Below are 70,704 nucleotides of genomic sequence, written 5' to 3' on the forward strand. Positions count from 1 at the left end.
GAAGAAAGAAAAGAAATCATTTATCAAAGTCTAATTGAGTATATGAGGGTTGATTTTAGAAATCATCCATATATATTTAAAGAAAGTTCCTTACTTCTTCTTTTTTCTACTTAAAGAGTTGCAAACCCTCAATAAAATTTTGACATTTCATTTCAAACCTTAAAATGTGACTTTTACATATTTCTTTACAAGAAGTCTCTTTGGAATAGTTAAAACCATCAAATTAATTAAAGATATTTTCTTCAAGCAAAGCCAATAAGGTTCAAAGCTTGTCAACATTTTTTTTTTTTTTTTTTTTTTTTTTTTAAAATGGCAATATTCTACTTCTTTTAAGAACCACTTACAAGCCTTTTTTTTTATTTTGTTTCTTTCTATTGCTTGGATTGATCCATCTTGATTCTAAAATAAATAAATAAATAAAAATCTCCTTTTAGGTCTTTAATTTACATCATTTTGTTTTTAATGCTTTCTAAGAAGAGATCAATCATAACTTGACTCATTTTGGCAATCTTCCTTTCTTTCTTAAGGGCTTTAGCAATCAAATCTTGAATGGTGTTCAAGAAAAGATCTTATTTTTTACTTTGACAAACTTCTATAGAATTTTGATTTTCTTTGGAAGTAGTGACTCTTTGAGATCTATGGTTTTTTCTTTTTCTCTCACTATCACTTTTTTTAAACATAAAGGAATTCACTTTGTTGAACTTGGGCATCCTAAAAGCTTTTCAATAGTCCTTTCGTTTTCAAGTTCATTCTTATTTCTACTTTTACTTATTTTCCACTTCTAGAGGTGCAACTACCTCAATTATTGGAGTAATTTTCTTAACCAATATTCTTTTAGGTTTAATAGGGAGTTTTCAATCTGAAGTGAACCACATAATTTTAAATTTTTGTGTTTTACATGATTAAATCATTTATTTAATTAAAAAATTAAAAATTAAAAAATAACATATTATATCTTTGTAAATTATCATGATAATTCACAATCAAATTACAAAATTTCTAATAAGATTTCTCTTAAATAAAAATATTTCCAAATTTTGAAGCTAATTATGTTTATAATTGATAAGATGAATTTATATAATAGTTTAAACATTTCTAGAACTTATATTCAACTTAAATAAATAGATAGCTTATTAGAATTTATTCATAGGCATACAATAGTGTAATAGGTATTTGAAAAAAATGAAAGCAAAATAAACAAAATATTGTCGATGCTTTTTAACTTTCTAGATATACTCCATAAGTCCCCAACCACTGCATCACAATCATGTATTAAACTATACAAAATATTTCTTAAATTACTTTATGTCTCTTGTGACATTGATTATGATTGAAATGTAATGGATTTGATGTAAAATACCTCAAAATAAATATGCAAACATACCAAGTTTGAAAGGAGTCCAATTTTCTGAAATCTAAAATGATGAAATTCGGCACATTAATGGCGTACAAAATCTTAGAGTCTTTTATGCAAATTAATAGAGATTCTTATAATGTGTATTTAAAAATAATTGTGTATTATATAGAATTAATATTTATATTAATGATAATATATTTTAAATACATATTATAATATATGATAACAATTAAAGTATAATTGTAGCATATTTGTAAAAATGAAAATTCATACATGTCTATATTTTTTTATAATTTAGTTGTGGACATACAAATAGAAGAATGGTATTAGAAGGATAATATGAAAAAAATGGTCTGAGAAAATTTATGTTGATTAATGGTTAAACAAAACAGATGCAAAAGTTGTTGATGCCTTTCATATGTCATCCCATCTATTAAAAGAAAATAAAATTTTTAAATGGAAATACATATTTTATTATCATTTTCTACTTTATAAATAGTAAAAATTCCATATTAAAAATAGAAAATAAACTAAAAACAAAAAAGTAAAGAAGACAACTTTAGGTGGAACTAATGATTTTTCAGATTCACCTTGTATGTCCTCAACAAATACTCTCTTAATATTACATTCCATCTTCATCATATCCCTTTAAAAAAAAAAAATTCCCTAATGACTTCCTCATACTTCGATATCCCTAATAAGTTTGTGACCATTATTTGGTAAACAACTCACTAAGCCCAGAATTAGTTTAATTGCAGCATAGCACATCCCTGCGAGCATGGGAACGCTTCCCTGGGCTCATGTTCCCATGCCACAACATGGATGAACGTCCTCCAACGACGAACTTCTCCATATCGAACGAATGAATCGAGATTGTTCATGTAACCGGGCACAAGGCCCGGCCCGCGTGTGAATGCACAAGTGTTCTCGGGGTTTTTTTTACATGGAGGTGTTTTTTAATTCATTTTATGTTTTTCGATGATTTTTTTTGCCGTGGAGGTTCAGCGATGGTGCAGCAGCCATGAAGCGAGGAAGCGTTCACAGAGAAGGAGCGATGAGATCCGTAGAGGAAACGAAATCGTTCGTATTAATTGCAGTGACGTATCCGGAAGTGAGGGTGCGGATGTGGCGAGAGAGAGTGTCCGCGAGAGCCTCCGTGGTTTGCTTTTGTGTTTTTTTGCCTTTTCTATTTTTGGTTTTGTTGTTTTTTCCCTTAGTCCTGTCTTGCTGGTGGCTTTGCCTCGCAGTTTGTATGCTGTTCGTCGCTCTCAGACGGCAGAGGCTCTGGCGTAGTGTGGATGCCGTGGCTCTGGATGCGGTGGTGGTTGGGGTTTCAGGATGTTGCTGTTTCGCTTCGTGCACTGAAGAGGCGGAGGTCGACGAGGGATTAGCCGGTTTGCGCTCGAGGAGGGCAGTGTTGTCTCGGTGAGAATTTGTGCCCTTGGACGACACTTCTTTCTGCGATGATGAGCAATTTCTGGTTTTACGAGTTCATTAGTATATCACTGGGAGGTTAGCTTCTGGCGTGTGTTGTCCTGGTTTGAGTGAGTAGTCGGCCTTCATTTTGCCCTTTCCTTGGGATGGTTACATGTTGACACTGTATAGCCTGACTTAGTGACGTCTTGAAGAAGCCTTGTCGGGGTTTGTTCGGTGTTCGAGGTAATGAGTTTAGTTTTAGCTTCGGCGGCTTTCGAATTCTATGAAGCCAGTTGTAATGTGGTTCATCAATTCCTCTGAAAACGTCATGCATTGTCTAAACCGTGCGTTGATTGCGGTGGCAACGCCGTTTCCTGGATTGTGTGAGGCTGACACTGGATTTTGTTACTGGTCAACAATTACGTGTGACTTGTGGAGATCTTGTTGGTTAAGTGGATGCGAGCCTTGTGTTTTGAGCTGTTTTGCCTCACGTCTTCTTTAACCGCCCAATCGCGTCCACTCGGACGTGTACTTGGAACTCGTGACCCTGTTTGTATGTTCATCGATAATGTTGTCATTGTTGTTGCTACGGTGACTTTTTGTATCGCGACGGAGCTCGCAAATAGCAGCATGTATGCAAGAGATGCAATAGTAATTATTTAGTAATTATCTGAACCGCGCATCTGTGCCACAAGAAATGAATGAATTTTGGTCCTACAGCCCCTGACTGCAGTTGACCCTTGCCTCTTTCAGAAGTTCCAGACTTTTTACCACTCTTTTACTTTGGCCCCTCCAGTGAAGATTTGTTGTCTGTGATATAGTGAATCTATCAGATTTGTTGTTCGCCATCTTTAGCTTTCAAAGACACATGGCACGATTTATGGGATGCTCCCTTTCTCTCGTCAATCAGGTGTTGCTGCTTCTGCGTACATCATTGGAGAGGCGTGATATTCGCTTTGTGGTTTGAAGGATGTGTGCGCTCCTTGAAGTTATGGAGCTATTGCCTCTTGTCACCTGGTTTGGGTTACGTGTTACCGCCGTCACTGTGGCACTGGAAGCTTATGTGACGCAGCAACCTTCTCCAAGAATGGATTTGTTGGCAGCGCTGCCGCCGCTGCGCTCTGAAGCTCGGATTACATCTAGTTTACACCTTTGACGTAATCACCCTGTTTGGAAATGAATGGACACTATTCATACGGAGGTCAGATAGAATATGGACGGTTTCCTTGTCGAAGCGGATACTACAGGGAGGCTGGTTTAAGGAAATTTACGAGAGGAAGATGCAGCAGCCTAGCTTTTTGTTTACATCATACGGATTGGAAATCTATGGGTAATACATTCACTGTATAAATTTTCCCAGTCATACACCTCTAACGAAGCATGGAGCGGTACGTAACTTCATTTTTATTGTATTTTCCTTCCCTTCAAATCTATTTGGGCCTGGGCAATAGTTTATGAGCAAGTTCAATAGATCGCTCAATGAGATTTATGAGTTTTTGAGATCATTCTCGTTTCTATTTCAGGTTCTTGTATATTCATGTGGAGGATTATCTTGTGCTCTGTCAATGCTCTAGGTATAAGGTTATGAGGCAGTTGGGCGATGGGACATATGGAAGTGTCTGGAAAGCGGTTAATAATGTTACTAACGAGGTTGTGGCGATAAAGAAGATGAAGAGGAAGTTTTACTCATGGGACGAATGCATGAACCTTAGAGAAGTGAAGGTAAAGATTTGCCATTTTCGTTTGCATATAGGTCATCGAGAATTTCTATGCGGAAGGTCTTCGTCGAGATATCCTTGACATTTTATTTATCCTTTACAAATCTTGATTGAGATGTGCCTCAAAAAACAGTTGTGGTTTTGACAGTCTCTGCGAAAGTTGAAGCACCCCAACATTGTGAAGTTGAAGGAAGTCATCCGAGAAAACGATGAACTTTTTTTTGTTTTCGAGTATATGGTGAGCTGATTGCTCTGGGCTATCAACTCATATCTGTAGAAGAAATATGCGATTTATATATCCTCTGTTGAGATCAGATTGAAAAACTAATCTGTAACACTTTTTGGTGTTGATTCGCGTATACATGTGCAGGAGTACAATCTATACCAGCTTAGTAAGGACAACGATAAACCTTTTCCTGAAGCCAAAATACGAAGCCTGGCTTTTCAGATTCTACAAGCTTTGGAGTATATGCACAAGCATGGTTACTTCCACAGGGATCTTAAACCAGGTGTGTAAAGTTCCTTGTCACCTTTAGGATTATGTGGAAATCAAGTTCCCTGCTTATGTATATTTGCATCCTTAAAAGGTCACTGTAAAGCTCTGAGTGTTGAATATGTGATAAGATGTTTACGTCTGGCCTTCCACTCTTCTTAATCTTCCTTTCGCTCTTTATTCTTTCAAAGAAAATTTGCTGGTTACGAAGGATGTGATCAAGGTTGCCGATTTCGGACTTGCGAGAGAAGTGCGTTCGTGTCCACCGTACACAGACTATGTCTCCACTCGTTGGTACTACTCCCTCGCTGTAACTCGTGGTTTGTTTTTTATTTTATTTTATTTTATTTTATTTTATTATTTTTACTCTTTTCAGTTTTTATTTTTATTTTATTTTTTATTATTTTTATTATTTTTTTACATCAATATTTTGTACTGTATGCAGGTACCGAGCTCCTGAAGTCCTCTTGCAGTCCCCTACTTATTGTGCCGCTATAGGTATTGAACTCTTCATCGTGTTGATGTGCTGTTAAATGTTGAGGTCAGCTTTTATGTTATGAGGTTTTTAAATTTTCTGTTCTCGTTTTTCTGCATCCAAACAATATTCTTTGGAGAGCACTCAAGCACATGACCTATTTATTCTGTGTTTATGATCTCTTATCAGTTATGTATGGTTGTAACCGTTGCTGTATAGACCTCTCTCTCTCTCTCTCTCTCTCTCTCTCTCTCTGATTCCGTCTGCCAGCCCAGAAGCCATCAATCTGATATCTGTAAGCTATTCTCTTTTGAGGCTAGTTTTTGTCAGTTTTAGAATTTTCGTATTATCGTATTTTCATATTCTTCTTTTATGGTGGAATGTGAAATGTTTAGGGAATATATTCTAAAGGACAATTGCAGTTCTGGATGCCACTATTGAGTACAATCATGATTTCTTCCTGATTTCAAGCACATGTCGGCGATAAAAGCACCGACAGTTCCTCATCTGAAGTAAAAGCCTGAGGGGGACGATTTTGATGTGATCTTAATAGAAATGCTCGTGATCTTAAAAAGGATTTAGATGAACTTGAGAAACACTCTATATGTCATGATTCGAACATTGGCAGGTGCACCATGATTTTATTACTTTGGCGCTTAACAAATTGCTATTCTTTGCAGGCTATGTGCGTCTGGGATCCTAGAAACCGACCGACGGCTTCACAGGCGTTGCAGCACCCATTCTTTCAGGTAAAGTTTCTTTTGATGTGTTAGTCGTCGTTCCTTGGCTCTTACATTTCTGATTTTGTCGTGATTATTAAAAGGTTTGCTTCTGTGTGTTCAGTCGAAATATTGCCGGTCTGGCGCTTTATTTTAGGTTGAAATGTAAAATCTTAGGAAATATGTTATTATTGTCAGCAGTTACTTCCCTGGGTGCTAGCAAATGAGAGATTTTTCTAGTGCTCACAGATTCATCAGCGTATCCGAGCACGTATTCCTGGATGCGAATTAGCGCAAGCGAAGACCTTCATACCTTCTGGTTTGTTATCTAACTTATCAATCTGTTGTGAAATTTTGGAGATACTTGGATCTGATCAATTTTTCCTAGTAATTGGTGAACGAAGACCTCTTAATTTAGTTTTTGCAGCTAATTAATGCTTTTGAGTATATTAAGCTTAAGTAGATTATTTCATTTTTTCCAGAGTTCGTGGACATGTTAGTAATGTAATATTTTGTGGAGCATTGGTCATCTTTATTGGGTGTCTAATGGATTGTCCACAAACTGTTTATGTTTTTGCATGTTGTTATTGATTTGCTTTACCATTGCAGTGGTCAAGGCAAACTCTTTGATGAAAAACGAGTTTGAAGGTCAAGCAGGTAAGAGAGTGTTCAAAACTTGTTTCATTTACACTTGGGGAATTCAGTGTATATCAAGAAAGACCATAGGATTGTGTTCTCAAACTTGGATTGCCATGGTATGTTTGTTTACAGGCGTTAGGCGCGGAAGCGCTCTCTGGACAAAACAGGTATCTATGTTTAAAAACGTCACATGCTCCTCTCCTCTTTGCTATTTGTGTTCACAAAGTTTTGCAAGTTTTTAAAATCTTTTGTGAGAATCTAAGTCTTTTTTATTTCTTTTTCCAGCATGGCAGTCCAATCTCAAGTGGTAAAGTGAGGCCAGCTATTATTCGACCGTCTATTAGTCCAGGTATGGAGTGCACTGTTCCTGGCATCTGTGTTCAAAGATTTGTCTGAAATGTTAAGACCAGGTTTATGAGAATCTGTTGTACTCTAATAAGTAATTACTGATCATCAAATTGACCTGTAATTTATCAGCTATCCCTCCATTATCACATGCTCGCGGCTCAGCGACACCGACGACCAATCCTTCTGTGCCAACTCCTCCAACTTGGTGTGTATTCGTACTTCTTTTTGGATAACGTGGTGATTTTAGTGTTCATGAAAGGTGGGGTTCAATTATTACTTGTGAATCAATTGACAAATGCAGTAACTTCTGATTTACTCATGATTGTAGTTTCATCAATTTTCATGACAGGTGCTACGTCCATCCTGCTGTCTTGTCTTCCAATCCAACTTATACCAGACCCCAGATTCCAGATCGAGAAACTTACCAGCATGCCTATCATGCACTCCCTGCTATCACTGCGAACCCCAGGCGAGGTCAGAACATGAGACAACCCTACAACATGACAGTGGCGTGATCTGGGGGGGTTGGATGTCGTTGCTTTTATCACGATTAGCAACGAAATGTTACCATTCTTTTGCGGTTGGTTAACACGGTCGAGAGATCACCTTAGTCTTGAAGGTTCCGGTGATGTATGGAAGGTTTAAGGGTTGGACACAAACTGGATCTAATATTGATTATAGAGGTATTTTCCTGGAAGTATTGCATATACATTACAGTTGAGTGCTGGTAGTTTAGCGTTTGCTCTGGTTTTCAGTTTGGAGGCTTATATCATCAATTTCGTGGTGTTGTGTGTTGGAAAGTAGCGAATGCAGAGATGATTTTGAGGGTAGTTCTATTTCTTTGCAGCTTTATGCCTCAAAGACTATGTCATGCAATCGACTGGAGTCGGTCGCTTCTGCATTGTTGTAGATGGATAGGGTTATCGAAGAGATCATCACTTTGATGGTATCTTATGGTGTGCGGCCTGTACTTTTTTCATGAAGGGAAAATAGTTATATTTTATCTTAGCGTGTAAGTTTTGGCGTGAATGGAGCTGCACATTCAATGAGTTAGCCTTGTCACTACTTGCTTACAGAGAGCATCTTGTTTGTTTGTTCACTAACAGTGAATTGTGGAAATCCAGTTCTGTTAGTCTCCTTAGTTATTAGTCATTTTATTTTGATTGCAATTGGTTTCCATGTTCTACTTGCTCTACAACATTACTTTAAGAACTATCGTTAGTAGAATTTATGTCCTTTTATGACCAAAGCCATTGTATCAGCAATGATATGCTTCATGTATTTATTTATTATTTGTTTGAGTTTTTTTTAATAATGCACTTTTACAACAAAATTAAATAAACAAATAATAAAAAATCATTTTACAATAATTGATTGCAATTCTTCTTTTAGCGTATCTGAAACCTTAAGAAAATTACTTTGTAATTAATTACTTACATATATCAATTATTAGTTAGTTTTACATCTATATTTTTAAAGTAATAACTAATAATAAATCTTAAATCAGATCATTCAAGAACAATTAATTAAAGGCATTTTTGAGATTCTTCACGTTACATCACTACGTATTTTTTTAGGTTAGTTATGACATCCAAAAACATTTTAAAACAATACTTTATTATCCCTAAACTTTTTTTAAACCATAACTTTAAAAATTGTAGTCTAAAATAAAATTATCTTCACATTTTATATTCTTGCATTCATAGCCAAATAAACACTCTAAACCTTCTTTACCCTCTCAAATATTCATCTCATCCTTTGTCATCAACACATTTTCAAAAAGAAATGTCGCACAACACTTGTCAATAATAAAAACATCCAACTACTACCAAATTTGGTATTTGTAATTTTGAATTTGAACTTCACAAGCAGTCTAATTTTTGTTTGAAAAAACAAAGATTTTCGGTTTGAAGTTGTATACAAAGTTGTCAAAATGGAAATGGTCGTCTGCCGTAAACTGAAAACAAGCATTTCATCTGTCTGTTTGATGTTGTGCATACCCAACATCATGCAACAAAAAACATGCAACATATGCCGAAAACTGTCAAAACTTTTGCATGCAGTCGGTGGCAGAAGGCAAAAATTTCCAGTCACGTCGATGCTAATCAACAGGAATGCGCATTGTTTTTTTCTCGAGGCATCGACACAAAGTTGGTTGCAGCGATAGTTCAATGAGTTGGTCTTGAATCTAGACGCAGTCTTCGGCACAACCCAGCTTGAACTGAATCGAAGATTTCACACAAAGTGGCCGAGAATAGGTTGCCAACTATGGGATTGATGGGAGTGTCGGTGTGCCCGGGTGCTACCTCTACGGCCTTCATCACAATTCTAGTGTCCTAGTAAAATCAGGTTCCAATTTTACAGTTACGTAGCCCAATCTCACTCGTCACCCCAGGTGGGTGCCGGGAAGGGGGAAGGAGTTGCCCACAAGCAGACGAGATTAGAGGCTGATACGCGATGTTGTGGAGTGTGCTTTTTTTAATGTTGTGGACGCTGTTTGTTGTGCAATTTGATGCGGTAAAGATGTGCTTTGGTGATGTAGATCTCTGGAGCAGTGGAGACTTGAAGTTGTGCTTCCCATCCTGTCAAAGTGTACCCATCGCTGGTCTGTTTTATTGTGTTAAAGTCCAATCGGGAGGTGCTTGTTCACTCTACACAGAAGTGTGAGTTTTGTGTTTCCCCAGCATTTGTCTCTAGGCACGTAGAATGGGAGTTCCCCTGGGTAGCAGTATCGCTCTTGTTAACGCCACTTCCTTTCGAGGATTTAGATCGGGTTCTAGTGTTGCAAGTCATGAGTTGAATATTGATCGACTTTGTAGAGGATTCCAGAGCTCGTGTGCAGAAATAATGCTGAAGTTTAGAGGTTTTCCGGAAGCTGCTGCTGGGGGATCATCAACGACCCTCTTGTGCAAAGCGGAATTGAATGCCATTCCTTGTGGTCCAGTCTCGATCCTACGGCAAATGCTCCGTCACATATTCTAAACAACTCCTTACCGTCCCGATTCAATACCAGTGCAGCGCGATGTTCATAGCGACGAACATTCTGACGATATTTTTGTATTCCTCCGGAACTGGAAGATTGGGGCACAGTGGAAATGTTTCTGATCTAGGGCTAAGTTTTCATAGGAATCGGATCTGCCACTGATTACCGGATTGGAGTTTGAGAATTCCTGCATGGAAATTCTGAAAACAGGAGAGCTGCATTCTGTTATTGATATTGAGTGAGCTGAATAACAAGCTGCTATAATCGGATTGCTTGCGGGAGAGGGCGTCTGTGAAACCCCAACAACGTCTCCTAGGAAACTCGTGCTTGATAAAAGGACGCTTGTGAAGTTGAACATTCTCTGCGATTCCTGAATGTTCACGTAATGGATGTGGGTGGTCTACAGAACATGGTAGTTTGTCAGGTAGCGCATCATCACTTTTGAAGAATTGCGTACGCATCGATGAACCAAACCACGTGGCCGCAGACCAACTTCCTTCAAGCTTCCTTCAAAGAATGTCACACAAAGGTCGCGAGGTTTGACAACAGCGAGCATAACTCGGATAAGCATGTCCTAGCTTCTCCCTGGGATCAACTGGCGTACCGATTAAGCTTTACAGGAGCACGAAACCAACGCTGCCAGTGGCTTTTCGGTAGTCCTGAGGACCTTTCCCAACTGTTCCAGATGCGCTCATAATCTATCCCTGACAAGCTCTGACGATGCTGCTCACAAGGGCAATCCTTGCAGTGGAGCTCTGGTTCTAGTAGCTTTATCTACGTATTTGCAACGATTACCTCCAAAGGACATTTTACTCTTCATCACGATATTACTCGACCAGCGCTGGATACTCTAAACATCGGCTAGTTCCTGATATGAGCTAGATGGCTGTTGTTGCAGTAACGTCCTTGCATCACCATCGACTAGGTACTCAATTCCCGGTCAGATTCCTCGGTGCCCATCTTCAACTGCTAAGAACAGCAGACTTGCTATCTTGTCAACATCCAGGCTTGTCATCTGGTCGAGATGACCAATTTTACGGACTTCCAACAGCATACAGCCAAGATAAAAGCCCGGAGAAACTTTCTATAATCGAGATAACGGGCTTGTAAAGCCAACGCTGATGACCCAACTCTCAACTCCATGCTCCCTGAGATGCTTGCATGCTTGCTTGCTTGCAGTGGCCGCAACGATCCCGTCAATACTGTTGGGTTCATCCCTAAGGATCTCGATGCCCCGCCAGCCTTGAGAAAATGCTTCCATGACAAGTCTGTGTTGGTATTGTTCAGTCAGTTTCGCTAGAAATAGGATCTGGAGACCAAATAAGACTGCAAAACCTTGGCGACAGTCTGGAGAGCTTTCCAGAAATTGATGCTAACCCTGGCAGAAGAACCCCTGTAACAAAGCGCAACAATTAGGGTTCTCTCTCTCTCTCTCTCTCTCTCTCACTGGGTCTCACTGCAGCAACAAGCAGGATCACCTCCATTACGAGGATCTAGCCTTGAGCTGATCAAAGCTCATGACTGAGTCATGGGCTACACTAAATCCAGGGCTTCACTCAGAATCTGACACTCCCTGCCCCCACAAACAGGACCCACATTTTCTCACACTCTGACGCTTTCTTTTCTTTGTTGTTACAAATGCAGGAAAACTGGGTCCTCATGCTTTGGATGTTTTTCAGGTTTAGTAGCAGAATTGGGAGTTAGTGATTGGCAGTCCGGCTCTTTTCCTTATAATAAATGAGAGCCCTGTGTTGACTTTGCTAAAACTACATGTCAATGTGAAGTTGCCTGAGAAGCGCACGGAAAGTGCAATTTAAGTTGATTCGTTTTTTTTGTAATGTTTGCCTCGATCACACTGTGTGGAAACGTCTCTGATGAATGAATTGAATCACTGCAGACGAAAAATACTATATATAAATATATATGATCCACATATCAAGTTTTCTATTGACTGGAACTTTTTATGAAATTTCATGAGCAGTTTCGTGGATGAGATTTAAAGATATTAATTTTCCAACAATGATCACTTGGTATTAGTTTAGTTTGCATAAAAAATAATTTATAACTAAAATGCAGTCATGGGTTTTAATAGTAATTTGCAAATCCTTTCAATAATGAAGTTTTACTCTCAACAAGGTTAAAATATTCTTTTTCTTTTTCTTTTTTATGCATTGCAGAGTTGATAGATTTGCGCTATTTTGGCCTTTATCTACAAGGATAAAAGATATGTTGTCTAATTTTATCTTTTACACTCCTGATTAATACAATCAATAATGATGTAGTCTATAAGATTAAAAAAAAGTTAAAATGAAGTTCAAATTTGAAATCTACCACATCCATTAATACAAGTCAAGTTTTAATTCATCCAGTTATTAAACATTAAAATAATATTAACAAATTATTTAATACTTTCAATTTTAAAAAATATTAAAACATGGTTTCGTGTTTAACAAAACTCATGTATGTATGTGTGTTTATAATATTCACAGACAAATTATTGTAGCTTTTTAGTACAGTAAAAATTTAATATGCTGATATTAGTAGAATTAATCTTATTGTTAATTAGAGTCATCAAATTCATTGACTTTTTGATCCATATATTTTAATAGACGCTATATCTTTTATTTTTTATTTTTTGCATACAACTTATTCACCATATTTTTGGTTTTTTTCATTAAGTTATTGGATAAATAATATATTTGTTGTTGTTGTTGTTAATGTTACTATTATTGTTATTATTATCATTATTATTTCATCTTATTTCTCATTGTTTATTGAAATTGTTTCCAATTGTCTTCTCTAAAACATCACTGCCACAAAATAGATTCGTGCATCAATCAATGTATCCCATTCAATAATAGAGATTATAAACAATGTTTTATTAAATGAACATGTAAATGCAGCAATTCAACACATAAAACTACATAGAGAGAACATGCAACATAAAAGTGGAATTTTCAATGTTTCAAAAATACATACACACACATACACACACATACATATATATATATATATATATATAGATGTTATCACATTTTTAATATGAATGTATACAAAAAATATATTTATATTTATTTAAATAAATATAAATTATAGAATTTATCAACTTCTAAGAAAATTCTCTATTAATTATACAATTTATTAACTTCTAAGAAAATTCTCTATTAATTATAAAATTTATCAATTTCTAAGAAAATTGAGTTCAAACTCATTGTAAAACTCATTATATGAAAAAGTCCCTCTCTTGAAAGTTTAAGTAGTTCTTGTAACCTCTTCTTTTAGAGAAGAATCACAAGTCCAACAAGTCCATCACGGGACGGGACGGGAAACCAATCCTTCCGGCCGACCCGGCCCGCGCTGTTGCAAACCCCCTTCATCCACCCATAAGTTCATCTACCGATACATCTATACACCTATACATACATCCACAATCACATCGAAAATACATCCATATTTTCATCCACGAATTAATTCATCCATCTATGCTACCCTGCCAGGCTAGTTCCAAAGCGGGGGGTGGGGGGGAGGCGATACTCTGGCAGTGGCAGTAGGAGTGGCGAAGAAGGGGAAGCATGGTCGGATGTAACACGGCGTTGCTGCTGCTCACAGAGTTGCTTCGCTTTGCTTGGTTGCATGCTCGCTACGTTGAAGAATTGAGCTGTTGGGATAACTTAGATAGATAGATGGGGTTTCACTCTCCGTTTTAGCCACACGGCACTTGTTGTACGATCCCTATTCTTGTTCCTGCTCTTCCTTTCCCAGGATCCGCTGTCACTCACTATGGGTGCTTACCGGAACCGGCACATCTGCATCCTAACGAGATTGCTGATCGCTGCTTTATTCCGCATCACGCGTTAAAGACGGAAAATTAGAAAGATGCTAGCGGAAAAAACAAAATACTGCTTTTCTTCCCTGTTGCAGGAATTTCGTGGATCCGGGCGTTATCTATCCGATTTTTTAACCGCAGTGCATTCTGCTGCGGCAAACGTGCTTGGGAGCCTTTGCCATCAATCGCAACGCAGGGTCTACGCCGATTCGTACCTATACACGATCAGAATCAACCAATGGTTACTCCCACTTTGTCCTGTCGATATGCATGTGTCCTTGAGTATAGCCCACTGGTTGTGAATAATATTCGGAAGGGGGGGGGGGACGAGAGGCACCGCGAAAAGACGGTCCACCTGCAACGCGATCGGAAAGAAAGTGATGAGAGTGTTTCCTTAAGCGGCAGATTTCTCTGCCCCCAAGGAATAAAATGTTACCCAACTGATCTTCAGGTTCAAGTTGCGTAATCATGGCTTCATTAAGCTTTTGTCAGTGGATTGCAGGAGGATGGCTGGCTCTGCCGTAAGCCGTTCTCGTCGAATCTCTCTGAATACCTGCAATTTCATGCACTACTCAGAAAACGAGTTCGTCCTCGTCGAGTTACCGACGTGCCTTGATGAGCAGCCAGCGCCTGCAGCATAAAGCTATTTTAACTCGATGTGAGCAAGACGTGATTCCCTGCAGTCAGTGGACTCTTGTGAGAAAAATACGTTCTTTCTTATCCCGAGCCTAATGATAGTAAGCAGGCGTCGGTGGCCCTTCAGTTTCAGCACTGATCGGCCCTAGTTTCACCTCACCTGAACAGGTTTACCGAGTCTTTATGTTGGCACCGTGTGGTAACATTTTCAGCATTTACTTCAAGCAGATCATATTTCACAAGAATATGATTTTTAGAATTCCCTGTAATTAGAGGCTGCATCAAGAAAGTGCAATTGTGGACAAAATCTGGTTTCATGCTGCAAGTTTCAGACTTGTAAAACCACAGTGACAGGGCAATCATGGAACTATTCTGAGCCCTACGAAAAAGATAGGAAAAAAATATTTTTAAATCTTCGGGACAACGCTTTCCTTCGCTTCGTTTTTTGTGGCGTGTAAAGGTCTCTCTTTACTTTTTTGAGGGTCAATGAATTGACTGCCTGGATACTAGGTTCAGATTGGCCCTCCGATCTTTGCAGAATACAGGTCACACAGATCACTACTTTCCGGAAGTGGGGGGGGAGCGGCGGTTGCAAGAGTCAATCTAGCGAAGGACTAGATTGGAGGCCAGTCGGTCACATACCCAGGTTGTCGACTTGTTGCGAGCTTCGCGTGCGAAGTCTTGCGAATCGTAGGGCTTCCTTGCATCTACATAGATCCATCTAGATATCATATGCCCTTATCTTAGTACTTCTAGCAGGCGCTCTATTTGGCTTAGATTTGGTTTGTGTAGGTACAATAGCTCTTAGCCGCAGGAATCATTTACTGGTCCTCCACGAAATCAAGGAGCTGGGGTTGTGAGCGTTTTACGAGTGTAGTTCGTGAAAAAGGAGGCTTAGCCGCTGTCATCGAGCGCTTCTGTTTGTAATTTGTTTTGGGGGTGTTGCCTTTTGGGTCTGGGCAGTAGATTCGGGAATATACTTGCCGCAGCCAGAGTTTTTGATGTGCGCTGAGTCTCCTCGTCCAGAAACCGTTCGGGGTGGGAGGATTGTCAGGGGTTCTTTCCTCCGAGTGGAATTTGGGGGCAGCATTTAGCTACTAGTGGCGCGACAATAACCATTTTAGCACTCGCAGAAGCTAGTTTTTAGAAACTTTTTAGTGAAGCGTATCCAAGATTCAGTCGGACAAGCACAAGAGTTCTTCCGAAGATCGACCATGAATTGGTATTAGGTTTGCAAATCGAGGGGTGCGCCTGCGTGGTGATGACTATGTGATCAGGTGCGTCAACTGGCGCTTTTGTTTGTTTTTCTCTGTCCCGTACCTGTCGAATCACTCATTTCACCCGGAAGACTCCGGATCATCGCCTAGATAGCTCTTGCATTTGAGGCTGCCGTTCCTCTTTCTTCTTGCGGAGGACGCACACTAGATTTTTCTAGATCTTCTCGTCTAGGAAACGGTGGAGGGACGCCGGGCGGTAGTCTTTATTTAAACACATTTGGTCTCGCCGAGAACTGTTGGACGCCGGCCTCTATAGTTTTCAGCAGGTCACGATCAACCTGAATGCTTCAATGATTAGTGTCACGACTTGCCCGCTGAAACACCGGATGTGGTGTTTCACTTGATAGTTCCGTGCAATGTAAAGCAGAAACGGAGTGCTTATCCACACCTCCACCTCCCGACTCTGCTCACTGTACAGTGTGCAACGTTTCGCTACGGCGGTGGGGGCTTCACTAGATCTTAGTTTTCAAGCCTCTGAATCGTTCTTGCCCGCGCGCGGTTTGAGAGGGGCTGGGTGCTTCTGATATTTACTGTGCAAGCTTGAGTGGCAGCAGCGGAAGGTTATGGCAGACACTGGTTGTGCTGCAAGTCGTTTGAACTTTGTTCAAGCTTCATGCCTTTCTTTTCACTTTGTATATTCACTCTGTCGCAAAGCATTTTATTGAATTTGCAAGGGTCTGTTGAAAACTGGGGATCTTGATGCTAAACTATCGAGGTTCTCTCATCTCCTCTACAGCAGACCTTCTCATCTTTCATGAGAATTTTTGGCACAGGCTAGTCTGTATTCTGTTTTTATGGTAGCTAAGTATCATCCGAATCATCCTTCAGGTGACCAAAACGGCTCGGATATTCTCGTTCAGTTGGACTCGCCGTCCAGAGATTGGAGACGATAGTGGCGCAGAAGCGGAGTGTGTCCTTCAAACCTTGGAAATGACGAAGTGGACGTCAGCCGTGTCCAAATAATTTGCAAGTTTGTCTTCGTGTTTACCCTGCCAACCCAGGGACCTCTCACATTGCAAGGTTCTAACATGGGATCTGGTAAATATAAGTTCTGATACCTACTTTTCTATTTACGCCAGAAACTGTCTTGCAGTTACCTGAATAAATGTATCTCTAAACATAGGACCATAGTTTGTTTCTACTTCTTCTACTTCTTCTTCTTCTTCTATTTAATTTAATTTTTTTGAACACGCACTTGCAAAAGAAAGGCTGTGTCTTACTCGGTGTATTGGCTTGTGAAGACATTGCATTGACTGAGACGGATCTGAGCGGGATGCTGCAAACGAATCACCCGAGTCAGGGCCACATATCGTTGACCAACATGCTGTCTTCCAACTCCGTGGATCCCAATTCCACAGGACGGGACTTGTTTTCGGGACCATTACCGTATTCTCCTATTCAAAGGCAGCAATCAATTGGTGGTCAGGGGCAGCTAACTCCTTCTATGAATATGAATATGAACATGCAAAGTGGGAGTTTGGAGAGGCCTAGCATGTCCTCCCTCGGTTCTGGAGGATCACAGTCAAGCATGTCGCAGTCCACGCAGTGGCCATTTGCAAGTGATGAGAAGTGGGAGATGGATTGCAAGAACGAGGTGCTCGATTCATCAATCCGATTGAATGCCGGCGGGTTCGGTGCACGCATGGATGCTCCTCTGCAACCGCTAAATTCTTCTCTTGCCCGCACGTCGAACCTGCAACGTTACCATTCTGCTCCGAGCTCGATTTTGCAGTCCTTGGCTGAGTTCAACGAGGAATCTTTTCCCCACATTTCGAGTCCATTGGGAAACAGCGCTGATAGCAACAGGGATGACCATCCGATGTTCTTTAATGAGAATTTGGTTCCCATCATGGAATCGGCTCCTTCGAGGTGGACTCAGCAGTCAGAACCAGAGAAGGTAGCTCTGCGCTCCAATGCGATGAGCAGCGCAGAACAGTATTTTGCTATTCAAGCAGATAAAGCGAGACTGAACGCTCTGCAGGACTCGGCGATGGCGAAGGAAAACATGGAGAATTCGTTGTCTCGAATGCAGAACATTGCTCGGGGGGCAGCTGAACTTCGTGGTGGCGGACCAGTGGATGTCTCTCTTTTCCGTAATCGCTCACTAAACAACAACTTGCTTCGTCAGAGCAGCTCACCCGCTGATTTGCTGGCCGCTATCAACGAGAGAGAGGACGAGATGAATCCAAAGATGCAACCACTACGCTCTCAGGACGATAGCTTGTCCGTAGGCTCATTTGGTGAGGATCGTTCAAATAAAAAATCCATAGATAACATGTATTCGAACCCTATGTATGTATTCAACGACGCCATGATGGGTGGTGGTGGTGTATGGGGGATGCCCACAAACCTTAAAGGTACTTCATACTAACTCCTGTTAAATACCGCTAGTTGCCATCAATCGGTGGGCGTGTTTGCGTCAAGTTCGATGTAGGGGTTTCGGTGTGCAACTCTCTCTAACAAGGCTTAGATTATTGTAACTTGCAGCAAATTTAGGAGGGAAAAGGGTGCGCTTCCCCGAGGAGATGATGGATGACTCCGATTTGCTTCGAGACAACTCTCAGAATCCTACAGGTGGAAGGATAAACTCATTGACTAGACACCAAAGTCTGCCGACGAACATCAACCCAGGAGACCCTGCAGCAGCAATGGGCATGGGCTACGACGACCTCCTCGACTTGTACTCGCCTTGCAAAACCCGAGCTCGCCGGGGATATGCTACTCATCCCCGCAGCATAGCCGAAAGAAACCGCCGAAGTCGAATTAGCGAACGCATGAAAAAATTACAAGACCTAGTGCCTAACATGGACAAGCAAACAAACACAGCAGATATGCTTGACGAAGCGGTTGAGTACGTAAAGCATCTACAAACTCAAGTGAAGGATCTTTCGGAGACAATTGTGCGTTTGAAGAACAGCATTAGAGCACAAACCGCGAGTTGAAGATTCTGCAACACACCAAGTTTGCTCCATGAAAGTGGATTCATGCGGACGTTTAATTCCTTGGAACCCTTCGTAGCGGGCATTGGCAATTGCCACTCCACGGCATAACTGAGCCTACAGTTTTTGGGATTTGTTTGCGTCCTTTCGAAGACATCATACCTTCCTTCCTCGTAGAGCGGAGATACACATCAGAGCCTCTGTGGGTTTGGCAGTGTGCTTTTATGTCTGCAGCTCCTGTATGACTTGGATGAGGGAAATCAACATCACTCGCCGTCATCTAGGTCGTCGTCGTCGTCGTCATCTTTTGAAGGCCACTTATGAATCCCAGACTTTGAATTCCGACAGAGGACGGACGAACACACGGACTTCAACTGATCATTGCACTGTTAGCGAGTGCATCCTCACTGTAAACTATCTCGTAGTTGGTATGGAACCGTATTCACCTTGCCAAAACCACATGGTAGGCTTGCATTAGCTGTTGGGTTCTAGAGGAGCCCCCTGCTTAGCCTATTCAAACTGCATATCATTCCGTCGTCTCAACCCTGGAGATTGTTTCCTGAATCTTTGAAAGTTAAACTTTCATCAATTGGCTCACGTCTGTAACTTCTTATCTCACAAGGAATGGAAACCCTGGAGTGAGTCACTGATGGTGAAGAACCCACGCTACAACGTCCAGTCATGAAATTCAAATTAAAATGCTCAAATTTTGGTGTTACAACGTCCTTGACACATAAAAACGAATGTGAATCGTGTTCGGAATCCTATTCTCTACTCCGTGCATCCAAAGTACGCAATCTCACACGTCCCTGAAGACTTAAGCAATCAAACCATCAAACATCTTATCACAAATCAGTAGAGAGGGTAACAGCAATGCTGTTGTGAAGCATTTCATAATTACTGTAAAGAAGCGGCTCAATTCACCATTCGCTTACTACTCTAACGTGAAGAACTCTAGTCTTCTACAGTATTATACTTGACGCCGAAGAACCCCAAACCGATTCCGGTCCCCCACAAGGCAAGAACGGATCCGAAGTTCACTGAGCGGGTTGGGGGGAGGGGAGGGCCAGCAGTCTGTGACCGGGTGGGCCGGTCAACGGGGGGTCATCATCCGGTACACGGGCAGGGAGGGAGAGTGAAGTGAATTTAGGGTTTCTCCCTCGCTCCCTTTGTCTTGTCGTGTTCCGCACTTCATTTTCGACGCTTCCCCCGATTTTTAATTCAACTAACAAGAGCTTTCCGCAACCCCCCATGCCGTGGATCACGACGGACGCAGTCAGTGACTGAATAATGCACCAGGATTCGTTCAGCGGTGGGTGATCGGTTGTGGCCCGCAGCGTGTAGGAAATGGTTCCGGATCTGTGCAGTGTGTAGTAATCGAGTAAGCGAGAGCCAGGGAGACGATCGGACGGAATTGGGACCGTTGGTCGTTACATTGAATTACTCGAAGTGTGTATGTGTGCATCGTGTTGGCTGTTGCGGGCTGACGACGACAGGCGTCTCCTTGTTTGTGCTTGATGCGATTTAATAAGATTTTGATGCAAGGGCTGCGTTAGTTCGTGTTTGGAGGGGTGGATTCCGTTTCGAGGGAGAAGTGGGACGTAGGGTGGAGGGATGGCAGCTGCTGCCGCACGGAGGGCCGTGCAGCATCAGAGGGGCCCGCTGCAGGCAATGCAATTAGCTGCTGATTCTCACTTGAGAGACATTTTTGTGGAGCTTAACATTCCTGATGCGAGATTGAAGATGCCAGTATCTGCACCATTTGCGTCTCACGGTCGGCAAGCCTTCCAAGATCATACACCTTGGCTGTTGTATCCGCATGAATTGACCCTTTGGAGGGCGTGGGATTATAAGGCAGTTCGGGGATATCATATGCGGAACATATCCCAGCTTGTCGCGCCAGCGAATAACAAGAGAGCCTTTCTTGTTGATACTCTGGCGCTGGTAATTGTTCAGATTTCTCCTTTTCTATTATCTGCGCAGCTATTTGGGAATGGAAGAGGAGTCTCCACCATTATGAATTTAGTTGATCTAGAGCAGGTTAGGAAGATGATTTTATAGAATTTGGAATAGTATTTACCGTAATAAAAAATATTTGTGACACGAAGGATGGAATTGCTCTTTACTTCGTTGACCTAATTGGTGACATCCGTGTTACAAAATTAGTGTGAATATTAATACTTGCACCACTTGGAACAGTCAACTTTAGTAGAAGCTGTGTGGATGCTTAAGGTTGGAGAGAAACTAGTTTTGGTTTTGCTCGGGAAACTTGCTCCTGGGTTTTTTATATGTGTATGATCTGCAGACTTTAATGTCCACTTTCTTTAGGATGTGGAGGTGCCCGGAAAACGTTACGTGCTCAACGTAAGGTTGTGTGATGTCTTTTCAGGTTCGAAGATTGGAAGCTCAAGGATTGACTCCCAAGCAAGCTGAGGCAATCACAGCAGTCATTACGGAGGTGCTCAATGATAGCTTGGAGAACGTGGCTCAATCGTTCACCTCTAAAACAGAGATGACAAGAGTATGTCTGCAAGTTTTCCCTTGTAACAGAACCTTGAATAAATTTATTGTAGTGACATTAGAGTTGGAGGTTATGACCGAAGATTTTGTGTTTTAGGTCCGTAGTGCGAAATGTATGCAAGGCTTGATTTACGTTTTTGAGGTCATGTGCTTCACCTTACTGTACATGCCTGTAATGAGGACCAGAGAGAATGCTAATATTCTAGGTCGAGGGATGTATAGGGTTTGAGCATCACCGATTTGTAGGATTACTTTCTCAATGTTGCTTCCTAGTAGTTCTTTTCTTTTACCCTATCCAGATTCGATCAGTTTGCTCTTTACCTAGTCTCATTTTTCTGCCTTGCTGCAGAGTGAGATGATGGCCGAAGCAGCTTTGTCGAAGTTTAAGGGTGAAGTACAAAGTTCACAGGTATCACTCTTTCAACTTGACCAATTTATCGGCATGAGGCCCTTGTGATCTATTCCTGGAGAACTTATGAGTTCGATTGATTTTATAAGTGCGAAATGGGCACCAACATTCTTTTTCTTGTTTATAGGAGCATCACTTTGCAACATTGCAGCGAGAAACAGAAAGGCTTCGAACTGATATTGACAAAATGCGAAGCGAACTTAGGTGAACTTTGCGCTCTGTTTGTCAGTATTTTCTGCACAATCATATTGGAAGCATCTGGTGAAAGTTCCCCTTAAATTGTGATACTTTTCGTACCTAATGCTGTATTTGTGTCCATATGCTCATCGTTACAGGTATGAAATTGACAAAGTAACAGCCGGACAACGCCTTGATTTGAACCTAGAAAGAGGGTAAGCTTTTGCTCAGGTCGTAGAATTTGCCCATTTGTTTTTTATTTTTTGTTTGATGTCAATTTGTTCATTTGTAATCTAAAGTATCAATCTTCAATTTCAGTTTTTAGTTAGCAAATGCAAGTGGATTTCATTCACTAACCAGTAGGTTTGTACGGAGAGCTTTTTGTTAGTCTTAGGACAAATGTTGCTTTTATTAAATTCTGTGTCTCTTCAGACGCATACGTGAGGAGTTAGCCACGCAGAGCAGCGAGACTTCCAACCTTACTAACAAGTTAGACAGAGTAAGTTAGAAAGGAATTTCTTATTCCGATCCTTTCGACCTTTTGATTAGTTGCTATTCCTTGTCATGTTTAAGTTCTGAAATTTGTTGGCTGCGAATGTGTTTTAAGGAATTGAATGACGCGTCTTTCTCACCTTTGTGCCACATGCAAATTTGATGAACAGGAAATACATACATTGAAAACACAACTTGAAGCAGCCAAGTACGACGTCATTAAGTATTGCATTGGTACGACATTTTTCTCATACTGCTTTCTTGTTTATGATGATTACTTTGTTCTCTATTCAGCGTCTCTTTGTTCAGAGCTAAGTCCTTCCGATTTTATGTTTGAGGGCTTCAGACTTGAAGTGCTATTCGCGTTCACTAACTTGAATTTGCTGCATGCAGGTACTATTGTTTCTGTTACGGCTGTTGGACTTGGTCTCCTCCGCATTCTAATTTGAGTGCAAGCAGAGTACTATACCCCAAGTTCCTTGCTGAGTGTACTCTTTTTTCAGTGGAATGTACTGCATGAATCGTGTCAGGGATGTTATCATATGAGTATGCTGAAATCTTTCTGATGTTTCCAGTTAGAGGTTTAAACCAATTGAAGGAAATATCGAACTTGGACGTTTCAAGCAGACCTGGTTTACGTTGGTGCTGGACCTCCGCAAATGTATTTGCGAATGGCCTTTCGTGGATTTTACCGCAAACTGGAGCTTCGGAACCCATTAAATTTCATGTAGCATTCGGAAGCACATTTTTTATGTCATTGCATTGAGGCCTCGTGGAGGCAATTCATATCATCATCTACCCTGTATTTGGGGCTGCTGCTTATCAATTTGCAATTTGTATGATCAATCAAAATGCGCAATTTGAAGGCATTTAAAGGGAATTTCATCCTTGCACTCGCCCTTTCTCGGGCTCCCAGTGGGAGAGTGACACGAGTTTTGGAGGTGGTATGCTTCAATCTCTCCAGTTATCAAGAAATGTCATACATATTGCAGGATGCTTTTGATTAGCTCCTTCCTCTGAGTAGAGCCGAGCAGAAGAACCGCTCATTAGCCCTTCAATCATCTTGAGCGTGAAGATCCAGAATTCAAAAGTTGGAAACCAAACATTTCAAATAAGACATGATTTCATTTCAAGGAAACTGACAAAGAGTAAGAACAGCCCCCATAGTAGATGTGAGTCTCTTTGAATTTGATGAATTCAATTCAATCCGCACGTCGGCATGATTGCGCTTGGAAAAACTCTACTGTCTGCCATCGTTTGCATGCTATTTGATCTCTCTCTCTCTCTATATATATATATATAATTGAGTCAATAGTTAAGACCCAACAGGGTTTTTTATGTTTGAGGAAAACCCGATGTGCATGCCTTGTTGTATCAAGTAAATTTACAGTACGTTTGGCACGGTGATGTTGATTATGCAATGACGAGTTGTTTAATCGGATTGATGATTTGCCACTAAATGTTAATATCTGAAACATTCATAAAGAGTTCATCACTTAACCACATAGGATCTGTACAAACTTCTCTTTCCCAAAGGGAGGGAACTCTCAGTGGGGCCACTTGCATGACACTGCACAACCACGTCACTTTTTCACCAAAAAATAAATATAAAACAAAGAAATATGAATATACTTTCATCCCTCTTCCCCACCTTTGAACATTTTATACTTTTTTACTTTCTGATGGTAAAAGACAAAAAAAAATGAAAACATTATTTCACCCACAAAAGTGTAAATATAAAAAACCTAGCCGCTTGGAAAAGAGCCCACCTTTGGAAGGGCAAATAATTACTTAGGATCTCCCATGGAACACATGTGGCCCCCCTTCTCCTCCCCCCCCCCACCCCTCCATACCATTTTAATTATTTAAAATACGTACATACGTACATGATAATGAGAACAATACTCCACTACTTGAACTATGTTGATCCAATTATAATAAAGTCACAGTTCTGGGTTATCCCAGTGTATCAAGCTAATACTTGTGTGTTGAGTAAGTAATAGTTTCTAGAGAGCATTTGTGCATCATTTCATGTAATATTCGTAATTATGAATCTGCACCTAGTCATGTGCTAGGTTTGTATGGATAGATTAGATGCTTTTTAATTGGACTACCACGTCAAAATCTAATTATAGGGTTAAGTATCTCTATGTACACACCAATGTCCAAGGTTGCACAATATGAGAAACTCAGTTTGCGTGAAAGTATGAGTTTAGACCAACACACACACATACCCCTCAAAACTTTTCAAAGCAATTTTTATTTCTCTGTAATTGGAATAGAAAAAAGCGTCTAATCAAAAGCAATCTGTCAAAAATTCACCCACAAAAATATTGGAGTTGTGATTCAACCTCCGACTGAACTGCATACAACAAATACTAAAGATAAATAAATAAAAATACATACCTTGCAATGCGAGTCAATTATTCGACAATGTTATCACTTTTTCCCTAAGCCTTCAATAGAATAAACAAGGATGAATCAGCGCAGATGGATAAAGGCACAACCTTTGGCCCCGAACCATGAGTGTGGCGGTGCAATTGGTTGCGTTAGATCTTAAAATAAAGAGAAGGAGAAAATTATATATATATATATATATATATACAAAAACTGCAAATTGGTTTTATGTGGCTCACAAGATGAGCCCACACACATGTTTCCAAGTAGATGAAAAAATATAAAGCGAGGGACAAAACGGTCCTCGCCATGTTTTAGTGAGGTTATTAAAAGTAATAAAAAAGTAGAAAGTTGGGGGGGAGAAGGGCAAGCCATCCATCCAACTGTGATGGGTCCCGAGGCTGTCAAGTTCCTTGTGGGTTAATAAAAGAGTCCTTTAATTCCCAGCCATGCTCATATATCCCACATGTTTCACACTCCCCCTTTCTTTCACATCCGCACCGAATGGATGAATGTAGTTTTGGATGAATAGGTAAATGAATGGCAGGCTGCAGCATTGCTTCCCTTGGACGAACCCCCCTGAAGGGCGACTGCCATTGGGAACGCGTCCCGAGCCCCTCAAATCCTGAAAATGTCCACAATCCCTGGAGTCCCCGTGGGAACAGGACCAGAATCTATCCAGGGGCACCCGTGGGAACTCGGTCAGAATCTAGACGAGTCGAGGGGCGTGTCCACGTGTATTCTGCTTCGTTGAATTTTCCCCGCCTTTCCTGTTTTGGAGTGGTTGTCAAGTCTCCGTTGACCCTAAATCCGTCTGCAAGGCGGAGATTTTAATTTAGCTTTTAATTAATTAATTAATTAATTAATTGACTATTAATGGTTAACTGAGATTGTTGGGTTTAAATAATGATGTAGTCCTTTCAAAAGGGTTTGGTGAATATTACTCAAACACTTCATTTATGTTTGTTTATTTTTTTGCTAACCCGTTTTATTTCTTCTGGTTTTGTTATTTTATTGTGATTTCCTTCGATGTTTCATTCAAAAAAACATGGGATTGGAGAAACAGGACTTTGGCTTAGCTCAAAAGTTTAATATAACAAAATGAATGTTTATTTTGTTTTTAATGGATGTATTTGGTAGGTGATAATTGAGATAGTGCACACAAAATAACATGGTTGGATATTCAACACAGGGTTTGTGTTTTTAATAAACAACAAATTTGCATTGGTTGTGATTATTATTGACGGTATAATATGAAATACAAATTGTTAAGTGGAAAGTGATCACATGTAGTTAGAATTTTTATTAATTGTTAAGTGGAAAGTGATCACATGTAGTTAGAATGTTTATATGTATGGATCAACAGTAAAAGCACAATGTGAATAAGATAAGGCCATGTACATTTACAGTATATAATTTAAGACAATCTGAATTATTTTTTATAAATGAATGATCTGATTGCAACATGAGTTTATAAATATTTTGTATGAAATCTTCTGTGATTGAAAGGTATTACTATCACATAGGCTTTTTGTTATTGGTAAATTGTTACTAAAAAACAATTTACATCGAAAATTTGACTTCCTCTATGGTAAAAATATATGGAAATTTAAGTATTTAAGAGTGCATTGTTGCAGAGTAAAAGCCTTGTACTATAAATGACACACATTATGACCACTTCATTATTACAATCTTTAAGAGGAGTAACTCCTACCAAAATATTTAATTTTATGATTGTACAGAATTTTTTATTTTATTTTATTTTTTATTTTTTTATTTATGGTAAAACATTCAATTCACATACAATACCAATCTATGTGGTCATGTGAATTTGATTTATGCATCGTTACTCGAATTTTACAAACTTTTGCAAGTATTGGTTGATGAACAACAATTTCGAAACCACCATAAGTGTTCAATTTGATGTCAAATAGCTGTTAAAATTATCAACCAACGTCTACAGACAATTGCACATGCCAAAAAAAGTTTTTAAAAAATATTTGATCTTTAAAACGTGTAAAGCTGAATTATTTGTTTTCTTCTTTTATTTTTAACTCTTTTTAACTATTTACTTTACTTTATTTTTTAAAAATTATAGATTGAAATTTCTGTTGAAGCATCTTCAACCATATCAAGATAACAAAATATCAATAACATTCTTATATTAAATAATTCAATACATCAAAACAATATTCAGCATTACAAGCACGGCATGAAGGATTTACTGCACAGGAGATTTCATTTCGGTTACTCCAAGGTACAATCACTTGGTAAAAGTCAAACATTTTAAAAATACTTTAAGATCGAAACATCACATAATGTAAAAAAAGTGATTGTCATGCACTGTTAAGTACAATTCTTTTTGCACTAAAATATTTTCTCAGTGGTATTTTCAAACACAACTTTGGAACAAAAAAAGAAAAAAGAAAAAAAAAGGGTCTATAGACGTCATCAAAAATTACAAGAATTTATTATATGAAAACCATCGAGAACGAAAAGCTTTCCAACAGCTTGGTCTGTACACATTTTCCAAAAAAATTACAACCACAGAATAAAACCCAAAAACAAAAAATTGCAAGAATGTGGTTCGTTGCAAGCTGACAAATTACGTGCACCTATAAAAACCCAAAAAATCTAATATAAAAAACTTGCGTGGCTTGACTATTTTGGAATCTCCCTGGACACGACGACACGAGAAGTAACTTACATGAAAATTTTCCCACAAGATCTTTTACAAAAACAATTAAATAAATAAATAATTTGGTGTCATTAAAAACCGGGACTAAAAATAGAAACATGCGACGAGAGCAATGCCCGCATGTGATCCTACTTTTATCCAAAACGAAGAGCACGTTTGCTTGGTTGCAGAGCCAAGGCCTCAAAGAGCCAAGGAGCGGTATCCACGCAACCGACCCATGACCGAAGGGGATCCCATACCCGTGATGCTCTGTTCTGAAACCAAAAAAATTAAAGCGAAGCTCTTTTCCGACATGTGACGAAGCCCTAATCGAGAGCCACGGCGGAGGGGCAGCAACCCCCACGATATCTGGTGCCAGCTCAGCACCCAGACAGCGACAGGACCCCGCCATCTCCTCCAGCCGTCGCCATCCACGTCACTTTCAATGCCCGCCCGCACCCGCGCGCTCTCCCCCCCCCCCTCGCTCTCTCTTTTTCGATTTCTTTTTTTGCTTTCTTTCACTCATTTTCTTATTCTCGATTTGCGTTGTGTTGCGTTGTCCTGTTTTGCTTTGCGTTGCGTTCCTGGCTGGTTGGCTGGCTTCCTTCGTGCGTGGAGATAACACGCTGCTGGAAAAGTCCAAGGTCACTTTCATGTCGAAATCTCGGAATCGTGGCATCCCACTCTCACCATCCAGAACACGCCCTACTGCTGCCAGGCCCCGGTGTCGCAGGGCCGGGAGGACGTCGCGTCTAGAATCGGGAAGGTGCTTCCCACGGGCAACAGTAGCAGCACGTACCGTGCGTTGGAATCTGAGAAACGCATTGACGGATTTGGTAGTAGAAGTGTGCGTTGGTTGTACGAGTGAGTGGGGGAGAGACGCGGAAGAGCGAGTGAGAGGGAGAGGGAGAAAGGGAAACGTTTTGGTGGACAGGATCTTGGAAGAAGGTTGGGATGCAACAGCCTGCGTACGTGTGTGAGGTAGCGGGGCGCTGAAGGTACAAGGCGCACGGGTTGTCTGAATATAGTCTTACAGCGAGCCTCGCGGGACGTATGCTGAGTGTTTGAACTCACGAGCTGAATTGACGTCTCCTCTCTTAGAAGCCCGAATTCGTCTGTGGGATTGTGTTGGTGCGATGTTGATTAGGATGGGAGACCTTTCTTGCTGTTTTCTCCGGTTGTATATTTAGTCGTGGAGTGGAGTTTGTAAGGTGATTGCCTGGTGCTGGAAGGAGTTGGTATGTGAGATCGTGCGTGACTGGAAAAAGCGTCGTCGCGGCAGTAGAACTGTATTATCTGTGAGATGATGCGGGAGTGCGTTGTAGGGAAGGAATGAGAGAGGAGAGATGAGATGGAGTATTGGTGTACGTTACGACGACCGAGCGATCTCTGACGTTATGGAGGGTGTTGTGTTGGAATTCATTAACACTTTGAAACAAAAGCGACTTGTAAAGTTTTCTTTCACATGTGACCAGCAGTGTTAATCGACTTAGACCGCCCACATCGAAGATTCATTTGTGAATTGAAAAGAAGCGCTTCAGAATGGAGCATGAAGTGCTTGCTGTTGGGGTTGTACACCATTTCTTCGAACTAGACTGCACATTAAAATAACTATGCCATAAAAAGCTAGCTCTTCACGCTTATCTCCGTCGTGGCACTCCATCTAGATCCATCCTCACATCTTGACTCAGGCTCATCGTAGGCAAATAGAAATTGTTCGAATCGTCAGCAGTGACAACCTACTGAACCTATAGGTGTACCTCAAGTGTTGATTATTTATAATCATGCCTTCTTTCAGACCGCTTTACAGGGCGTCCTCAGTGCCAGTAGACGGAGAAAATCGATCAACCAAGAGATCTTTAAGTCGAGACGTGATGAGGAAGAAATTGCTCAGGAGGAACACACTGCCCGATATCCAAGAGGAAGGTTTGTATACCCCTCTACGCCGCCCATCATCGTATTCGGTATATAATTTGCTTCCTCCAGATGCAAAGAGAGCACGTGATTTGGAAGCAGGACTGGACCCTCCTGGTCATCAGCTGCATTCAAATGTCGAAATGGCAGCGGCTTTGGTTGACCAGGTAACTCACCCGCCTACGGTTGCTTAGATTGCTTAACTGGGCTCAATTATGTATTCTAAAATGCTTGGGTAAATCTTCGGTCTCATCCTACAACTTGATAGTGTTGTAATGTGTTTCTGTCTTGAAAGAGTGTCCTGTAAAATTGCAGGCAATGCAGGGGAGGTATCTGCCGCTTCCTGTGGTTTATCATAAAGACTATGACACTGCAAAGCGTGCCTTCATTCTATATCACCAGCTTTACATTGCAAGGGCACTGGTGTACGTAATTCTCATGTTGCTACCTTTCTTTGAGGTACGTTTAGGAATTCAATTTGTTTTCCCGCAAAACAATAAAATGAATGCAATTTGTTTAAGGCATTGTGAGGTTATGGTGTGGTTCCATCTAATAATGAGCTCAATACATAGAAACCTCACTCAATCATTCGACTTTTTTCGTCTTCCTAGGTACCTGCTTGGTGTAATGAAAAGCTACCACACCCCTGCGGTGACCCCAAAAAGTATCCTCTGAGCGGACTACCTTACATTCACCCTTACATATCTCTTGCGATTGAGGTACGATGCTCCAACTGGTCCTCTCTTCTGTGATTGATTAAACACAATGTGAAAAGCTTCTGCGATCACCACTGAGAGAAGTCTGATAGAAAGCTTTGGGATGCTTTGTACGCAACGACGTATATCTTGTCATCTGAAATCGCGGTTTTGCTGAGGTCCTAATATCAGGTTGCATTACATGTTATAGGACAGAGTGCTATTTTGTGAGTTTGGAGAAGGTTTTAAGGTTAATGTCAATTTGACTGCAGACATGTTGCGTTCTGCTTTTGGCGTGGTCTGTTGCATTGCAACGGTATTTCTTAGGTTCTAGTTTTTGGCAGAACCAAATATCTATATATAAGGTGACTACTCTTTCCATACGCTATGCCTCAATCATGCTATTTTCATGAGCAGATACCTGTTGTGTGCTGTCGCGTGTAGAACTCTGATGTCTTCGATTACGCAGTTGTTGATGATGAAAAATGCCACTATATCACATGTCTTTTTGGGCAGAACAGAAGATGGTACTCCTTCTCCATGAAGGGTTACTACTCCAAAATGCCACCTTTAATCTGGAGCACTTGTGAGGCAGGTGGTTTTGCTTGTGGCGATGTATATATCCATCTCTGCTTCGGCTTTAGGAATAGCGGGAGACCAAGGCACCAAGATATCTATGTATTTGAGAATTCTTATCCCAATTGTGTTTAGCAGGTATGTTATGCACCCTTCGTTGATTTGAGTTGATTGGTGAAGTCGTTTAAAATTACTTTCTGCTATCACCTAATTGGCCTCCTGAGTACCTAGTATTATGATGCATTGCGAAATTGATGACCCTGATCTCGTGATATGGCGCATTTTCAGTGGTATGTAGTTCTGAATGATAACATCAATCAATTGAGCATTGGGTGCACTTCTCTTACATGACCTTGGTTTGTTCTTTACACAGGGCTATACGTGGTTGTTTTCGTATGACATTGCTCATTGTGCACACGTTTATGGACATAACGGTAAGTAAAACCCATTCCCTTTATGCATAAACTTTCGTACATCTAATGAGGGTGGTCATGGTCACTGTACTACATCAAACAAATCCTTGAGTATTGATTTGCAAGTTCTAACATGCTCAAGGTCACAATTTCTTGGCAATTGGCACTGTGTCTAATTTATCTGCCTCTATTTATGTCTGGTCAATATCTTGTGTACAGGTCTTGGTTGTAATCTTTGTGATGCTCTCAGCATGGCTTGGAACTACCCTTTTCTCAGAGTCCACAATTGAATTCAAGGACTATGGCACGTCCCTTTTGAATCTCTTTGTGCTTTTGACTACTGCAAACAATCCATCTGTGTGGGCAACAGCATATCGAACAAATCGATTTGCCTTTTTCTTCTTCTCTACATATTTGCTTGTGGGGTTCTTCTTCTTGATGAACCTGGCATTTTCTGTGGTTTACAGCAATTATAAAACTCAGGTACTGCCATTTTGATTCGGGGCATTTTTCTGTGGGAACAGTATGTATTTATAAGGATGTAATGAGGTGAATTTTGATTTTCTGTTAGCAGTAATTAGAGCTGTTCAATCTGGTTCCTTTGATCCTCGATGCATGTCTGGACTCCAGAAAGTGGTTTTTGTGCCTTTTCTTCTGGAACCTATGAATGCTCTGTAGTGATGGTGGAAATGTTATTGAGGGCTAGTTATTGAGAATGGATATGCATTTAAGGAAAAGCTAACTTGATATTTGCTATTTTGAAACGGCTGTGTACTGTAGATGGCTGTGGAAGTAGCCAAGCGAATTACTGCAAGGCAAGGCAATTTAAGGGCAGCGTTCAGTCTTCTGGATATTCGTCACCAGGAGTGGATCGATGGTGCCACAATGATCGCTCTGTTCCTTGCGATCGGTCGATACAGGTGTGCATTTCCTCTTAAGTGTTGTTTAGTCGACTTGTCACAATTATGAAGTTTCGAAGTAGTCAGAGGGATATGTTGAGTGCAGAGCAGAGTTTGATTATCGACTATGTTCTATGGAGTCCTGAAAATATAACTTGCTCTGTAAATTATGGGTGAAATCAGGCATATACCCGATGTTCGAGCACGGACTAGTCATCTATTTTTAGCTCTCAACAAACGAGGAGATTTCAAGATATGGTCGGATGAATTTGAGGAGCTCTGTGATGTTATTGCAAAAGAGGTGGAAAGGCCACCGGAGTTACGGCGACGAATGAGCAAAAGTGAGATGCAGTTCGTGAATCATCCAGTCTATTCCTATGTCGTGTGGGGATTCACACTTGGATCTTTGGCTGCGGCAATCACAGAACTTAATGTAAGTTTTTGAATGTATTGCCCCTTATCTGGTTTAGACCTTGAAAATCATCCGTTTTTCTCACTATTGATTTTAATTATGAAGTGCTGTATTCCAAACCCGAACTTTGGTTCCCACGGGGCGTTATTACCCTGGTACAAGATTGGTCCTTGTTATTTTTACTGAATCTGCTTTCGATGCAGGTGAATGGTAGTGCAAAGCTTCTACTCCTCAGTATTGAGTTTCTATTCGGTACGTCCCCTTTTTCTGACCTGACTGTTTTTCTGTTTAGGATGACAAGTTCTTAGTTTGTCAAAGTACCAATGTGATGAGAATATTTAACATTAGCGTCTGGTGCGACTTCTTGGTTGATAGATATTATTTCGACCAAGTGTCGATAGCATTTCCGAGCTATACTCAAACACAGCGTAGTGGTCAGAATATTGTTAATGCTCAAAGTCATATCATGTTCCTAGCCGACATGGCATTAATTAGTTATCTGAACTGTAACCTCTTGAAAAAGAACCTCTTTTAAAACGATCTGTTATAAATTTTGCATGTTCGAAGAAAGGAACTCTCCTATTCCTGAATATTGCGGTTATTGAGAACTTCTGAACTCATTGCTAACAACCCTATGTGCATCACCAAACCTAAGATGTTTTTTGCGCTTTAGCACCAAGAATCTTGATCAGGAAGCTAATTCCTTGAATCGATTTCTGATTAAGCTGAAATGCATTGATGTATCTGTTGTTATTTTCCAGGTTGGGTGTTTGCTATGGATGCGTTACTGAAGTTGTGTCTGCAAGGTTGGAAGTCTTATTGGGGCCGCTTATTGAACAAGTTTGACTTCGTCTTGACGGTTCTCGTTGTGGCACTTCATTTTAGCTCTTTCTTCTACGACGGTGCTCGCCCCTGGTAAGTTAGATTTACCGTCTGGCTCCTCGTCGTGCTGCTTTTTTATACTTGTTGTTTACGTGCACCAGAAAGGTTTCATAAGAGTCGGTGTCAATCGTTTTGGTTTACAGAACGTGTAACCAGTTGAATCACGCAATTGTGATTTAGCATAGATATTATTCCCCTATTCCCTATCGAGTAACTCTAATTCCGGGATTTTTTTCCTGCGTATGTTCAACAGGGTTTCTTATCTACTCATTGTGCGGGGATTTAGGACGATTGCTCTTCTATCCTTGATCACACGTTGGCGTCTCATGGCTCAAACATTGATAGTTGTGATTCCTGCTACAGCTCCAATCTTGGCACTCCAGTTTCTTATCTGCTCCGCGTTCTCTATTTTGGGGATGCATCTCTTTGGGGGTCTCGTTTATGAAGGCAATCCTGCTCTCACAGGCACTCAGTATTTGGATCTAGGTTTTGAAGTATTCAACTATAATGACTACGCATCAGCTATGGCTACCTCATTTAATTTGTGTGTTGTCAACAAATGGTATGTGATCATGGATGGCTATGCGGCTGCCACGAATAGTAGATGGTCGCGGATTTTCTTCATGGCATTCTGGGCGATAGCTGTTGTATTTACGCTGAATGTGGTGGTCGCCTTCTTTACTGAGGCTTTCACTAATCAAATGGAGAAAGCTGAGCGGATAAGAGCCCGAGAGTTGAAACGCAATGCGGAAGAAGATGCTCGGTTAGGGAGGAAAAGATCTGGAATGAACCTGCCATTTCGAGCAACGAAGTCTCTGTCTTATTATGATCTTTATGAAGACATCGTGAAGAAAACCTGATTGAACAACTTTGCACAGGGAAAATACGATGCTGTGGCTTTTTTCTGATAGGCCTCACAGGGAATCCGAATTTCGTTGTCGGGATTTGAAATCTGAATTGCAATGGATTACGCAGATCCATTCTGAGCATGACGTGACTCAAGTCGGCTAGTATTTGAAATAGCCTGCTGTGAGGCTCATTGCTTCAGTGTATCACGTAAACACGGGGCATTTGGCAACAACGCGCGTTTCTTTACAAATTCCCTCGGGTGATAATTAACGAAGTTTGTATTAAGTACCTATCGGAATTGTGTTCTTCTGCAAATGTCATCGATTGTCGCATGGTTATTGATCATTTAGGATCAAGTTGCAGCTTATCAGTACATGGAGGTGCACTGTTCCTGACATCGGAACAGCGGTTGCGCAGACAACTACACGCAGTCCGAGGAGAGTGTCTAGACGGCCCTGTAAAGATTTGTTTTCAAGACAAGACGGGCTTCATCTAACTTTGATAACGCATGCGGCGAGTATGTCAAACATGCAAGAGGTTGCATTTGCAAGAGTGTAAAATTTAAGTTTTTCTCATTTGCGTTTGATTCGTACTTTGAGCAGCTGATTTCAACCATAATGGATTAGAATTATTTTATCTGCACCTAAACCATGGAGATTTCCAGTTCGTGAAAACCACAATTTGCTTTTACTTCGATTAGATTTGCTGCTATATACATTGTGTGTCTCAGTAATGTATGCGAAGCAGAATAAGGAATTGCTTCCTTTGTATCTAATCCCCACCCTCACTCTTCCTCTTTTGGCAATTGATTTCTTTTCTGCTTGAAAATATTATGTTACTAGTGCGGACGTTTTTATAGTCTCGAAATCAAATGGAACACATTACAGTTATCTTAGTCACATCTGTTTAAATTTTAATGTGGAAAACGTATCCTAATTTAGCAATTGAGATATAACTGACTCTAAAATTTTCGTTTGAAACCCAACACTGTTATAACCTGTTCCAACCATTTGAATCAGCACTTACTTACAAATGACTTGACGTTCTAATATATGCTATCTCAAACGCAAGATTATTGAAACGATACATTTTGCTGCATTTTCAAAAAGTATCTAGTTCGGATGGATGCTGGTATCTTCGAAGAACAGATTAACCACGTTGTGGAGAAAGTGGCAAATAGTAGACCGTCTCATCGGAAACAGGACCACAAACGAGGGCAGGTTGAGTTGCGTCTATTGTCGAACTCGCATCGTCACTGCTTTCCATTGCAACTGAAGAAACCGAGGAGGTTGTAGAATACCCCTGCACTCGAGCAAAAACGTGAAGCTCAGTGACCACTGCCACGATGGTAAACGTCAATGAAGGGCTGATCAGCAATTGCTACACATTGAGATGCAGTTCTGTTCGTAAGACCATCGAACACGAGTTTTCGAGAACCATAGACAACAAACTGCAGGATTCTCTGAGAGAATCATGCGAAAAGACCAAAAAGTATCCATAACGAAAGACAATTGTTAACACCAGAAGAAGGCGATGTGAATGACTCGAAGCACATTTTACTGCTAATCGTCTTCGATCACATGTGCCACGTTACGACCACAAAAAAACATGTGCTCCAGAGCCACTGCTCATCAATACTCGATTGAGCTTTAGGCGGTTTATTCCTAGGCGCGACCTGGTCGCCGCCGTCGTTCCCATTCCCTGAAATATCCTTCAATTACAATGACTCGTATTTCTCTTCTTCTTATAAGCCTCTGCATTCAATAGGCTACATTCTCCTCGCCTGCGTGCTCACGAAAGACATTTTCCCCAGGTTGGCAGATGGCTGGATCCCTGTCCTTAGACTTAAGACCATCACACATGGAAGATCTCGCGGTGGTTCACATCTTCAGACTCAGAGTTATAAGAGACCAGCCCAGCTAAGATCCTTTTCTACACGACATAGCGACAACTCAAGAAAACCAAGCACAAACCTCATCCCGAAACTTCCTGGTTTCACAAACGAAGACCTCTGCTTCGAAACTTTGCAGGAGCTTTCAAAGTACGATACGGTCCTCATGCTCACGACGCGGCGGCAAAAACAGCCATCCGTCTTCCTCTCAAAGCAACTGTGCAACGTGGATTGAACTTGGGAGGTTGAATCTGAAGCTGAGAAACTCGGAAAGCTTCCACGAAAGAAACTTGTGCTTCCATCCATTCCTATCACTGACCTCTAGGTCGAAATTCATCGGGTATGAAACATGATCTGGATCTGTGGCTCTTGAGGTAACGAGCTGAGTTTGCGCTTGCCATTTTCCATCGACACTTGCACTGCTCCATTCCAGGAAGAGGGCAGATCTGAGAACCGCACTTGGTGTGAAACAAGCCAAGCGCACCTTGGAGCGTGAAAAGGAAGAAAGCGAGAAGGGAGAACACTGAATCTCTGAGAAAAGAAAAAATTCTCCGCGCAGTGAAATTGGAGACGGAGATGCGCGGTGCCCAGAGTGTTGGATATGGAAAGCTGGAAACCTTGGCGGATGCAATTGTGCGATGAAGATGATGTTGATGTTGATGATTCGATTCCAGCCATCCCTGCCTGCCTGGTCATCTTCGTTTCTGCAAGCTCCCGTTCTCGCATCTTTCTTTGCATATCCCGTTTCACGCCACTTCGCCGCCTATACGGCGGGAGATTTGCTGCCTTGAATAAAAAAACCCAATGAAAGAAAACATTGATTCACCAGAGCATACAACTTAGTGAGGGAAGAAAAAAATCACTAATTTTTTTGGAGAATTTGAACAGAAAGCATTAGCAATCAGCCCAAAAGTCATTAGCACCATCAAAACTGACCTCCTACAGTTGGTTTTAACTTTATTTCTAGTTAGAAACAACTCAAGTCAAACAAAATAAATAGATGTAATCAAAAAAGTGAACCATCTCCAATTAACTGGTGGATTATAGTTCCATTCTTTACAGAGCGTAAACACCACCTTTATTCATTGTAACCTCAATGGTCCATGTTTTTTTTCTTCAAACAATTTTCTCTCATATATCTTCCTACTTTGATGCTTCCTATTGTTGGGTCTACCAACTTTGGATTCAGAATGGAAATGACAAGGATGATGTGTCAAACTGAGCAGATCCCTGAGCAACAGAGTTCAGGAATTGTGCTATCAAATTCTCTATCAGGATCTGTAGCAGAATCCTGCTGGCTGGCCTTACTTCCTTGTGTTCACGCTTGCCGTGCCGTGCGGGTACAGAAGGCTTGAGGATTTTGAACGGCACGCAGTACAAGATGACGGAACCGTACTTCTATTTCCTTCACTTCGCCGCCATCGACTTTCCAGCTCTCGACAATATCACATGGCCCACCTTGGAACATTATCTTGCACGAGAAAAAAAAAAAAAAAAAAAAAAAAAAAAAACGTTGAGAGCGGACACCACTACAACCACCAAATCCAAAACATGACAAATCAGTTTTGGGGATGGAGAAAATTCCGTGCAACTTTCCCCTGACGACGGCGTAATAATTCATACTATAATTGACAAAGAAGATAATGGCAGCTTTGCTGTTAACAAACAGGGACTCTAATTTCCCACTCTGTTTTTAAACTCGAGATTGTCTGTTCTAAGATTGCTGCAGCTGAGATCATGCCAAAGCGCGTGTATTTTGAATCTCGGACCAACACTTGCAGATACAACGAAGGGGGTGTTTGAGATGTTTTTCATAGGGTCTGCAGAGACTGACTTCCCCGTCGGTGTTGAGGTTTACAGTGGTACCCGCACGATCCACGCGACAAATAAATCTGGATGCCGAAAAAAGGGTCCAGGCGACGCGATTCTGTAGCGAGCGATGAACCTACACGGACGAAATTTTAATGCTCCAGTAGGGCCATCCGTGCCCCCACTGACTAGTGAGCTAGCAGGCTTCTCCGCAGTGTTCGTGTGGGAATGTAACGTCCTTTTTGTCGAGTACCATGCTTCAGAAATAGGGGACTGCCACTTACGCTACCCTTCTTACAAATGCAAACAATAGGGGTGGCGTAGAAGAGAGTTGTTTCTTCTAGTACGCACAATTCGTTGTAACTTCACTACATCGTCCTTGCAAATTCTGTCATGCTCTCCTCCCACGTTTAGTCATGATCTTGAATGAGCCTCCCAACATCAGATGGACTAAAAACAAGAGAATTAGAGCTGTCTTCGAGGCCCCTCCTTAACCCTAGAATACATCCGCTTCTTGTGTTATTCTTCGTGTCCATTCAATGCGGTGAGCTTACAACTGTTCAGCCTCATCCTCCGAAGGCAGGTACATATATTTGGACCTTGCGCCAAAGAGAGCCCTTCTGTCTTAAATCATCATGCTAAGAAAAGGATGCAACCTCGAGAGCAAACTGGTGGTACAGACGAAAATATGATTGAATTCAACATTGCTCCACAATTTGGTCATTTGTTCCTGCTGTACACAATTTCAGGAATTGGAACTCAACTTATATTGAACATAGAAACCAGTTCAAGGATCGTGGCATATCAGCACCAAAGTTTTGCCAACTCGGTTAAAATCCTATTTTACATTTCATGCCTTCAATGCCAGGAAAGCTGCTTGATTTCTGGGAGTAGATGCAGATACTAATGACGTAGCTTTTGCAAAGTCCGCCCTGGTCACGAAATGCTGATAGGCAGAAGTTGCAAGCATGGCAGGCAATTTTTTAAAATATTGCCAAGCTCTCTGCATGGGTTTGATACTTTTTGCGATTCTTGGAATCACTGCTCATATTCTGGCACTAAAATTCATTTGCTCTTGCTGTTGCTAGACTAGTATATACTTTAATTGCTGTCAGTATCCTAGATTCAATGCGAATAGCTTTCGTTCGCTAATGACGCAGTTAAAGATAAAGCTCAAATGAAAGGGACTGGAGCAAATAATTAATTTTTAAAAATCGGTTTCCATGGTTCGAGGCGCTTATCGTCTGTTAATATGACTACATAATCTTATGGATCGTGTTTGCGACCTAAATCCAGTGTGGTGAGGCTGAAAAATACATTAACTCACATTGCCTAGACCTAATCAAATGTAAAGCCCACTTCTCCCAAGTCATTGCATGGTCATATACTTTAACTGTTAAAACCAAAAGCTCTACAAACAAACCTATCTACAAACAATGCCAAGACGATTCCCTGGTGATACATCCTGTGGATTTTAAAGTGTTTACCTTTTCAGTGGTACAAGACGTGATTGTGCACGAAGAGATAGGGCTATCCAATAACTTACTAATAGTTTGCAATGCATTGCGCTAACATGTGTAACCTCACTTTGCATCTTCTATCGAATGCATGTAAAGAATAATCTAATTCCCCCTTGGTATGTGGGAATCACATCCCTTACAAAAAAATTCTAAGATTAAGTAAACATTACAAAAACATGGTCCCGTTTAACTCTTTGGGTAGCCATAGAGGTTCAAAACATACAAGCAGTTTAGCAGCGCATTGGACGTAATAAAGAACACCTTCAACAAATGCTTGTTTTGATGATTGCATTCTATTGTACCTTCCTGTAAGAATAATACTACTATCATGTACATAAAGATTTGCAGCCACCTTTTCTCAACTGCACCATCAAAATAGAATCCAACTTTGACTCCACAAACCCGTTGTCATATTTAGCATTGGCACAATACTTATCTGCAATGAGACTGCCCTTCTTCACATTTTTTGTGACAACCTTAGATCCAGTAGCATCGGATTCGGACTCATCCTTCCTCAAACTCCAAAAGAAGATCATGTGTCTGTAAATGCAAAGTATCTCTACTAAGAAGGCAGCGGCAAATGGTACAATGATGATCAAGGCCCTCATCTTAAGTTGCAGCATCGTCATGATGAACCATCGCCAGCTTCACTAAGCCATCAAGCAATGCAATGCAATACTAACGCATATGTTTCTACAAAAAATACCTTGAAAAAGTCGATATAATGCAAGATTGGTGCAAAAGTAAATTCTTTCTTTAAAGCATCAAATGATGCTTCTACTTCTTTATTCCACTCAAGTTTGTCTTTACAAGTCAAACATATAAGTGGAGCTCCAACTTGAAAAAAGTTCTTGATGAGGATTCGATAGTAATTAGCAAAGCTTAAAAATCATTGCACATCTCATACTATTCTTGAAAACTTCTAATCTATGATAGTTTGGACCTTCTTAGGATCCATCATAAGGTCTTTGTTGGAAATGATGTATCCTAAAAAGTCAACTTGAGTAGTATGCAATATACACTTTTTCAACTTGGCATATAATCTTGCATCTTTAAGTTTCTATAATACACAACGAACATGAAGTTCATGTTCTTTTGTGTTCTTAGAGTAGATTAGAATGTCATCTAAATAACAAATCATAAAATCATCTAGAAACTCACAAAAAACATCATTCATAAGGTATTAAAAAGCAGCCAGTACATTCATGAGTCCAAAAGGCATGACATTATATTCAAAATGTCCATACTTAGTTCAAAAAGCAGTCTTCCATTCATCTCCTTCTTTGATACAAACTAAGTTGTATGCTCTTCATAGATCTATTTTCGTATAGATCTTTTATTGATTGAGTTGATCAAGAAGTCCTGAAATCAAAGACAAAGGATACCTATTCTTGATGGTGAACTTATTAAGTCCTCAATAATTCATATACATCCACAAAGATCCCTCTTTCTTCTTTATGAATAAGATAGAAGCTTTGATTGGAGATTTAGAATAACATATGAAGTTCTTTGCCAAGTTCTCATCAATGTACTCCTTTAATGCAGCCAACTCATTCTGTGATAAGCTATAGATTAGTCCAAATGGTGGTTGAGCTCTTTCTTGGAAATCAATTAAACAATCATAAGGTTGATGCTTTGGAAGAATATGTACATTCTTCTTTTCAAAAATATCTTAGAATTCTTCATATTAACTAGGAATATTACTTGACATTTTTTTACCATTAGAAATGGGCACATCATATATAGCAAAAGATGATCTTTCTTTTGTAGCATGCATGAAAGCTCTTACACCTACTAGTAAAGGTTTGGAAGTATTAGACTTTTATACTTTTACTTTGCTAATTCAATCTTATATTATACTATCAAAAAAGTTAAGGTTAAAAGAAATTCAATCTATTTGAGGATTATATTTTTTTAGCCACGATAATCCTAAAATAATCGGATTGGAAGGAGATCTTATTATATTAAATACTACTATGCTTTTATGATCTTTAATTTTTACATCTAAAGGAACAATTTCATGGGTAACATTTTCAAAAGACAACAAATGAACATCTATGACTTCTACATGTACAGATTTAATTTTTTTGACTAAAAGTATTTTTTGATTTTTGATAAAATCTTTGTCTATGAAATAGACTGAGGCTCTTAAATATAATAACATAAGGACTTTGTGATTTTTAGGTCTTAAACACACATCTATTATAAAATAAGGTGAAAGATCTGAGGAGAAAATAGGACCTTTACTAGGTGTTGCACATGATTCCAACTGCACGGTTCCTATTATAGCTGGAGAAACTCGTTTTTTGATACATTATCTTCTTTGGTAATTGTGCTCATCATTTTATAATTGCATTGCTTCTTTGGATAATATTGAGTTGTATGCTTAGTTTGTGCATAGTATAAACACAAATCTTCTTGGAGACATTGAATCTTTTCTTGATGTGTGAGAGTTTTAAAATGTATCGTATCAATTTGCATTGGTTCTGGCCTTGATGAATACATTTCAAAAAACTTGGAAGCTGCTATCATTACTTGATTTGTTTCTTTCTAGCCAAGGCTTTGTTTTTGATGCCTTTCAAATAATTGATTATTCCATGCAATGGCTTGAGTAATAAATTATTCAAAAGATTTTATTTTTAGCATTGTTAATGATAAATCTTTGATACTATCGATTAATCCATATCAAAATTGATTGATGACTGCTTTGTCATTCCAGTCCACATCACAAGCAAGATTTTGGAATTCAGTAGCATATGCAATGGCTGATCGTGAATCTTGTTGTAAAGATAAGAATTTGTTTCTACTACTCGTTCTCGATCACTTTCTCCAAATATCACCATAAATACTTCTAGGAATGAATTCAAATCATAAAAGAGTGACAAATCTTTTTCTTTTAAAGGTGCAAACTAAGAGAGAGCACTTCCTGATAGAAGTGTGTCAATGAATCCAACTTGAGTAAATCTATCAGGATATTGAAAAAGGTGCAACCTTAGATAGAACTTGACTTGTTGCAAAAATCCTCAAAATTTTGATCTTGTTCCATCAAACTTTTCAGGTATGTTAATCCTTTTCCCTGTCATACTTGTAGAAGCAAAACTCCTTAGATTTGGTTATGAGGTCAATCTACTTGCTTTCTTCAATTGCACAACTTCTTATCGCAAACTCTAAACTTCTTTCATAAGTATAGGCATAGTACCTCTATGATTCACGTTAGAAATATATGAGATTTCCACTCAGTCTTGCCTCCATATATTCTTAACTAGGATTTATGTGGCGATGTCTTACAGGACCTCCAAAACATGTTGGCTTTGCTAGCCACATGTCTTAAGTTGCAAGGGAAGTTATCTATGTATGTGCCACATGGTTAGCTTGTTCTACAAGCTACCAATATGTGGTTAACTTGTTGGCCAAGTTTCTGACCTACAAACATATCTAAAGTCAGAACCGTGTCTCTGAAGCTTTTAGGAAGCTTCACTAAAAGACTTTATGGAATTAATCTATATTTACCTATTTCTACCTAATCATATAAATAATTATTGAAGTAAATGTATATATCCATAATACTTAGTTGTATATAATATTATTAAATTTTTCTATAATTTAATATTTTTAGGTTTATTATGATTGAAAACATATAAGGCTTAGATAGATTAGAATTATTATAATTTTATTTTTTTCCATAGCATAATCCAAATTTTTGCTAATCAAATTAAAAATTATAAATTCAATACAATCAAATTTTTAGTTTTAGATATAAGTATGCTTTAAAAAATATTATCTTTTCTAATTTATATTATATTTATTTCTAATAATAAAAAGACTTAAATAAATATTCCAAACTAATATAAGGATTATTAAGATATTTTTGAGAAAAAATGCAAATATTTTTTTAAGTAATGGTATTTAAAATTGCTCAATTAGTCTTCAAGAAAAAACTTGTGACTTATCAAATTGACTTATCTAGGTATTTAGTACAAAAGAAGCACTTATTGTGCTTAAAATGATAGGCTTTCTAAATTAGTAGTTTAATTTTTAGTTGAATAGAAAAAAGACTGCTAGTAGTAGATATGAAACATAGGATAGAATTTCTTAAGATGGACTTCTAAGATAATTTTTTCCCTTTAAATTATCCAAGGTAAGAAGTAGTTTTAAGAATATTAATTTGATTGTTGTTGATTTTTTTTATTAAAACAGAAAGCTAAAGAAGGATTGTTGATCTAAACTTATTCAAAAGAAAAAAAAAACCACTATTTGTTAGTAGTCTTTAGGAAAATATATATAAACATATAGCAAAAAATAGCAAAAGAAAGAAAAAATAAAAATAGTAGAAGCCAAAAAAATCCAAAAAATCCAAAAACATAAAAAAACAAAACAAAAAGAAAGAATAAGAGGGAGAAAAGAAAAAAAGAAAAGAAAAAAGAAGTAAAAAAAAAAAAGACATGAGAAAAAAATTGAAAAGAAGATGATCCTTTATATGCTTGGATTTTTTGAAGGAAAAAGTGATCCAATTTTTTTTGAGAAAATTTGCCGAGGTCTAGCAAAGTGCACCTTGGGCCTAATTATTCTCTCTTTTTCAATTTTTTTGTAGGTTATAGCTCCGTATTTCTTCAAAGCTGCAACTAGAAAATTTATTTATCAATTAATTTATTATTTATTATTTTATTTTTCTTCTATTCTTGTTTCATTTTCGGATTTGAGTTATAGTATCATTGATGGAAGTAGAGCATGGAGTCTTCAATTTGCAATTTTTTCCATTGATCAATGTGGTAAAAACTTTTAGATTTGGTGAGGTTCTTCAAGCAGATAGGTTTATATTAAATTAATGAAGATAGATTGTATAAAAGTAGTTTAGTTTGAAATTAGGTTTAAATTCGAAGTATTATTATTAGTTGTGAATTAAATAAATGATGAAGTATTTAAACATGGATGGAATTTAAGTAAAGATGAAATTTAAAAATGGATGAAATTTAAGAATAGATGAAAAATTATTCATAGATGAAAAGCTATTTATGGATAAAAAATTATTTGTGACTAATAACTTATATTTGGATAATTTTTTTAATAAATAAATTTTAAATAAAATAAAATAAAATATAATAAAATAAAAAATAAAAAAAATAAAATTAAAATTAAAAAAAAGAATTTCTTTGGGCATGCATTTTGTAAGTGATTTACTATTGTAAGTGTGAATTAATGGTAGAAGTTCGGCATGATTAGTTAGATGGTTTAAGAAGAATAAAAAGTGATTGATTAAGATTTGAATTAGAGCTATAATTTTAGAAAATTACATAATTAATTCACTTGTTATAAAGTAGAATAAACTTTGAATTAATAGAGGCTTATTTTAATTCATATTTTGATTTATTTATTGGGAGGTTTATCCTTTAAGTCTTAGACTTGCTTAGAAGGAAAATATTTTTTTTGTATTATATTTTTTATTTGTTTTTATCTTGTGCTACTATTACCTTTTGGTTTTATTGTGGGTTGTTGTTTTCCACATCTTTGGAGTTAAAGAAGGAGCTTGAAGGTATTTAAGGATGAAGTAGAAGAAGACTTAAGTATGGATTTAGAATTATTTTAGAGATTAGGATTAATAAGACTTAGGCAAGAGATTTTCATCAAAGGTAGAGCTTTACTTTAATATAGTCAACACTCTTCTTTTTTGTTATTTCTTTGTTGAGGGCCCATTTTTAGCAATTGAAGGAATTTAATCACCCTCTCTACTTTTCATATCCTTTCTTTTTATCCATTATAAATTTCATATTGGCAATAATTTTCTAATAATAGAAGAATTTGATTACCTTTTTTACCTATTATATCCCTCTTATTTATATGTATAGTATAAAAAATAATTCTTCAATAATAAATTCAAGAGCTTACTTTATTAATAACATAAAAAAGAAATTGAAAAAAAAAAAAAAAAAAAAGAAAGAAGAAGAAGAAGAAGTTGAAGTGAGTAGGAAATAAAAATAAAAAAAATCAAGTATTCAAAAGGCTACACTCTAATATAAGTCCTCCTAGAATAATAAGTTAAGTTTTTAATTTTATTTATTATATTAATATAGGTTGTAGATTGAAGAATAAGAAGATAGAAGAAAAAAATTGGCACTTAGAAGGCAAAAACCAATTATGTTTTTAGCTTTTTTGAATTATTTTAATTTATTTAATTTTAACACATATGCATAGAGTAAGAAGCAAGGACTTGGAAAGTAGAACCTAGGAAGAAGAAACAAAAGATGTATTCATTTAATCCCTTTTTTAGGACTTGAATGTAGTAGATTAAATAGAACCTTCATCATTTAATCCTACCCTTTAAACTTAGCTTGTGATCAATTAAAAGAATTATTTTAGAGTTTATGTGGTGATTTTTTAATAAGCAATAAGGTGGCTGATGATGCAATTAAGTGAATTTTTCTACAAATTGGCTTGATGCATGCAAGGATTTTTTTTATCCAATAAAATTTTATTGTTAATCAAATAGTGGATAATTTTTTAATTATATTAAGTTAAAAAATAAAAAAGAGAGAGCTTAGACTCTTTGCTAGCAATAAAATGTCTTTGCACAAAGTATTGATTAGAGTCACTTCTATGTAAGATTGTTTTGTATAATAGTTTAAGACAAAGAAAGTCTTATTTGAGATGATAGTCAAGTAAACATTCTTCTTTTAGGCTATTTTTGGTATATTTTCCTTCTTTATTAAAAAAATATTTTTTAAGTAGAATTTAGGTTTTGATAAGTAAAATATCTTAAAAAAAATATATGATTACTTATTAGTATGGCTTGTTCTATTTGTTTTAACTTCTTAGAAATAACATTGTGAATACTAGAATATTTAATATACCATTCTATTAGATACAATAGACATGTATTAGTACAATCTTAAGATAATCCAAAATTTGTAAGAGCTATTAGATCTCCCTAACCAATTAGTAGAATTTCAATTGATAAGGATATTTTAAATATACTTAGAAATTTATTAGAAGAATTTGAAGACTTTTTTCTAGACGATTTTGAAGAAGAGTTAAGTAACTTGTCTTCAAATCCTTTGATAGATATTACAATTAATTTAGAACAAGGAAGCACCCATTCAATCTAATAATTAAAGACAATGGATCCAAATAGGGAAAAAAATAGAAGAACCACCACCCATACTAATTCATCTTTTGATTCAACTATTGGCATAAAGAAGACCACAATATTTTTAGTTTAAAACCTATACATACTAGGAATCCATATGCATCAAGCTCCCAAGTGCATGAACAATCTCTATTAATTCTTGTAAACTTAAGAACCTATCTTTTATCCTTGGATACTAGACTCTATCTCTTTCATTGATTTTGACCTATCATATTGAAGATAATAGATGGAAGGAGGATTTGAAAAAAGAAATGATGGCATCTCAATTAAAAATTTCATAATCAAATCTCTCATCAAATAAAATTGATGATAAAAAATCCAACATCTAGCTAGATTAGTTAGAAATTCCAACCTCAACCCTCCTCCACCTCCTATTGAGTTAGAAAGGCATGCTACGAGTCTATAATGCACTCATTGTAGACAACCAAGGCATTTGGACTAATTTTGTAATTCTATGCCTTTACAAATTAACATTTTCAATCATATATGCCTCTACATAAAAATCAATTCTTCCAAAGATAAAATTCAGGGTAATAAGTTTATAATTTTGGTAACCAAGGCCACAGGGATCAATGAGACAATGAGTAAATTTCCACATATTTTGTAAGAAAAGACACCTACTTGATTAATATTGGATTAAAAATCAAGTAGAATATGGAAATTGTGGTGATATCTATCCTATAAAGTTTTGTAGAAAACCAAATAGATTAGATCTTTTACAACCTCTACTTAGTAATTACGTTCAAAAATCATATAACAATTGTATGAATGGAAGAGAACCTCTATTGTCAAGAGAAAGACAAAAATAAGATGCATATTAAAGAGAGATCTTTATCAATGAATGTTGTATGAGGGTCAACTTTGATAATTATAAAATCTGTCTAATATAAGAGTCTTTGGAGCCTTTTAGACTTAATAAGTACAAAAATCAAATTAGACTAATATTTAATAAAAAATTGAATAAGAAACTACAAAATAACATCAAAATTAATGACTATTAAAGTCAAATACTTCATTAGATAATGAACCAAGAAACTAGATTTCTTAGAAATCTAAGAATTCTAAGGAAAAAAGCTACTAAACAAAATTAAAATTATAGATTACATAAATAAGAAGAAGAAGAAATAAGAAAGGAAAGAGCTGATAGAAAAAATCCTAAAAAAAAAGAATGATATAATAAATGAGAAGATTCATGTATAAGACTTAAATTGAATAATCTAATGGAAGATATAAGTTTGGTAGTAAAGATGACATAAATTTGATAAGTACTACTATTGGAGAAGAAAAATGAAGTCCTTCAATCATAGAAGAATTTACAAAGGAATTAAATTTAGTACAATCTATTACAAATATGAACTAAGATAATTTTCAATAAAATCTTTTAGCTCATCTATACCATTACAAAAAAAATGAATAATCAAATTGGTACTAACTATTAGATATACAAAAGCTTGATTATTCAAATTTAAGGGCAAGGAAGATCTAGACATTTACATAAAGAAATTTAATACTATTTTTTGAGCCAATAGAAAAATAATAGATGAAGACAAATTGACACTTTTTCCAATAATACTTAAAAAATAGGCACTTAAATAGTATAATCGATATCCAACAAGATACTTTACTTCTTAGAAAGAATTAAAAGATGTATTTATTATTTATATCAGGAAAAAGAAGAGTGATGGAGAAGTCATCAATAGTTTCTCACATCTTAAGCAAAAGAAGGATAAAAATGTAGAAAAATTCTTTGAAAGAATAATACAAGTAGCTAATAACCTTGTTCTTCAATTCCATGACTTATTTAAGAAGGTGTGGTTCTTAAATGGATTAAAAAGAGAAGTAAGCAAATATGTAGCTTTATTACGAACATATATATTAAAAGAAGTTCTATAGTCAGCAAAGAAGGTTGAATTAAGTATACATAGGGATGAAAAAGCCTATGATACAGACTCTAAAGTTTCAAATAAAGATTCAAATGATTTTTTTTAAAAAATAAATATAAAAAATAAAAAATATAATTAATTTTAAAAAAAATATTAAAAGAAGAGATGGCTAAATATACTATTGAATCAAAGAAATTTAAGATAGGGAATATTTTTAGGAAATACAATAATAAAAGATATTTTTCTTCTAAATATCATTTGAAATTTTATAAAAATTATTATACATACATATATCAAAATAATAATTATATTTATAATCTTCATTATAGAAATAGAAGTTTAGTAGTTAATTACTTATAACTACAATTAATATAGAATAGCTTTAAAAATATTATGATTGGAAAAGAGAATTTATTAATGAAGAAGAACAAATTATTTATTAAGCTATACCTTTGTTATATCTTTTAATTGATAATAAATTATTTGGGTTAGAAGAGATGTTAAATTATGATTGTAACTTGGTAGAAACAACATTTTAGAATGATACTAATCCTAAAGAAAAAATAAGGAAAAAACTTCACAAATCAATAAAACTAGTGGAAGAGTTGATAAAGTATCATAATCATTTTTATAAATCAAGGATGGAAGTAAGAAAATTAGATACAAATCCAACAACAATGTAAGTTAAAAAATAAAATCCATCATTGATTGGACCATCAATAAGAAAGACTAAGTAGATAAATTAAATTTGGAAATTGAAGCTCAACCAAGAATAATAAAGATAGGAAAGCAAAGCAATATGGGATATAAAGAAGAATTAATAAAATTATTAAAAAGAATAAAAAGATATTTTTATATAGAATTATGAAGATTTTAAAGATGTGCTTGCTCATATTTGTTAGCATAAAATTGAACTTGAATTCAATGCCCAACCAATTAAATAACAAGATATCAAATGAATCCAACTTATGCTACAAAAATAAAGAAAGAAATTGATAAATTACTTCAGACAAGATTTATTTATTTTGTGGATTAGATAAAATGGTTATCTCTAATAGTTGCTATTTCTAAAAAAAATTTCAAACTTTGAATTTGTATTGACTATAAAAAACTTAACAAAGTCACAAATATAGGTCTATTTCCATTGCCATTTATTGATATAGTACTTAGAATGGTGGCTAGACACAAAATTTATTTTATATTAGATGAATTCAATACTTATAATTAAATTCCAATGGCTATAAAAGATTAGCTTTAAACTTGATTTATTAGAAAATGGGGACCATTTACATATTAAATAATGCTTTTTGGATTAAAAAATATATATGCTATATTTCAAAGAGCAGTTATGTATGCTTTGTAAAACATTTGAATGATTTCATGCAAGTTTTTTTAGATGGTTTTAGCATATATAGAACTCAAGTTAAACATTTGGAGCATTTACAAAAGTGACTTCAAAGTTGTTAAGAATATGAAATTAGTCTTAATCCAAAAAAATACACCTTTGCAATCACTTTAGATGCATTATTGGATCATATTGTTTGTAAAGAAGGACTACTTATGGATCTAGGAAAGATACGAGCTATGATTGCTTTATCACCACCAATAAATCTTAAAAGAATGTATGAATTCATAGATTCTATTAATTATTATTAAAGATTTTTATATAATTTTATAAATATATCACAACTTTTGACAAACTTATTAAAATCTAATACTAAGTATGTATAGACCACCAAATTTCAATAAGCTTTTGAAGTTTTAAAAACAAAATTAACAACTATCTTAATTTGAACCACACCACATTGGAATAAATCCTTCCATGTATATTGTAATGCTTCAAATGAGGCAATCGGTAGTATTTTGATCCAAAATATTAACAAGTAATTAGACTCACTAATTTATTATGCAAGTTGATTATTAAATCAGGTTGAAATAAATTATAATACAAAAAAAAAGAGAAGAATTGGCAATAGTTTATTCAATTCAAGTTTTTTGATACTATTTGTTGGTAAATCATTTTATATCCTATATTGATCACTAAGTATTATTATATTTAATTAATACATCAATAATTTGAAGAAAAATAGCAAGATGGATGTTATTATTAAAAAAATATTATTTTAAAATTATTTATAAATTGGGATGTCAATATGTGATAGTAGATCATTTGTCCAAAATAACCAATAGAAAAGCATCTACAAGTATAATAGATACTTTTTTATACACAAACTTATTTCTAGTCTAAATTAATTTGGCAAAAGTGTAAAAATCATTACTATTCACAGATTTGTAAATACTTTGTATTGATTTCTTAAAGAAATTGATGACTTACCATAACTACTTTGTTTCAAATCAGATGAAAAATTACCATATAAAGTCAATATTTTTATTTGGACAAAGAAAATTGATTAACAAAAACTTATTTAGATAGAATAAAACAAGTTTGTTTAGTAAGTCCTATCATAAATACTATTATAATTGAACCTCATGAAGGATCTATTAGATGTCATTTTTTGCCAATTATAACTTCACATAAAATTCTTGCTGCTTTATTTTTATGTCCAATATTAAGATGAGATGTACATAATTATTACAAATAATGTGGTGTTTGTCAACAAACAACAGCTAAACCAAACAAACACAAAAACCTTCTATATTTAATATTACCACTAGAAGTATTTTAGTAATAGAGAATTGATTTTGTTGGACTAACAGATCTATTAGCTAATCTAATAAAGAATCAATATACTATAATTGTAATTGACTATATAAAAAAATAGGTGGAAGAAAGAGTATTAAAAGATAATATGGCTAAATCAAGAGCAAAGTATTTATATGAAGAAATTATAACATGATATGGATATCATATTGAATTAATAATTTATTAAAGGATATATTTTATTAATAAAATAATTTAATTATTAATGATAGAATTCATAATTTAATATCAAAAACCCAAAATTTACTATTCTAAAAAAAATAGATAAGTTGAATTGACTAATAATTTTTTTTAAGTTGTGTTAATTAAAACAATCAATAAAAATTAAATCAATTGAGATATTAATCTTTATTCAATATTTTAGGCATATTATATGGCATATAAAGTAATAACCAAGTATACACCTTTTTTTTTAGTTTATGGCACAGAAGCACTTTTGCCTATTAAGTACAAAATGGTATCATGGACATACATATTTACTTAGATAAGAAGTGCTAGGTAGAAGATAAATTTAAATAGATTTCATATTATCTTATTGTGAAGCTTCTTAAAAGCTTCATAGAAGCGTATTTGACGTTATACATGTTTATAGTTCATTGGTAGGTTAGAAACTTAGCCAAAAAGTTAGCCATATATTGCATGTACGGATAGCTTGTGGTACAAGTTAATGATGGGGCATACATATACGAAACTTGCCTTGCAAGTTAAGACATGTATCTTTATAAATTTGATATGTATTGGAGGTTCTATAAAATGTCATCATGTAGCTTCTAATTAGATAGTATACATAGAGGCAAGAATGAAGTTTTTTTTTACTCTTATTAATGCCTTTCTAGTCCTTAGTCTTAGTTTAAAACTTTTTAATCTTCTTATTTTTAACAATAGTCATTCTAACTTAATATTATATTATATTTATATAAATTTTAGCTATTTTAAGTAATATATAAATTTATTGATCTTTTAGTTCTTTGATATTTATGTCTTTGATAAATTAACAAGAGTACTAAATTTTTGTTCTTATTTTGTTTTAAAAGTGAGTGGATTACTCTACTTTTATTGATTTTTTTTGAAGGTTGTAGGTTTTCCACCTTTAAACTAACTTTTACTTTTTTAATACTTAATATTTTTTTTTAAAGAAAATAGGCTACTCTTCTTTATAGAAATTTTCATTTGATACTAGAGATTATAGATTATCTTCTTCTATTTTGACTTGTAAGTTTATTTGAATCGTCTATAGAAAAAAAATTATAGATGTTATTCATGGTGGAAGTGAGAATAGATTTGTAACTATTGTAGATCTTTATGACTTTGTCAACATTTTTAGGATTAAAATCTCACATATTTTTAATATGAACCATAGAGGTCCTATTTTTATGCCTATGAAAGAAGTCAACAATGAGGTTCAAGCTCAATATCAAGAAGTTGTGTAATTGAGAAAAACAAGTAGATCAAATTCATAATTAAATGTAAGAAGCCTTATTTCTACAAGTATATAAAAAAACAAGTATAAATATATCAAAGAAGTTTGACAAAATAAGATCAAAGTTTTAAGAATTTCTACAAGTAAAGTTCTTTCTAAGGTTGTATCTTACTATACAAAAAACTTGATGCCATCAAAAAAGATTATACTTATATTATAGAAAATCTAAGCATATTGCTTAATATTATCGAAAGAAATAATGTAATTATAGCATGAAGAATATAGTTGTCAAAAAAAGGATGTATTAGAAAATATATTTTTTTAGTTATGATAAGGATTTTATATCTCAAATCTTATATAACACCAAATAAAAGTCTTATTATTTTATCAAATCCTTCACATTATTTTATAATAGAAGTTTATTTAAAATCCAAAAATTTAAAAGTCTTTACCTTATTAAATTTAGAAGCCTCAATTTATTTTATAGACAAAGCTTTTATTAAAAAATAAGAAATATCTTTAAATAAAAAATATTAATTGATGCATATTGAAGTCATAGATAGTTATTTGTTGTCCTTTGAAGACATTATTTATGAAACAGTTCCTTTACATGTAGCAAGTAAAGATTATAATAGCTTAGTAATATTTAATGTGATTAGATCTTTTTATAATCCACTTATTTTAGGATTATTGTCGCTAGTAACATATAATCTTCAAATAGACCAAAATTTCTTCTAACATTAATTTTTTTTCATAGTATAGCGTAAGATTTTGCTAATCAAGTAGAAATCTATAAGTTCAATACATCTAAATTCTTATTCGTAGGTGCAAAAGCTCTTATATATGCTACAAAAGAAAGATTAATTTTTATTATATACGCAACACCTATTTTTCATAGAAAAAAGATTTCAAGTGGCATTCAAAGCCAATACCAAGATTATCAAGATGATTTTAAAAAATAAGAATGTAGATATTCTTGTAAAGTATTATTTTAATGATTATTCTATTGATCTTTAAGAAAGAGTTCAATTACCATTAGGACCAATCTATAGCTTATCACAATATAAGTTAACTGCATTCAAAGAGTATATTAATAAAAATTTGGCTAAAAACTTCATACATGGTTTTAAATCTCTAATAGGGACTCATATCTTACTTGTGAAGAAAAAAGACAAATCTCTATGAATTTGTATAGATTCTAGAAGACTCAATAATATCACCACTAAAGATAAATATTTTCTAACTTTGAATTTAGGACTTTTAAATTAATTCAATTAAACAAAGATCTTTACCAAAATAAATCTACAATGAGTATACAACCTAATAAACATTAAAAAAAGAGATGAATAAAAAACTCTATTTGAAATTATATATAGATATTTTGAATATATTGTCATGCCTTTTGGACATATGAATGTTCCAACTACATTTCAACATCTAATGAATGATATCTTTTGTGAGTTTTTTGATCATATTGTTATTTTTTATTTAAATAATATTTCAATTTAATCCAAGAATACAAAAGAGTGTGAATCTAATCTTTATTATGTATTACAAAAATTAAGAAATACAAGATTATATATCAAGCTAAAAAAAAGTGTATATTTTAGACCTCTTAAGTTAACTTCTTGGCATACATCATTTGAAATGATGGCCTTATGATGGATCCTAAGAAGGTCTAAACTATCATACATTAAAAGATTTCAAAAAAATCAAAGATGTGTAATATTTTTTTGAAATTTTTTAATTATTACCAAAAATTCATTAAAAAAACTCAAATTATAATTTCCCTTACATATTTGACTTATAAAAACAAACTTAAGTAGAACAATGAAGCCAGAACATCTTTTGAAGTTTCAAAGACAATCTCTATTTTTATACCAATCTTATATTATGTTAGTTTTTTTAAGTCATTTTTTATAGAAAAAAACACATCAAACTTTGCTATGGATGTGGTTTTGTCACAAATAGGAGTAGATGATAAGTTTCACTTATTAGCTTTCTGTTCCAAGAAATTTTTAGCAGCCAAGATCAACTACAAGATCCTTGAGAAATAGCTTTTTGCAATCATGGATTCATTTAAAAAATACCATCATTATTTGCAAGATGCTTCTAGTTTAGTCACTATATAAAAATCAAAAAAATCTAAAGTATTTTATACTATCACATATTTTGAATCCTTACTAAGTTCATTGGACTATATTTTTATTAAGATTTGATTTTAAGATCACTTATCAATCCAAAAAATAAGAAGATTTATTAAAGGCCCTTTTTAAATATTTTTATCTTATATCCAAAGAAAAAGATGGAGCTTTTGATCATTAAAAAATAATTTTCTTAAAATCAAAGTATTTTTATTTTTGAATAATGAAATTAATATTGACTATTGATTTAATATTTTTCAAGAAAGTTTGATTCAATATGTCCTCTATTCTTCTTATTTATGATATTAAAAATAGTTCTTTTAAATCTCATGATATTTTTAAATTCAAATTCAAAAATAATTTACTTTATTTCAAAGAACAATTATACATTTCAAAAGATGAAGCATGATTATATGTTTTTTATACTTGTCACAACTTTCTAACAACCAAATATTTTGGATACAATAATACTTTAGAACTAATATCTAAAGATTTTTAGAGGCTTCAAATATAGAAGACAATCAAAGACTTTGTATAATCATGTGACATTTGTTCAAGATCAAAAACTCCTTGTTATTGATTTTATCGACTTCTTCAACCATTATCTATTTTGAAATAATCATGATCTTTTATTTCTATGAATTTTATCATAAATCTTCTAATTTCAAATTTATATGATTTTATATTCATGATAGTAGTTCATTTTATCAAAATAGCTTATTTTATACTATATATAAAATTTATGACATGTAAAGAAATAATCAAACTTTTTCTTGAAAACATCTATTACTATTATAGATTATCTAAGGATATTATGTTAGATAGGAAGATTCAATTTGTATTAAGATTTTATAGAATCTTTTTTAAAATTCCAAAGATAAATATAAAGCTATCTTTGGCCTTTCATCTTTAAATTCATAGATAAACTAAGTACATAAAATCAAGTTTTAGAGTAGTATTTAAGGTGTATTATGAAATACTAACAAGATTATTAAAAAACTCTTTTGTTATTGACAAAGTTTTCTTATTATAATATAATATATTTTTTTATGTAATATATATATATATATATATATATATATATATATTGGTAATTATGATTATCATCTATGACTTGACGCTTTTGACTTCTTAAAAGTTAAAAATCTTGTGACAAAAGATTTAGCAAATTTTTTATTTGAGCTCCATACAACAATAAATGTACAATCAAAAGAAGTTCAATATCAACAAAAGAGTTATGCACATGCATATCACAAAGAACAACCTCAATTTCACATTAGTGATAAGATATGGTTACTTCATCATATTATCAAGTCTAGCTATCCTTGTGACAAGTTAGATTACCATAGGCTTAGATCATTTCTTATTTATGAACAAATCAATCTAACTGCTTATTAATTACATCTACTAGAGTATATAACGATCTAACTTGTATTCCACGTATTGCTTCTTAAATCATATAAGACAATGAATATCTTGAAAAGAAGAAAAATGCTTCATCTTCTTGTAAAAATGAATAATAATCAAGAATTCAAGATAAAAAAAAGTTATAGCAATAAAAAAATATATTATTTAGAAAATATTACATTCCACCTTCTATCTCTATTTGTAATTTCTATGAATTGGTAGCATTAACGAGATGAAGAATCAACAATTAGTAGATTCAACTCAAAATCTATCATTTACTAACTTATCAAACAAGACATTACAATTGTTACAACCTTTAAGATGGTGTAATTGAAATGAAGATCTTGAAGAATGACTAGTTTTTTTTGAATAAATGGCAAGATACAATGAATTTGGTATCACAATCTTAGAAAAGATTCTTAATATTTGGTGATTTTATTGGAAGTAGAAACAAGTCTTGATGGTTTTACAAATTTTTTGTTTGAACAAAGTTATAAAGGCCTCAACTCTGACCAAATAATAAGGTGGTCTTTCTGCCCTAGAATGAGATATTATCAATGGCTGAAAAGACCTATCAACCACCTTCAAAGAGAACAAAGATTAGAGTATATGGCAAATATAATTTTTCACATCTTGGACTTTCTTATCATATGATGTCTATTTCTTGTGGAACTGATTGTTGTATTACTTGAGAATGCACTAAATACATGGCTATGGAAGAAAAAATAGAACGTGCAATAAGATGACTCTAATAACTCTGATAGAATCCTAAACAAACTTCAAATAAATTATAAAATATTTACTAAATTTTAATTAAATTTAAAAAAATCTCAAGAAGTTACAAAAGAAATATAAAGAAAATTTAAATTAACCTTAATAAAATATATATAATAAAATACTATAAAAATATCTTAATAAAATATTAAAAATAAAAATCTTAATTATATCCAAATCAAATATTAATTTAATCTTAAAAAATTCCTAATAAAATCCTAAACCAATTCTAATCAAATCTTAAATCAAATTTTAATAAGATCTTATTGAATTTCTTTTCAAATCCTAAAAAAATCCTAAAAAAATCCTAAAAAAATCTTAAATCTTAATCAAATCCTAAATCCTAAATCAATCCTAATCAATCTTTAATCAAATCTTAAATCTTGATCAAATTTTTAACAAATTCTATAGTAAATTAAAAATTTAATAATTAATACTTGAACCATTTATTTTGACTCAAAATTTACAAACTTTGCAACAACTAAGTTTGCAAAAAGCACAAATTTTTTTAAAAAGATTACATTTACTAAATAGATGATAATTCCTAAATTTTACTCAAAGCTTAATTAGCTTTCTTTTTCAACCTTAATGTTAATATTTTTAAATAATAATCTCTTGATTTCACCATTCAATTGGTGCCAAATTTTATAAAATTATTAAAAATCAAGATAACTACCTATGAATAAAATAGTATTTCAATCCAATTAATGGATTGATAGATAGCTTCGAAATCTTCACCAATCCTTTAAGTCCCAATTTTTAAGACTATAACTCGCAAACTCTTGTAGTCTTTAATCTAATCACTTGATTGACTTCAAATTTTCTACACACATTTAAAACAAGCACAACAACACATTGCCAAATGTTTAGCTATAAATATGCTACAAATTTCATAAAATCTACAAATTTATAAACTTATTTTTATTTCTCAAAATCTAAATCCACCAAGTATAGTACTAACTATGAAAATCCTTCAAAACCTCAATATTAATCCAAATGATATAAAATTAATTTTTAAAATACTTTCTTTCTCCATTCACCAAATGGTTATATTACTACACAACATCGTCCCTAAAAAGAAGGATAATGTCATAGACATACATATTTATCTAGATAAGAAGTGCTTGGTAGAAGATAAATATAAGTAGATTTGATATTAACTTGTAGCAAAGCTTCTTAGAAGTTTTATAGATGCATGTTTAAATTTTTACATATTTATAGTTGATTAGTAGGTTAGAAACTTGGCTAACAAATTAGCTATGTGTCACATGTGTAGATAACTTGTAATATAAGCTAACAATATGACATACATATAAAAAACTTCTCTTGCAGGTTAAAACACATATTAGAGGTCTTATAGGATATTGCCATATAATTCATAGTTGAATAGTATATTTTGAGTTAAGAGTGAAGTCTTCTTCACTCTTGTAAATCTCTTTTTAGTCAATCTTGTTTCAAGTCTTTTTAGTCTTTTTATCTTTAGCAATAGCCATTCTGATTCTATATATTATCATCTTTGAATAATATTTTAGTCTATTTGAGTAACATATGAGTATATTGAGATTTTCTTTCTTTAAGATTCATGTCCTTGATATAATCAATTAAATCAATAATCAATTCTTTTATATTTTCTACTTTCACCAATACTTTTGTAGTTGCTATTGCCTAATGTTTTTAAGTATAATGCTTAAAGCTTTTATTTCCTTGTCACTGTAATCTTCAAAATGTAGTTGTAATTATTACCATTTTTTTCAATCATTAATTGGTTGTAACAATTATCAACCTCTTCTTCATCCTTGTATATCTTTGTATCAATAGCATGGTTCATTCTATTTTCAACCATTAATTACTTCTTTCATTTAATATTTTTAATAATAACATCATAAAATTCTTTCTTTATAATTCCTAAAATTTCTTTTAATAAAAATTCTATTTTAGCATTTAGTATACATTCTTTCAATACTCCTTTCAAATTTGTTGCTACTTCAATATTAAAAAGTAGTTTATAAGCTATCAATTTACTTTTATATTTTGTCTCTTTTGCTTTTTCTTCTAATAGTGTTGAATTATCTTTTATAGAAAATTCTTGTGAAGCTGCCTCATGAATCTTATTTCCTCAAGTTTGCTTTTTAGAATTTCTTACTCTTGTATCATTAAATTATTTCCTTCTATTTTTTTCTATTGAGGCTTTATATTGACTCTTAGTAATATATGTATGGATTAAAAGAACTTCTATAAGTTCTTTCCAATTTGTTGATCCTATAATGTAGCAAAAATTCTCAATAATACTATTTGTGGCATTTTTTTTTTTTTTTTTTTTTTTTTTTTTTTTTTGCATAGTAAAAATGGCAAAAGTCCAAAATCCACTTATTTCTATATTTTTATTGAAGTTATTATCTATCTTAGTACTATAACTTCCACTTTTTTGAATTCCAATTCCATGTACTACCAAATAATCTTCAAACAATGCTTTCATACATTCTTTGCCAAAATTGGTTTGAAGAAGGTCTCATGTATTCTTCAATATCACTTTTCTATCTTTTCAAAAAATAATTCCTTGTTGTACCATGTTATTGAATTTATTGTAATCCTTCCTAATATAAAAAGTATCATTATATCAAATGCATCTTTACATATATATATATCTTTATTTTAAAATAGCCTTTAAATTATTAATAAAAGTCTTTTCTTCAAACCTTGCAATTTTGATTTCACTATTCTGCATCTCACATATAATTTCTTCACCTCTCATATCTTCTTTCTTTGATGTAGATGTTGAAGGTTGAACAATAGATGTTATTAGTCATATAATATATACTTGAATTTTAGGTGCTTGTATTATTTTTAGAATACTAATTCTATCCTTTCTTCTTTTTTTTTATTTTACCAGTAAATCTATAACATCTTTAACATTTTTCTACTTTTTTTTCAATCCTTTTTACTTTTTTCTTTTTTTTCCTTTATCTTCAAGAAGCAACTCTGATTTTTCTTGTAATTCTCCATCAGCAACTTGAAGAAAAAATTTAACCTTATTTGGCTTTAGTATTAATTTTTCCACCTTTAGTAATTAAAAATATTATCTTTCAAATTTCTTTAATAGCTCTATTGCTTGAAAATTCTTATTATGCCACTTAATCCATTCAAGAAATAATTTCTTAGTAACACAATTAATGTCTTCAAAGAAATATTTGTCTTTTCATACATGTAAAAATATCTCCTATGAACTCTTATAATGCTTCATAATTGATATAACATATTCTCTTATCTCAAGTATCCTAGCAAGCCTAAATAACTCAATGATCTTCTTTTCAAAAACGTGACTTAATTCTATTTTTTACACATACCATTTTAAATACTTTAAAATATCTCTACCATCAAATTAATCAACTTTATTAACTATTACTTATAATATTTTGGTTACCAAAGCTTCCTTGCTATCATTATTGTGTTGTTATTGCATAAACAATATAAAAGCTTGAAACATACGTACAAAAGTTGGATCTATGTATATACCTTGTCTTTTAGTTGAAACTCCACTAGAAGCTCTATTTGTATCTCTACTTGCAACTCCACTTAAAGCTCCAATTGAAGCTTTTCTCATAGCTCCTTCAAATTTCTTACATTTTTTTTCATTAAATCAAAAAGAAACAAAACAAAAAAAAACAAAACAAATTCCAAGACCTTCCATCACAAGCTTTTATGTCAAGTTTACCATTTATGTCATATAACATGAATTTTAGCTTGAGAATGTATTGGGCACCTAGCTATGGAAGGTAAATAAAAAAAATGCAACAACAAGATCCTAACAAGTCTAATAGGATCTTGAATAAATTCTAATTAATCCTTAACAAACCTAATCAAACTTTAACCAATCAAAAAGAAGTTTTAAAAAAATTACTAAAGAAATATGAAGAAGTCATTAATTAATCTTTAAAAAATAATAAATAAATTTTAAATAAATATTAAAATAAAATATTTAAAGAAAAAACTAATAACCTTTAAAATATATTAAATATATAAAAACCTTTAAAAAATGATAATAAAATCTTTTTAGAAAATTAAATTAAAAATCCTAAATAGATCCTAAGTACATTCTAGATAAATCCTAATCAAACCTTAATATAGTCCTAATGAAATCCTAAAAAAATATTTACAAAATCCTAAATAAATCTTAATTAAATCCTAACCAAAATCCTAATTAATTTTAAATCAATCATAACCAAAATCTAACCAAATTCTAATCAAATTGCAACCAAATCCTAATTAAATCCTAATAAAATCTTAATCAAATTCTAGTCAAATTCTAAATTCAAACAAACCCTTAAACAAACTCAAGAAAATCCTCAGTAAATCCTAACTTATTCTTATAGTTGTTTTAAAATCTCAATGAATATTAATCAAACCATTCATTTCAACTAAATTTCATCTACATTTCAATTTATAAGAAATTAATAAGAATAAAAAATTTGAAGAAAATCAAAATCAATAATTGAAATCACCAATTAAAAGAAAAAGCCCTTATATCTCTCGGATGTTGGCTACCCTATTTCTTCAATGTGAATGTTAATCTTTCAGTAATGATTTTTCTTTGCTAAATTATTTAATTGCTTTAAAAATTAGACAATATGTAGATCCGTAAGTCCAAATTGCTCTTTCCAATTTTTGCTTCAATTAAACAAGCATATTTTTTAAGATCACAAAAATCCCTTACTAATCCTAAATTTCAAATATCTAAGTTTTTAATCTCATAAAACTCTCATGTCCTTTAATCTACCATTTGATCAACACTAGGTTTTTTAAATACATTTAAAACAAGCACAATAATAAACTCGCAAAGTTTCACTTACAAATATGCTATAACACTTGCACAATTCTCAAAATTATAAACTTTATTTTATTTCTCAAAATCCAAATCCACTGAGTACATCTTTCCTTTTGAAAAGCCCTCAAAAATTCAATATACCTCCAAATCACATGAAACAAAGTTCTAAAAAACCTTTTACTTGTCTACTCCCAAATTGCACTCTTTGATTAATCAAAATACTCCAAAAATTATTGTAGGTGTATGGTTTTATTCCTTAGGATCTGATTGTGACCCTTGTTTACAACCAATCCTCTCCAAGTATCAATTCTTGGTATTTTGAAATAAGTTTTTCTAAAATCTATTTTCAACTTCCTTTTAAAGATGCTTTTATGATTTATTTTCTTAATTTACTTAATTTTACCTTATTTATGGTCTTACAAAGTAAATTGAAGCATCTTTTTTTTTTAATAAAAATGCAGCATTAATACTAAAAGTTTTCACTACCTTCCTATCAATTATCCATGTTTTGCTACTATATCTTTTTACTAGGCTCTTCTATAATAAAATCCATGTTTTTATCTTTCACCATTTAGTCATGTTATCACACAACAAGAGTGTTTATGTAATCATAACTTATTCATACATCAAGTATTAGACTATGGTATTGATATTCTTTGGTGTAATCTTGGAGTATTATTGATGATTATGCAAGTTATTGCAAATCACTTAGTATCTTGTGAATAGAAAGTGTAGTCACACGGTTCCATTGATGGTTGTTCATTTCTAGTATGACAATGTTATCACATCTCACAGTGCATTGGATGTAAGAGTGCTTGTGCATAGGCATCAATAATATTACTGTGTGGTTTGACAACCTAACCCTCCTCACTTGTTGGCACAATGTATTGTTTGTAGGATGTGTTTGTGCATGACAGAACACCCGCCAAAAATGCTAGAACTGGTGTTAGGATTTGATCTGTATCATCCTCAAAGTTTTTGGGTTGAACTTGACTATCAACTTAAGACGTATGCAATTTCTAATAATCATCCTCCCCAATCCTCAGTCGGGTGGATTCTTCCTGGCCCTCCTTCTGTACCTGTGGATCGTCTTGTCCTGAACACTGTCACAGATACTCACTGAAATCTAATCAGGAATGCGGCTTCGAGCTTACTCACTGCACATGTTCAAGGCTCAGACAAGTATCCTGCAGAGTTTGCTGAACCCTCCACTAACCTGCTTAATTACTTCATCTTCCAGACTGTTGGTGATGTGGATTCAGGAGATGACATTGTCACTGTCAAGCTTTGATGATGTGGTTGTCCATCAATGTTGTGTGTGGTTGCGGTGTGAATGGGCAGGTCTCTAGAAAGCATTGGCGTCCCATTACTGATTAGCTTTTTCTGACTGATTCAATTGGTTTTACTTATAAGAGTGTAGTTGTTAAGGTGTTCGCTGGGGCGTAGTCAGCTGTCACATAGCTTGCCACTGGAGATTTGGAAGGTTATGGTTATGATTGTTGAAAAGTTTATTCTTTTAAAATCTTGAGCACAACCAAATTGCATTGCAGAAGTGGCATTTATGTGAAGTCAGATCTAAAGGGAGTTGGGTATTTCAAGAAAAAAGCGGAGGCGGTTGCTGCATATTCTCATGGGTAGATTCGGGTAGGCATGAGAATTGGCTCACGCAGCGCTTCTTCGCATCTAAAGACGGCTCCAATATGACCGGCACAAGCCTGCTCGTACATGGTGGATAATATCTGCATATGTGACACCTGAATGAAACAACAAATGAGAAAAACTCCTGAAAGGTACATAACCTACCAAGGATTCAACTTACATTTCAGAGGCGAGCGGAGGCAACTCCGAGAGCTGGAAAAATGTCTTATCAAGTAACCAAGTGTCACGATTCTTCACCCCAAGTCTGTTATAAGCTATGCGTGCTGTGAAATTTGAAAAGACAATCATCTATTCACAAATACGCAGTCCAGTCACTCAATATAACAGCTGCTGAAATCGTGATTGAAGTGGTGATGCGGCACCCACCATCGCCCTCTCCCATCCTGCGTTGCACTCATCTTTGGCTTCTTCTTGCTACCACCCTGGAGTATCACTGTTTCCTTAAGCTCAACCAAAAACAATACACCCTGCAATCCCCTCCGCCGATCGATTAGATTTTTAACTGTGTAATGTTTATGAGACTTCTGACTTGGTGTTGCTAGCAAGTCTTGCTGCTTCTCCACCACCGCACCTCGGGGGCTTGACCTCGTTTCATCTTTTGCAACTTTCTTGATTTGTGTATGAGTAGACATCGAGTGTCGTCTCACCCTCTTCGTCGCCGATCCTTGTTTCGTAGGCTTGCCTCGCTCAAAAGTTAAACCTGGTTCCGCTACTTCATCATCCGGCGATGTTGAAGGTACTGGAAGCCCTATCTCCACGACTTCGTTGTTTAGTGATTTCGCAATCGATTTTCTGCGCTTGCGGGTGGATGGTAAAAGGCCAGGCAACAAAAGACCATTTGCTGCTCTACCTCGCTTTCCTTCTGCGTGAGTCCTTGCCCGAGGAGATGCTTCAATTACAGGTGTGGCTCCAGGAGCAGGGATTGATTGCTCGTGCTCTCTCTCCATCTCACGGGCACGAAAGACGTGGACAAGAAGTTTACAGTTTACCTGAGACCTGTCAATCAACTCCAAGACGCAGACATCACTTTCTTGAACATTGTGCGTCTCAACGAAGTCTTTCCAGCCCGCACCTAGCATGTAGCGTTTCCCAGGTCTCCAGTTGGCTTTACGCACGTAGCCGTCGGTATCCACCAGGGACAGTTCTGCAGGTTTAGTCGGAAGTAATCCTGCACATTTGACTGTCACGAACTGCCACCCCAAGTGATATTGCATCAGTTGAAGCTTAATGGGGAAATCAATAGGTGTACTTGAAACATTGAACATCCGCAAGGTAGCACAAGGCAATAAAAGGTCAAGAAACTAAGGCACTATCTGCAGGCTGAAGTTATCTGCACTATTTATCGCAGAACGCCAGAGTAATGTCTCCTAGTCCATACAATCCACCTCATATCATCATAAAAAAAGCTGAAAGAAAACGTAAGAAGTACAAACTCACACATGCGTATGTATTCTTGACAAAACTACTTCTCATCACTATAATCGCACTTGGATTTTTCATGTTGGCCGAAAAGGATTTTGCAGCTTCGTGCGCCCACCGCTTCTGGTACTCTGTTGTACTGTCATCTCCTGAGAAAGGAATTGGAGCGCTCGAATTTGGACCTTTGGCATGTGTAGACTCTGGCTCTTCTGACGTGACAGCGTCAAGTATGAGGTTGTTGTCCTTCGGAATCTCTGAGACTTCTGGCGTAACAAATTCAGATTTGAGGTTCTCTGCGTCAGTAGGAAGACCACAGTTTGCACATATTTTGTTCTCATGCACGTGTGCCCCAGCAGCTACCATTGCAGGCCCCAAATCTTCCACAAAGCTTACACCAGGTTCCGACTTTACCAAGGCTGGTTCAAAAACAGGGCTGAATTGATCGCTACGTTCTGCCTCCTCACCCTGAACCCCATTTAAAATGGGATCCTGCGCAGTCGCCACTCTAGGAGTTGTCATTTGAGTCATGACATCATTTTGTTTGTGACCTGGAAGAGGGATCTCCTTCATTACTTCATCTGGTAGGCCATTAACCCTATCGTGATGATTATGGGGTTCATCTCTTCTGAGATCAACACCAGCTTTGGACACTCCAACTTGATGGCGACTACTCCCATTCATCAAAACTCTACCATCCTCAAGAGGCTCCTCACGTATAGCCAAGTCAGCCTCAATGCCATCATGTGATGTGGCAAAATCATCCCTAAGGCTGCTAGTTACATTATCACTGCTCAACCTCGCTAAACTGTTACTTACAATTTCCGCATTCCTACACTTCGATTTCATTGCCCTTATTTTATCCTCGAAGCTCTGAGACATCTCATTCTTGAATACACATTCAGGGCTGATTGCCTCTAGTGCCATCTTCGCTTGACGGGTATTGTGGCAGCTCATTTTCCGCTTATTCAGTTTCCTTTGTTTCGCCTTTGCGAGGACAGCCTTCGCCAGGAGCATTTGTACCGAGTCTTCTGATTCGTCAGACGATTCATTCATTACAATACCTTCCGTCACGTGACGGTCCTACACATGAATAGCACGTAATAGGCTCAAATTATCAATCTCGAAACAAGCAGTCTCATTTGAACAAATACTCGACCTCCCATGTAAAAACCAGACTAGGCGAGAAGAAAGTACTACAAAATTGAGTGTTTTCGAGTCTAAAGTCCTTACCACTGGTTCGTTAGGGAGATGGCTATTAATAGATACCCCATTGCACAAGATTCCTTTCTGATTCCCGTTTTGATCGGAGGCATTCCGAGACGGAAGTGCGCCGACATCGTTGGATACCAGCAACTGAGAATTATGCTGAGAAGTATCATTTGATCTTGCCCTACGAGTGGCTCCTTTGGAATGTGCCAAGTTCATGGGAGTACATGGATCCTCTGCACCTCCACTCATGGGTTTTGAAACTTGAGGCGCCAGTTCACTTTCCTTATCCATCGCAGTACCCGTTGAACCCATACTGTTCAGATGTTGCCGGGTGCTAACTTTCTCCATGCCGGATTTGTCAAACACGCTCACATAAAAGCGCTTTGGCGCAACGAGGCCAAACATAATCTGATCTCCCTTCTCCAACTGATAATCAACTGCAAATGCCTTCCAGCCATTTTTCAACGTTGCACTGCTAGAAATCACCACCCATTCGGACCCTGTGACATCCTCCAGGATGTAAGTCTCTTCAATACTCATGCCCATGTGCTCTCTGACATATGCAGCAGGTATTTGCTGCAAGAAACCCGCTCAGATGATTAGAAACGACTCTTCAGATAATCGCAGCTATCGAAACTACGACACAAAGTACACAGCATCGGGACAGCAAAGGAACTCACCAGGTTACAGTTTTTGTTGGACGGCGTAGAATATTCAGGTATTGTTTTCAGGAATCTCGGCACAGAGTGTGGAAGTCCTTTGCCGTGAGTGGTTTGACATACACGAGTGCAAACTGTGCATGCTTCATAATCTCCGCCACTCCCCCCGCCCTTTCCCATTGTGCTTCGATCTTGGTTCGCAGCCACTTATTTGTGATCACGCAATTAAAGAGCTGGATCCCTTAATCACACCGAGAAATTCAGAGGCAAGACCATACATCAAAAAAATTACTTTCTGTAAGTAAAAAATCAGCCAAATGGATTAAATCCACCTGCTTGAAGGTCTCAATGTTCAGGAAATCGACCAGGTCAAAATGTTGCAATAGGAATACAAAAAAAAACGATATTCTTGTTAATATTGCATTACGGCACATCTTATTCTCAATTCTTGAATGTTATCTCACAATGTCTCAGAGAAAACACATCTTAACCATGAGTGTGTCTGTTTTGTAAGTAGATGATCGAAATCCTACCCTCACTGCACAGTCTCCAAAACAATTGATGCCAATGAGAAATTACACATCTCAATGTAGAATCGGATATGGTGGTGTCCAGCTCTGTAGCATAATCTGACTCACGCTCTCCAACCACAGTCACAATCGGAAAAAAAAAAAAAAAAAAAAAAAAAAAAAAAGTCTGCATTGGACCTCCTCTGGAACACAAATTTTTGGTCGAGTAAACAAAAATAAGACAACCGATTACTGTAGTAACTGAACCTAAAAACGTAAAAAAGCCACTCCTGTTCAGGGCTAATTCTCTTCACGAGCAGCTAATGAAACTCGTTCGCACTAATTCGGATATAGCTCGACGAAGGCCACTGACATATTAATAATAATAACAATAAGCAACATCATCACCATCATAATAATAATAAAAACGGACCCCAATTACAATCACAAGCAACCCAACAATCCTAGTCGGGGATGAATCCAACCTACCAATCAACGACCAGTGAGGAAACCCCTCCAAGAATCCGCCGCCAAGCACAACAGCCACAGAGTTCCCCGCGCCTGATCCTCTTCATAACCCAACCCTCGCGTAAAATCATCACCCACCTTCCTCCAGCTCTCGAACCAACTCCCTTCAATTCTAGAAAACACCGCTGCTCTCCAATCAAACAAACCGAGTGCCATCGCCACCCATCTACTAACTCCTCTCCTTCCTCGATTCCGCCATTACTTCTCCAACCTACTTGCAATACAGTCAACGACTCTTATTCCTCTGCACCTCGCTTCCTCCTAGTTCTCCTCCTCCTCCTCCTCCTCCTCCTCTTCCTCTACCACCAAATGTTTCCTTCAACACCAAATAAAACCCAGAGAGCTATTTCGATTGCCGTCTTTCGCAAACGCCAGACATTTGTGGGAAGAGCAAGGCATGGACAAAGCGCAACGCTGCGAGGAGGGGAGCAAGCACGCACATGCACACACACCCACCCAGGCATGCAAAGCCAAGGCACGGTGAAGCGAGACGGGGCGGAGATAGGCGCTGCTTCGTTGCAGATGAACTTGCAACTCCCATCATCCTACTACCGTGACGATGGTTGCAGGTAGCAGCTCTGTTGGCACCCCCATGACCGCCCCTGGAGGGGGGGGGTTGTTGTGGTTATTGTTGTTCTTGCATCATGGCTTGTGGTTGTATGTAGTCTTTGTGACTGTTCTCCATATTGGGTATGTGTTGCCCATGGGACATATTGTTTTTCTTTTTTTCTTTTTTTCTTCTGCACAATTAACCCACTTCCGTTGCTATTGGTGGTGACATGTAAACATAACATTCTTTTTTACATGTTATTTGATTATGTTGTGTTGCATTGAAATTACCTTTTGTTATTATTGATACAAGAGTTTTTACTATTCTCAACATAATGATTCAAATATTTTAATTTTTTGAAAATTATAAGTAATTTTTTCATTTTATTTCTATCAGTTTTGTACCTTTACTAACAAACATTTATACATACATATATATATACACATTAGCAAACAAAGAGATTTTACATAATTGCTTGTTTTTTTATTCATATTTTTAATCATTTATTGAAGAGTACTACGTTCAAAACATTAAATAAATGTGTTAATAAAAATATTTATTATACAAAACAACTTAGGTATAAGATAAAGATACAAAGAAGTCTTTTCATGAATCAAATATGAATGAAATGGATGAACAAGAGAATAGATGGATGGGAGTGCCAAAGATAGCGATGTCCAACAATACAGATTGTTATGAGTAAATATATATATATATATATATATATATATACATACATATATATACTCACACACATATATGAGTTTGTTATTTATAAAATTTTGGGTAGTTTTTGTAGTTTAAATATATCAATTTAAACTTCTTTATTTTTTGTATTTTTTATAAATTATAAAAAATTACACAATTTTTTAATATTGATATTTTTTAATTTTATCGAATTCAATATACAAATGTATGTATAGATAAAATCATTTGGCTAAACTTAGTGTATCTTAAAAATAATCATAAAAACAAAGCTAAATACAATTAGCTATAGATAAATATTAAAGTTCTAAGATCTATACTTACAATTTGCAAGAATTGGTTTTAAGATGCGTTATTGTAATAAATGTTTGTTAAATTTGCATTTTTATTTTTGATTCTATTACAATTATATTTATACATAAATAAATATAAAAACTCTTTTAAATATTTATTTTTTAATATAAAAACCATATCATTAATATTATTATTTTATGTTAATATAATTGATTAATTCATCAATCACTTATTTTATATGTTAAATTTAGCTTTTAGTCCATCATAAATAGCTTTAAGTAGGGATTCTAAAAATAAATTTATAAAAATATAACTTGTTGGACTCTATATGTTTTAATAGATTAATTATATTTAAACCATCTTTAGTTTACAGTTAAAAAGTATTATATCAATTAAAATGTATAAGATATATAATAAATTTAATTCTAATATATTATTATTATTATTATTATTATTATTATTAGAATAAAAAAACTATATAAGCTTGTTAAAGATTATTTCTACACACACACACACACACATATATATATATATATATATATATATACACTATCTTAATTACTAAGAAGAAGAAGATGAAAAAAATTAAATAAATTTAAATAAAATAAAGATGTAGTCTTTTGGTCAAAGACTTATTTAGTATATAGACCAAAATTGGATTGGAGCTTAATTTTTTTATTTAAATGAGGAATAAATGTAGATGTAAACAATAGACAAAAATGAGTGATAAAGAATATACATAGACATGTTAGATTTTTAATATTTTATGCATTGATCATGGTTTAGTTTTTTTTATCTCAATTGTGTCTGTATGCTTAAGAAACAAACTCTTCATTATGCTCATTTTGTTATAAGATTTATTATTGTGATTCTTAATAAAATATTCTTAAAACCAAAATATCCATCTTATAATTTTAGTTACAATATTATATAAAAAGACTATTAAATTTTTTTATTATAAATTGGTAATGAAAAAATTTGCAATAATAGTTATGTTTTAAAAATTAATCAAACAAATTCCATTCAAATTTAATCACTTGTATTTACTTATTTATTAATAGAATATATTTAAAATAAATAAATAAATTCACAATCTTAGTTGAAATAAACTTTATTGTTGTAATGTCCACTAAAAGGTCCCTAAAGGTTAAATATTCATCTAAGAATTTAGATTGTAATGTAATGCATTAATGTTGTGTAATGAAAACTTTGATGATTGTTTTGAGTAAAATTGAATCTTTTAGCTAGTAAATTTAGTTTCTTCAGTTATTATGTAGAATCATATGTATAAAATTTTTACTTTTAAATTAAAAACACCATTAGCATTATAATCATCTTCAAATAAACTCTTCTTGCATTAGAAACATTTTTATTCAAACTCTTTTTTTAAGCAAACTCCATATAAAATAATTGTAATTTCACACCCCAAGTTCATTTACATTCTTGGTTAATGGAAGGATTTAATTTATCTCCATAGAATTTATTTGTTTATTTTTATTAC

General features: G+C 35.4%; 6 protein-coding genes and 1 long non-coding RNA gene across 15 annotated transcripts; 5 read left to right on the forward strand and 2 right to left on the reverse strand.

Annotated features, from left to right (window-relative positions):
- The first annotated feature begins 2,287 nt into the window (after positions 1-2,287).
- Positions 2,288-3,975, forward strand: LOC141046182 (uncharacterized). Of its 4 annotated transcripts, XM_090255956.1 has the most exons (3): positions 2,288-2,474; positions 2,605-2,782; positions 3,743-3,975. In XM_090255956.1, exons 1-3 carry the CDS (start codon positions 2,336-2,338, stop codon positions 3,927-3,929), a joined length of 504 nt encoding a protein of 167 aa, XP_090112082.1. In that variant the 5' UTR covers positions 2,288-2,335; the 3' UTR covers positions 3,930-3,975. The 4 variants fall into 4 exon arrangements, with proteins under 4 accessions (XP_090112082.1, XP_073394831.1, XP_073394834.1 ...); XM_073538730.2 differs by having other exon boundaries at positions 2,334-2,782; XM_073538733.2 differs by having other exon boundaries at positions 2,334-2,782; positions 3,595-3,746.
- On the forward strand, positions 3,684-8,168 carry LOC112291845 (cyclin-dependent kinase F-4). Its single transcript, XM_090255525.1, has 14 exons — positions 3,684-4,161; positions 4,297-4,495; positions 4,640-4,729; positions 4,862-5,000; positions 5,176-5,278; positions 5,430-5,482; positions 5,663-5,754; positions 6,140-6,208; positions 6,419-6,497; positions 6,788-6,835; positions 6,950-6,984; positions 7,103-7,166; positions 7,295-7,370; positions 7,515-8,168. Exons 1-14 carry the CDS (start codon positions 4,154-4,156, stop codon positions 7,678-7,680), a joined length of 1,221 nt encoding a protein of 406 aa, XP_090111651.1. The 5' UTR covers positions 3,684-4,153; the 3' UTR covers positions 7,681-8,168.
- A 7,194-nt stretch (positions 8,169-15,362) lies between these two features.
- LOC112291705 (uncharacterized) lies at positions 15,363-19,486 on the forward strand. Its single transcript, XM_024539518.3, has 4 exons — positions 15,363-15,887; positions 16,716-16,925; positions 17,129-18,244; positions 18,375-19,486. The coding sequence occupies exons 2-4, from the start codon at positions 16,916-16,918 to the stop codon at positions 18,827-18,829; spliced, it is 1,581 nt and encodes a 526-aa protein (XP_024395286.1). The 5' UTR covers positions 15,363-15,887; positions 16,716-16,915; the 3' UTR covers positions 18,830-19,486.
- A 516-nt stretch (positions 19,487-20,002) lies between these two features.
- LOC112290981 (protein FMP32, mitochondrial) lies at positions 20,003-23,662 on the forward strand. Of its 2 annotated transcripts, XM_024537881.2 has the most exons (9): positions 20,009-20,770; positions 21,216-21,347; positions 21,696-21,755; positions 21,883-21,959; positions 22,091-22,147; positions 22,365-22,431; positions 22,595-22,658; positions 22,818-22,884; positions 23,000-23,215. In XM_024537881.2, exons 1-8 carry the CDS (start codon positions 20,441-20,443, stop codon positions 22,871-22,873), a joined length of 843 nt encoding a protein of 280 aa, XP_024393649.1. In that variant the 5' UTR covers positions 20,009-20,440; the 3' UTR covers positions 22,874-22,884; positions 23,000-23,215. The 2 variants fall into 2 exon arrangements, with proteins under 2 accessions (XP_024393648.1, XP_024393649.1); XM_024537880.3 differs by having other exon boundaries at positions 20,003-20,770; positions 22,818-23,662.
- A 4,372-nt stretch (positions 23,663-28,034) lies between these two features.
- Positions 28,035-34,913, forward strand: LOC112290988 (two pore calcium channel protein 1). Of its 2 annotated transcripts, XM_024537893.3 has the most exons (13): positions 28,035-28,496; positions 29,297-29,579; positions 29,728-29,871; positions 30,024-30,131; positions 30,380-30,472; positions 30,703-30,821; positions 31,057-31,117; positions 31,316-31,579; positions 31,877-32,016; positions 32,179-32,428; positions 32,611-32,659; positions 33,169-33,322; positions 33,543-34,913. In XM_024537893.3, exons 2-13 carry the CDS (start codon positions 29,373-29,375, stop codon positions 34,147-34,149), a joined length of 2,196 nt encoding a protein of 731 aa, XP_024393661.1. In that variant the 5' UTR covers positions 28,035-28,496; positions 29,297-29,372; the 3' UTR covers positions 34,150-34,913. The 2 variants fall into 2 exon arrangements, with proteins under 2 accessions (XP_024393661.1, XP_024393660.1); XM_024537892.3 differs by lacking the exon at positions 28,035-28,496 and having other exon boundaries at positions 28,546-29,579.
- LOC149987868 (uncharacterized) lies at positions 34,803-36,613 on the reverse strand. The gene is made up of 2 exons (XR_016506409.1): positions 36,112-36,613; positions 34,803-35,440 (listed from the first exon to the last, which is right to left on the reverse strand). It is a non-coding gene; the product is annotated as an uncharacterized LOC149987868 (long non-coding RNA).
- Positions 36,614-63,442: 26,829 nt separating this feature from the next.
- On the reverse strand, positions 63,443-68,076 carry LOC112291658 (uncharacterized). 4 transcript variants are annotated; one of them, XM_024539409.3, is made up of 5 exons: positions 67,616-68,076; positions 66,639-66,858; positions 65,980-66,534; positions 64,768-65,829; positions 63,443-64,520 (listed from the first exon to the last, which is right to left on the reverse strand). In XM_024539409.3, exons 2-5 carry the CDS (start codon positions 66,795-66,797, stop codon positions 63,642-63,644), a joined length of 2,655 nt encoding a protein of 884 aa, XP_024395177.1. In that variant the 5' UTR covers positions 66,798-66,858; positions 67,616-68,076; the 3' UTR covers positions 63,443-63,641. The 4 variants fall into 4 exon arrangements, with proteins under 4 accessions (XP_024395177.1, XP_090112083.1, XP_024395178.1 ...); XM_090255957.1 differs by having other exon boundaries at positions 66,639-67,155; XM_024539410.3 differs by having other exon boundaries at positions 66,639-66,850; positions 67,616-68,066.
- Positions 68,077-70,704: the final 2,628 nt, after the last annotated feature.

This window comes from Physcomitrium patens, chromosome 14, assembly GCF_059467195.1.
Source record: "Physcomitrium patens ecotype Gransden chromosome 14, ASM5946719v1, whole genome shotgun sequence".
In the NCBI taxonomy this organism is placed as follows: Eukaryota; Viridiplantae; Streptophyta; class Bryopsida; order Funariales; family Funariaceae; genus Physcomitrium; species Physcomitrium patens.

What these genes read in the sequence shown, in the direction of transcription:
- LOC141046182 (XM_073538730.2), top strand. Translation starts at nt 2,379, where the DNA reads ATGAAGCGAGGAAGCGTTCACAGAGAAGGAGCGATGAGATCCGTAGAG. An exon ending in AGGAGGGCAGTGTTGTCTCG is followed by an intron (nt 2,783 to 3,742) that starts GTGAGAATTTGT and finishes TGTGGTTTGAAG; the next exon opens with GATGTGTGCGCTCCTTGAAG.
- LOC112291845 (XM_090255525.1), top strand. An exon ending in TACTTATTGTGCCGCTATAG is followed by an intron (nt 5,483 to 5,662) that starts GTATTGAACTCT and finishes ATGTATGGTTGT; the next exon opens with AACCGTTGCTGTATAGACCT. An exon ending in AAGCCATCAATCTGATATCT is followed by an intron (nt 5,755 to 6,139) that starts GTAAGCTATTCT and finishes TATTCTTTGCAG; the next exon opens with GCTATGTGCGTCTGGGATCC.
- LOC112291705 (XM_024539518.3), top strand. An exon ending in GATGCCCACAAACCTTAAAG is followed by an intron (nt 18,245 to 18,374) that starts GTACTTCATACT and finishes TGTAACTTGCAG; the next exon opens with CAAATTTAGGAGGGAAAAGG.
- LOC112290981 (XM_024537880.3), top strand. Translation starts at nt 20,441, where the DNA reads ATGGCAGCTGCTGCCGCACGGAGGGCCGTGCAGCATCAGAGGGGCCCG. An exon ending in GTGAAGTACAAAGTTCACAG is followed by an intron (nt 21,756 to 21,882) that starts GTATCACTCTTT and finishes TCTTGTTTATAG; the next exon opens with GAGCATCACTTTGCAACATT. An exon ending in TTACTAACAAGTTAGACAGA is followed by an intron (nt 22,432 to 22,594) that starts GTAAGTTAGAAA and finishes TTTGATGAACAG; the next exon opens with GAAATACATACATTGAAAAC.
- LOC112290988 (XM_024537892.3), top strand. Translation starts at nt 29,283, where the DNA reads ATGCCTTCTTTCAGACCGCTTTACAGGGCGTCCTCAGTGCCAGTAGAC. An exon ending in CAGCGGCTTTGGTTGACCAG is followed by an intron (nt 29,580 to 29,727) that starts GTAACTCACCCG and finishes GTAAAATTGCAG; the next exon opens with GCAATGCAGGGGAGGTATCT. An exon ending in ATCCCAATTGTGTTTAGCAG is followed by an intron (nt 30,822 to 31,056) that starts GTATGTTATGCA and finishes TTCTTTACACAG; the next exon opens with GGCTATACGTGGTTGTTTTC.
- LOC112291658 (XM_024539409.3), bottom strand. Translation starts at nt 66,797, where the DNA reads ATGGGAAAGGGCGGGGGGAGTGGCGGAGATTATGAAGCATGCACAGTT. An exon ending in ATCTCCCTAACGAACCAGTG is followed by an intron (nt 65,830 to 65,979) that starts GTAAGGACTTTA and finishes ATTCATGTGTAG; the next exon opens with GACCGTCACGTGACGGAAGG. An exon ending in TCAAGAATACATACGCATGT is followed by an intron (nt 64,521 to 64,767) that starts GTGAGTTTGTAC and finishes TTGGGGTGGCAG; the next exon opens with TTCGTGACAGTCAAATGTGC.